The following is a 72,089-nucleotide window of genomic DNA, read 5'->3' as shown; positions in this document are numbered from 1 at the left end:
TGCGATATGGAACAGTATTTCCTGGCTGCTCGTGTGCCGAATGATGAAAAAGTGACCATCACACCGATGTATGTGACGGATGATGCAAAGGTATGGTGGCGTACATGAGTAGTAGAAGCGGAAAGTGTTGGACTGCCCAAGATTGAAACTTGGGAGACGTTGAAGAAGGAATTAAAATCCCAATTCCTTCCAACTAACTCGTCGTGCGTGGCGAGAGACGGACTGCACCACTTGAAACAAAGTGGTACGGTAAGGGAGTATGTCAAGGAATTTTCATCCTTGATGCTCAATATAAGTAACATGGCAGAAGAAGACAAGCTGCATTACTTCATGAGCGGGTTGAAGGGCTGGGCGTAATTAGAGTTGAGAAGGCAGAATGTTCAAAGCCTCTCTACTGCTATTGCAGCAGCAGACGCGTTTGCTGACCTCAATATAGGTCATGACCCTGTTGAGTCTTCGCATTCAAAGTCCGACGGAAGAAAGGACAAGGGAAAGGAATGGAAGAAAAGTGGGAAAGGCCAAGCTGCCGAAGACGTGGGTCTTGCCAAGAATGGAAGGCAGACAGAGACTTCCAAGGGCAAGGACAGAAGCGGAAAATTCAGTGGCTGCTTCACTTGTGGTGGTCCGCACTTGAAGAGGGACTGTCCGGTGCAGGCTAGGGTGAATGTTATGTTGGCTGCAGAGAGACAGGAACAAGTAGCGGAGGCAAATGCCATTGTGGCAAATGTGAATGCACCTCTAGGGGACTTGTATGTCAACAACCCCTTGGGGTTGATTCATTAAGTCGGCTCGATGAGGACGTCGATTTCAAAGGGTACAGGTGATTTGTTAGGACCCGATTCTTTGTCAATCAGACGTGGCGCGGCTGTGGCAAGGATTGGGGCGTGATGGCCTTGTTGTTAGCATATGCGGGAGCAAAACGATCATGCGGGACACTAGACGAGAAACATTATCATGAGAACAAGTATTGGCCAAGGTCTTGGGACAGGCAAGACAAGTTTGGCAAAGGCTTGATGAGGCAGTGCAGACAAGTTTGGGCGGCATGAAGCGGCATGCGCGCCAAAGACAAAGGTACGGGCAGTTCGGATTGTGGGAGCGCCAAGCACAAGCTAAGCTAAATTGCGGAGGCACGGAATGATGGCAAAGGGTTTCAATAGCCAAGGCAAAGCTATGTGAGACAAAATACAAGCAATGGCATGGGAGAAACAAGTGTTGACAAATACAAGGCAGAAATGCGGCTAAGGCAATGTGCGGGCGACAAAGAGTGTCGGGCGTGTGCGGAAAAATCATGGGCAGCAGGTTGCGGACAAAGACATTGGCACGGAGCAATGTCAAAATCAGCCAAGGCTGGGCGCAATGCCAGCCTTGGGCGTGCAATAGCTGACTAACAAAAGGAGCACATACAGTGCACTTGCCAAAGCAGTGGGCCGTTGTATTTTGGTAATGACTTGTATCTATATCTGTTTAATGCTTGTATATAATATCATTTCGTGTGGAAAAATAGCCTAAGTAGTTGGGGATGTCAACTACAAGATAGGACTGATTTAGCAAAGGTGTGTACAAGGCAGGTTTCAGTGGAAGGTGGGACAAGTACTCCACCAAAGAGCTGAGTGCTCCACAAAACAGGGTCAAGTGCTCCACAATGCATGCTGATGATGGCCATTTCGTGGATAATGCCCCCATTAAGTGGTCAAAGTGCTGATTTAGTGCTTGAAGTGGAACAAGCACTAGAATATATTACCCCTTTTGTAATATTGTCCCTTCAGATCTGCTAGTGGCAGCACCTATACTTATAAATATGTGAGAATTTCGTGTGGAATTCAGAGGAGAGAAGAAGTAAGCAGAGGGTCTTCAAAAGAAGAAGAGTGTCTTCGAAAGGAAGTTCTGTTGTGAGACTTCCAAGTGGGAAACAAGAGAGAAACGTGAGGGTTTCTAAGTGTTTCAAACGGGGGCTAAGGCTGGGCATTGGGCAGGTCGTAGTGTGCAAGATCGACTTGTGATCTTTGCTAGACGAAGTGGACTGTGAACGAATTGTGTTCATAGTAAAGTGGGAAACAAGAAAGAAACGTGAGGGTTTCTGAGTGTTTCAGAAGTGGGCTAAGGCTAGGCATTTGGGCAGGTCTTAGTGTGACAAGATCGACTTGTGATCTTGGCTGGTCGAAGTGGGCTATGAACGATTTGTGTTCATAGCAAAGTGAGGGGTCCTTTGTATATTTTTTCATATTAATACAAAGGTTGGGATTTTCCCGTACTTGATTGTGTTCTCTTTATGTTGCTGCCGAATTTTGCTTAAGGCCAAACTTGCTGAAAAGTTGGCTAAGTGTTGAAAAAGGCTGAGTAACTTGAGTGTGAGGTTGCTGCCGCGCAATGTCAATTAGGCGCGAAAAATTGCCCCAAATTGACCCCGCGACACCGGGGAAGGCGGTAGCTTTTGGGAAAAGGTAGTACTACTGTTTTAATAGTTAGACAAAACGCTTCAGAAAATATTAAGTTTAAGCACTTTACACTTAGGCGTTTGTTTAAATTTTTTATTTTAGAAAATTTTGAAAGCTGAGTCTCTGCAAAGTTTGAAGTTGAAATTGTATTTGACATAAATTTCATTTGGAAAAAAAAGTTAAAATTACTATTTTACTTGAAATGCTTCTAAATCAAAATTTTCAATATATCACTCGTATTTCAAAATTTGAAGTTCAGTACTTACAAATACTACTATTGGCTAAACTTCAATTTATATTTGCAAATGAAGTCATGGCCAAGAAAATGGTAACTTTGTCTTTGTGAGTTTGCTTATATTATTTGTTACAATAAAATAAAGAAAAAGGATTACGGTAAATTAATGACAGCGTATAATTAGTCACCTTATTACACATCACATAATATATAAAATATGACAAGATGTGGTCAGCTAAGCAATGTGTTGTCCAAATAAAGAATAGTATAGATTTATATGCCCAGCCAATTAATTTGAGACTTGAACGTAATTATTATAGTTGTACTTTGGTTAAATAATCTACAGTATAAAGTTGTTATAATTTCTCCCCTAGATATTTATTGAGGGGTAAAAATATATCAGTTAAAATTATGCGTGCTTTCTTAAAATTCGTATGATAATACAGAATAAGAACGAGTTTTAACATAAAAGCCAAAATATGTTTTTTTTTTTTTAAAAAGTACTTTTAGTAGTTAGTGCTTTTCAACATGTATGCTAACTTTTTTTTGTAAAACCAACAAAATAGACATGTTAAAATTACGTTTCTACATAAAGATTCATAATATTAGTATAATTACTTATAAATAATTTTTATATATATGGGGTAATTTTAAAATTGTCGACATGAAATAAGATGTAAAAAGTTAGACGAAGGAAGACAAAAAAGGAAAAAAGAATTCACATCCAAGTTAACTCGAAAGAGAAAACCAGGAATTGATTTTGGTAGTGTACTATACATTATTTATTATTATCTGCCATGCTGTCCTTGTTTTGGGTAAAAAAGAATTTCTTACAGTATCTCTGTCAAATTCTTTACAGCAGCTGAAGTCATTCCTTCATTAATAGTGTAGCACTCTAGTAGTTAATCTTATTACAAAGGACGAATAATGAGAATAAATGAAAGGAAAGGTTGAAAATCTATATTTTATATTAAAAGTACGAAGTCCCTTAGCGAAATGTCTCTCGTCTTTTTTACCATTTAAAAATAAACTTCATACCGGATAAAATAGTCATTTAATTATATTCTTACTATTAAATTAATTAAAAATTTATTATTAAATCTCTTTCCTTATTTAAATTAGGTAAAAACTCCTAATATTTAAGAACTTAAAAATCAAGTAAGATTTTATTTCTATAAATTCTTGACTAATATTTATAGATAATTTATTAATGGAATGTAATTATTTAATTTTGTCTATATTTGAAAGACTTCTTGAATTATCTGTGTGATTTAACAAATCTAGCATATCCTAATTAAATCATTATTACTGAGATGTGATTCAATATTAACAATTCAGTCCCTATTTAAATTTAGTGATTAATTAGTGCAGTCGTTGAAAGATTCGTGTTTTATAATAGTTCATCATAGAAAAGAAAAGGTGAAGTATTCAAAATCATCGTATGCATAGTTTTGACTATATGTAATTGAATAAATGATCGTTTAGATCTGTGTATGGTCAAAACCGATTCTTAGTCATAAAGACCGGTCGAGACAATGACGTTTCAATCGAAGGGTATCCACATGGCGAGCTCGGACGAATTCTGAAGTAGAGACGTCGAGCTTCGAGTTATAAGACCAATCAACGGCAAAACTCGATATCATTATCGAGCCCGTATCCGAATCGGACTATGGGGCAATGCCGATCGACACAGGCTCCGAATATCGATTCTCCAAAGCAGAACCGAGCTCGAACTAAGACTGGGGATTCGATCTAGCACCAAGCTCGAGTCAGTGCCAAGCTCGCAGACAAGAGCCGTTACAACCGCACCACGAGAGAGAATCTTGGCGAGAATCAAGGGAGAGACAAACCATCATGGGTTCTCCACTATATATATTATTTTATTATGTTGTTATAGATAAAAGTAGTGACCATCTACTATAAAAAGGGAGACAGACTACAATATATAAGGGTCCTCCAAGATACATTAAGACTTCATTGTGCTTGTTCTTCTAATATTTTTCAGTCTTCCCGTCCATCATTCCCATTTCATAGCAACCAATACCTGTATTGTCATTTTGTATCAAAGAAATTTGCATACCCTTAGAACTATATCTAAATTTAACGTTATCCGATTTTTCGGGTAAACAGTTTGGCGCCCACCGTGGGGCTAAGGGTAACGGTGATTGTTTGATATAAATCTACAGTACACTCCAGCTTACAACTTCGAATCAGCCATGGCTCTACCTATCGACCTCGAAGCCGGCCTTTAAGATGAAACCAACAACTTGGTGCCCGGGGCCGGAGGGCTACCTGACAACGGCAACGAGGCTCGAATCGAAGAATCCGAAATTCGAGCCGAAGTACCACTGGATATCAATTCACAAATAGCTCAAGAAGCGAATCAGCTTTCTGAACCGGAGAGAAGCGTTCAGGGCGGTGCTCGATCCATAGCCCGAGGCACCTACAGCACGGGGGAAATCGGGGTCAGCTTGCGTATGATTTTCGAAATGTTACAAGCCCAACAAGCAGCGATAGCTCAGTTGCAGAGCCGAACTCATACGCAAAGTAGGCCGAACTCCAATCCGCTTCTTCAAGAAGTCACCCCCAGAACGGAACCCGCCGTAGTGAAATGAAACGAGCAAGAATCGGGGACCGCTCCTGAAATTGCTAAATTGCTCGAGGAACTCACAAAGCGAGTCGAAGCCAACGACAAAAAAAGTGAAAACGTATAACGCTAGGGTCAATCAAATTCTGGGGACTTCACCAATGATAAAAGGACTCGATTCGTAAAAATTCATACAAAAGACTTTTTCCTCGAGCGCGCCCCCAAAACCAATCCCCAAACAATTCTATATGCCAGAAATTCCCAAATATAACGGTACGACCGATCCTAACGAACATGTCACCTCCTACACATGTGCCATCAAAGGCAACGATTTGGAGGATGATGAGATCAAATCCGTGTTGTTGAAAAAGTTTTGAGAGACCCTCGCAAAGGGAGCAATGATCTGGTATCACAACTTACCACCAAATTCCATTGATTCTTTTGCCATGTTAGCAGACTCGTTCGTAAAAGCACATGTTGGTGCCATAAAGGTTGCAACAAGGAAATCGGACCTCTTCAAAGTAAAACAAAGGGGTAACGAAATGCTAAGGGAATTCATATCCCGATTTCAAATAGAGCGTATGGACTTGCCACCGGTCACATACGCTTGGGCCGTACAAGCTTTCACCCAAGGACTGAACGGGCTAAGTTCGACAGCATCATGTCGGCTGAAACAAAATTTGATCGAGTACCCAGCAATAACTTGGGCAGATGTACACAACCGGTACCAATCAAAAATCAGGGTCGAAGATGATCAATTGGGAGCTCAGTATGGCCCCGTACGTCAGAACCACACAACCACTAAAAATCAAAGGGAAACCAACAGAGAACAAAGGTCGAACAGAGATTGATACCAACCGTACGACACAGATGGGATGAACAACGGTTCAGCACGTGATACGGTTCGGAACAACCGAAGGATTGATCGGGGGCAAAATTCTCGGGGACTTATGAGCAAGAGCGGCTTTGATAAATATACAGATCCTATAGAAGTCCCTCGACTATCGGAGTATAACTTCAACATTGGTACATCCGCCATCGTATCAGCCATCGGACGCATCAAAGACACCAGATGGCCTCGACCCATGCAAACTGATCCTGCCCAAAGGAATCCCAATTAAATGTGCGAATATCATGGCACCCATGGTCACAAAATGGAAGATTGCAGGTAACTAAGAGAGGAAGTGGCCCGCTTATTTAACAAAGGGCACCTTCGGGAATTTCTGAGCGATAGGGCGAAGAACCATTTTAGAGACAAGGAATTCGGCAAGCAAAACGAGCCAAAAGAACCGCAACACGTCATTCACATGATCATCGGCGGCGTCGATGCCCCCCAGGGACCGATGCTTAAACACATTAAAATATCGATTGTGAAGCGATCTCGAACTCAAGATTATACACCCACAGGGACTTTATCCTTCAGTGATGAAAATACAGAGGGAATCATCCAACCCCATAACGATGCATTGGTAATATCCGTACTCATGAATAAAACTAAGATTAAGCGTGTGTTAATTGATCAAGGTAGCTCAGCCAATATCATGAGATCGAGGGTCGTAGAATAGCTCGACCTGCAAGATCAGGTCGTACCTGCAACTCTGGTTCTAAACGGATTCAATATGGCATGTGAAATCACTAAAGGCGAGATTACCCTACCGATGAACGTGGCCGGAACCATCCAGCAAACAAAGTTTCACGTGATCGAAGGTGATATGAGATATAACGCCCTCTTTGAAAGGCCGTGGATCCACAGCATGAGAGTCATACCCTCGACCCTACACCAGGTCCTCAAATTCCCAACATCGGGAGGTGTCAAAATAGTGTACGGGGAACAACTAGCCACAAAGGAAATGTTCTCCGTCGAAGAAGGAAAATCAATATCCTCGCCTTCACCAATAAAAGGATCACGTTCAAAGCAGAGCGCCAAATAGCAATCACAGACATTGGCTTCGACCCGGCTAGGTAAGTAGAATGTTGAAGAAGACGATGATGATCGATGGATCCCTTGATCCTTCCTAACCCCTGATGATTTCAATGCCACCAAATCAACAATTGAGGAACTGGAGCAAATCGTACTGATCGAACACTGGCCCGAACGAAAGGTATACCTGGGAACGGGTTTGAGCCCCGAACTCAGGAAGAAACTCATTCAATTTCTTATCAATAACATCGATTGTTTTGCCTGGTCCCATCTAGATATAACAGGGATCCCGCCGGACATAACGGCGCACCAGTTAAGCTTGAAACCTATGTTCATACCGGTGAAGTAAAAAAGAAGGCCCCAATCCGAGGAAAATCACGCATTCATAAAGGACGAGGTAGCCAAACTTCTCAAGATAGGGTCCATTCGGGAAGTAAAATACCCCGAATGGTTAGCCAATGTGGTTGTTGTACCTAAAAAAGGAAACAAACTTAGAATGTGTGTGGACTATAAGGATTTGAACAAAGCATGCCCCAAAGATTCCTTTCCACTTCCCAACATCGATCGTATGATCGATGCCACGGCCGGTCACGAGATTCTCACCTTTCTCGACGCCTATTCCGGGTATAATCAAATTCAGATGAACCCGAACGACCGGGAAAAGACTTCATTTGTGACCCGATATGGAACATATTGTTATAACGTAATGCCTTTCGGGCTAAAAAATGCAGGAGCTACTTATCAACGCCTAGTAAACAGAATGTTCGAAGAACAAATAGGTAAAACGATGGAAGTCTATATTGATGACATGCTAGTTAAGTCCCTGCGCGCATAGGACCATTTGTCCCATTTGCAGGAAACGTTCAAGATTCTGAGGAAATTCAACATGAAGCTCAACCCCGAGAAATGTGCTTTCGGGGTCGGTTCGGGCAAGTTCCTCGGCTTCATGGTCTCAAATCGAAGAATTGAGATCAACCCCGACAAAATAAAGGCCATCGAAGACATCACCATCGTGGACAGCGTGAAAGCTGTACAAAGGTTAACGGGAAGAATTGCAGCCTTAGGCCGGTTTATTTCATAATCATCGAATCGAAGTCACAAATTTTTCTCCCTACTCAAAAAGAAGAAGGACTTTGCCTGAACACCGGAATGCCAACAAGCGTTACAGGAATTGAAAAATGATTCCTCTCGAGTCCGCCACTGCTTCATACTCCGAAAGCGGACGAACAACTCTACCTGTACTTGGCGGTATCGGAAGTCGCCGTAAGCAACGTCCTAGTTCAAGAAGAGCAAGGTACGTAATTTCTCATTTATTACGTAAGTCGAAACTTAGGAGAAGCAGAAACTAGGTATCCGCACTTAGAAAAATTGGCACTTGCCCTGGTAAGCGCATCTAGAAAGTTAAGGCCGTACTTTCAATATCACCCCATAAGCGTATTAACCACCTGCCCACTCCGTAATATTTTACATAGGCCCGAACTATCAGGCCGATTAGCCAAATGGGCCATCGAAGTCAGTGAGTATGATATCGAATATCAACCCCGCACGGCCATCAAGTCTCAAATTTTGGCAGACTTCGTGGCCGACTTCACGCCAACCCTCATACCCGAAGTCGAAAAGGAACTCCTTTTGAAATCAGGTATATCGTCCGGGGTATGGATCCTTTTTACGGACGGTGCTTCGAATATAAAGGGGTACGGGTTAGGCATAGTTCTGAAACCCCCCAAGGGTAACATTATTAGGCAAGCTATTAAAACTATTAGGTTAACTAACAACGAGGCCGAGTATGAAGCCATGATTGCAGGTCTCGAACTAGCTAGAAACTTGGGAGCAGAAGTCATTGAGGCACACTGTGACTCTTTGCTGGTGGTGAGTCAAGTAAACAAAACCTTCGAAGTTCGAGAAGGTAGGATGCAAAGGTATCTGGACAAACTGCTTATCACCTTACACCATTTCAAACAATGAACCTTGCGGCATGTTCCACGAGAACGGAATAATGAGGCTGATGCTCTCGCAAATTTGGGATCGTCGGTCGAGGTAGGTGATTTGAGCTCGGGGACTGTCGTCCAACTTTCAAGATAGCTAATCGAAGATGGGCACGCCGAAATAAATTCTACTAGCTTAACCTGGGATTGGAGAAACAAGTACATTGAATACTTAAAAAATGGAAAGCTCCCTTTAGACCCTAAAGATTCCAGGGCCCTACGGACTAAAGCTGCTCGATTTACGTTGGTTACGGACGGAACACTATATCGAAGAACATTCGATGGATCGATGGCGGTATGCGTGGGTTCGAGAGATACCAATTACATCCTCCGTGAAGTACACGAGGGCACTTATGGCAATCACTCCGGTGCCGACATATTAGTCCGAAAAATGATCAGAGCGGGGTATTATTGGATCGATATGGGCAAAGATGTGAAAGAATTTGTTCGTAAATGTGATAAATGCCAGAGGTTTGAGCCAGTGATCCATCAAGCCAGGGAGTAACTTCACTCGGTCCTATCCCCGTGGCCATTCATGAAATGGGGGATGGACATCGTCGGCCCTCTGCCGTCGACCCCGGGTAAACCAAATTTATTTTATTTATGACTGACTATTTTTCTAAGTGAGTTGAAGCGCAGGCGTTCGAGAAAATAAGAGAGAAAGAAGTCATAGACTTTATTTGGGATCATATCATATGTCGATTCGGGATACCCGCCGAAATAGTATGCGACAATGGGAAGCAATTCGTTGGCAGCAAAATCACAAAATTCCTCGAATATCACAAAATAAGAAGGATATTATCAACACCAGACCACCCCAGTGGGAACGGTCAAGCCGAATCAACGAACAAGACTATTCTTCAAAACCTGAAGAAGGGATTGAACGACGCGAAGGGAAAATGGAGAGAAATCCTGCCCGAAGTCCTTTGGGCATACCGAACAACGTCAAAATCCAGTACGGGGGCGACCCCATTCTCCTTAGTATATGGTTCCGAAGCATTGATACTAGTCGAAGTCGGTGAACCTAGTCCCAGATTTTGATTCATGACGGAAGAATCAAATAACAAGGCTATGAACACCAGCCTTAAATTATCGGACGAAGGACGAGAAGCTGCCCCCATCCGATTGGCCGCCCAAAAGCAACGAATCGAAAGGTACTATAATCAAAGAACTAAACTCCGCCATTTCAAGCCCGGGGACTTAGTGTTAAGAAAAGTTACCATCAATACTCGGAATCCAAACAAAGGGAAATTAGGACCAAATTGGGAAGGACCATACCAGGTGCTCGAGAACGTTGGAAAAGGATCATACAAGCTCGACATCATAAACAGCAAACAGCTATCAAACAGTTGGAATGTATCACATCTAAAACGGTACTACTGCTAAGGTACGACCCTTCCATATTCATCTAACTAACCCATGCAAAAGTCCGAACAAGAGCTGAAGAAGATCTTTCGATCAAGAGCACGCGTTGCACTCTTTTTCCCTTAGACCGGTTTTCTCCCAAATGGGTTTTTCGGCAAGGTTTTTAATGAGGAAACCATCGATCGTGCTGCACTTTCAATAATATCTGAGGCCGCTTTCCGATGGACCTTGAATACCGGGGGAGCATCAGGGCCCTCAAATACATCGAGTTCAGATGCAAGAAAGTCATCTCACAACAAGGTTCCAATAGGAAAAATTGTAAGAGCCAAATGGTCAAAATGAACCATGCTCATATAGATCGGCCCAAACATAAACACATGTGCAATGACTTGAGATTTATTGTGGAACCAGGACTATTAAGCCTACGGGCTACTGTTATTCCGAGTTCGAGCAAAGCACTCACTCTACCATTTAAGCCTACGGGCTACTTAAATTTCGAGTTCGAAACATTCACTCGACTATTAAGCCTACAGGCTACTGTTATTCCGAGTTCGAGCAAAGCACTTACTCTACCATTTAAGCCTACGGGCTACTTAAATTTCGAGTTCGAAACATTCACTCGACTATTAAGCCTACGGGCTACTGTTATTCTGAGTTCGAGCAAAGAACTCACTCTACCATTTAAGCCTACGGGCTACTTAAATTTCGAGTTCGAAACATTCACTCGACTATTAAGCCTATGTGCTACTGTTATTCCGAGTTCGAGCAAAGCACTCACTCTACCATTTAAGCCTACGGGCTACTTAAATTTCGAGTTCGAAACATTCACTCGAATATTAAGCCTACGGGATACCGTTATTCCGAGTTCGAACAGAGCACTCACTCTACCATTTAAGCATACGGGCTACTTAAATTTCGAGTCCGAAACATTCACTCGACTATTAAGCCTACGGGCTACTGTTATTCCGAGTTCGAACAAAGCATTCACTCTACAATGCCTACGGGCTACTGTTATTCCGAGGTCGAGCAAGCACTCACTCGACCATTAAGCCTACGGGCTACTTACATTCCGAGTTCGAAATAATCACTCGAATATTAAGCCTACGGGCTACCTTTATCTCAAGTTTGAGCAAGCAAGCACTCGACCATTATGCCTACGGGCTAGAATATTTCAAGTTCCAAACATTCACTCGACGGCTAATAAGCTACTTTTTACATCTACGGATTATGTTCCTTCAAAGTTTGAATCATCGACTCAACAAGCAAACCCAAGGGCTACAAATCTAATCGATCAGAGAGTCTACAAGGTCAACATTCGATTAAAAGTCTTCACAGATCAAAAACAAGTCGACATGATTATACATATATATACGAAAATTGCCTACGAGATTAATGTACAAACATGAAGAATTCGAAACTAAGCTTCCTGGTCGAGCTCTTCCCCGACCTCGGAACCCCAGTTGCAGTCTTTTCGGACGGCCTCGAGGTGATCCTCCGTTATAGAGCATGTATACATCGATACGTGTTCGCATCGACCTGGAATGGAAGAAGGGTTCTCTATCTTAAAATCAGTTTTTAAAATGCACGGGCCAGGAACATAGTCATGAACTGACGGCTCCACCGGCGATTTATCATCAGACGGCCGTGAGGAAGAGGCTTTTTCCTTCTGAGGTACGATTTTGGAAGTTTTCGCCATTGATATGAAAGGAAAGAGTGCAAAGGAAGAAATAGACAACACCAAAATTCTGGTATGGACGTCCCCGTAGCAGCGAAGTAGAGAGGATAAATAGGAAAGTTTGGAAGAAGAGAAGGCGCAAAAGTGGTAAAAGTTGTATGGAAAGACTATTTATAGACTAAGGCTTGACGATTCGGTATCAGCGGTGGCCGACCACCATCTGACACACATTAAATGCCTCGGTAAAATTGAGCCGATGGGATAACTATCACATACGTCGAGATCGGGTTCGATAGAAACGTCGGCATAAATTTGATCGAGCCGCAGGAAAATCATATCGTTCCTCGCCACATCCTTTCCGAGAAACGAGGGGACTATCTGTGTACGGTCAAAACCGATTCTCAGTCATAAAGATCAGTCGAGACAATGACGTTTCAATCGAAGGGTATCCACATGGCGAGCTCGGACGAATTCTGAAGTAGAGACGTCGAGCTTCGAGTTATAAGACCAATCAACGGCAAAACTCGATATCATTATCGAGCCCGTGTCCGAATCGGACTACGGGGCAACGCCGATCGATACAGGCTCCGAATATCGATGCTCCAAGGCAGAACCGAGCTCGAACTAAGACTGGGGATTCGATCTAGCACCAAGCTCGAGTCAGTGCCAAGCTCGCAGACAAGAGCCGTTACAACCGCACCACGAGAGAGAATCTTGGCGAGAATCAAGGGAGAGACAAACCATCATGGGTTCTCCACTATATATATTATTTTATTATGTTGTTATAGATAAAAGTAGTGACCATCTACTATAAAAAGGGAGACAGACTACAATATATAAGGGTCCTCCAAGATACATTAAGACTTCATTGTGCTTGTTCTTCTAATATTTTTCAGTCTTCCCGTCCATCATTCCCATTTCATAGCAAACAATACATGTATTGTCATTTTGTATCAAAGAAATTTGCATACCCTTAGAACTATATCTAAATTTAATGTTTTCCGATTTTTCGGATAAACAAGATCATTGATAATAACGATACTTATTGGAGTCATAAGAAAGTGATGTTCTTATTATTATTTATGAAAGAGTTTGAGTTTCATGAGATTGTAAAAATTATTTACGTGATGGTCCAATTTAAGTTGATGTGACTATGTATTTTTAGATTTTTTTTAATTAAATGTTATGTCATAACAAATTTTACGGACAGCAATAGGTTTCGGTTGATTTTAGTTTATGTGTGGGATTAGGATTCACTCAATCTTCTTTTCTTTTCGATTTAGTATTCATATCCATAAAGACTTGTGAACTAAAATTTATTAAAATAAATATGATATTAGATGAAATAGTTATTTAATTATTTTTTAATATTTAGAAATAGCCATTTAATTAATTTTTAATATTATAAGAATAGTCATTTGATTAATTCTCTAATATTTAGACATTAAATCTTTTCTTTATTTGAATTATATAAGAATTATAAATATTTCTGATTTTAAACTCCAGTAAAAATGTATAAGCATTAAAGATAAAAATGCTATAACCTTTAGAAAAAAGTTATACTTGAAAGACAACATAAACCTAAAATAATCCTAAGAAACGAAAAGGAAAAAGATAAGTTCCGGACGAGCTAATTACTTTGAAGCTTCCAATAATTTAATAGGAAAGGATTATTCTTATAAACAAAATCTTAGAAAGATTTGACCCAAAAAAATCTTATTCGTATATTATTTCACTGACTTTTCATTTATTTATATAATATATGTGTTTTAAATTCTAAATTTTCTTCTTTCAATTATCTAACAATAAGGTTATGTTCTCATAAAAGGGAAATAAAGAATAAATTTAAGAGATAAAACAAAGAGACACCAATATACAACAACAATAACAACAACAACAACAACAACAACAACAACATACCCAATATTATCTCACACCGTGAGTAACAAAGAGACACCAATATGCGTAATACTCATTTTATTCTTTTATAAAAAAAATTAAAAAGTTTTATATTAATTTAAATTTTTAATAAAAAGGTGTTCTAGACAGAATTAAGAGCTATTAATATGCATTTTAGACTTCAACAAGATTTATAGTTTTGAATGATTTCAAAATTATAGTATTTTAATTAATTATGCCTAATGTTTCCAAGTTTGAAATCAACTTATCTTTAACCTTTATTACTTCAAGTTAATTAGTTTTGTGCTTGAAGGAATGTGGACGAGACATAAGACAACATTGTATTCTAAATAAGTTGTAATTAATTATTTTCTTTCATTTTTCACCCCTTCCAACATATGGCTCCATATGTTTTTTTTATATATTAACTAATTTATTATAAATATTTGGAGAGTCATCTTATCTAAATTGAAAGTCTATTCAAGATTGTAATTTATTATTATTAATTCTCGATTGTTCATCTTCTTTTATTATTAAATATTTTTCTATTAATTTTAGATTTTCTATGTACACTAAATTTTATTCAATCATTTTAAAATTTTATTTTTTCACTCAAAATAAGTTTTCGAATCATTGATACTCTGTCAGGTGGACTATTTCTTCTATTCAAGTTTATACTTATTAATTGTTGTTAATTTATTTTTCAAATTGCCCAATGCCGATCATTCTACTGAGTAGTTAACACAATCAACCAGGAAAAAGAACCAAAAATAATAGTGTTTGCTATCAACAAGAAGTTTTCTCTAGAATTTAAATACTGTTAATCTCATATAAAACTTATTTGCCAAAATAAGAACTTAAAAAATGAAAGAATAAAACTAAAATTATGTAAGATAAGAACTTATTTGACAAAATTAAGTAATGGGAGCAAACTGGATAAAAAATCACTTGAGTGATCCAAAATCCTAACATGGTCAACATTTATTAATTTAGGAACTTATCTGTTGTTAATTTTTATTTTATAACTCAATCACAAATTTTAAATATTATTTAAAAAGTTTATTTTCATTGATATGTAGATTAATATCATGTCCTAAATATGATTAATATTTATTATTTTTAAGAACTTGTAATTTTTTATTAATTTTTATTTTATATCATAAATATATATGTTCTGAATATACTATTTTATATTATTTTAAAAAGTTTATCTTTCTTGATATAGATTTTTGTCGCGCGTACCCTATTACTAGTTTTATAAAATATAAAGACTAAAGTAAATAAATCAAAGGCAAGTAAAGAGAGACTGATATATTATTCAACTTCAAACTGATATACATAATGAACTGAAATCTCCTCTATTTATAGAAGAAAGGAATCTGTTGTGTAAGTTGTTATTGCAAGCTGCTATTGTACCAGATTACCAGTTATAGATAATCTTTTACATGGGTTAATATTTATCCACAACGGAGTACCGAAATAATAAGATTCTTCAGGAGACTTATTTCCAATAGAGTACTATATAGATAAATATATTTACGGCGGAGTCCAATATGGATAAGGTTCTTTAGGAAGCTTATTTACAACGGAGTATTAAATGAACATCAATAATATAATATATTTATAACAAAAGAAATAACTTTTTAGAATAATTATTTCTATAACACTAGTAGGACGACGTTCGTTTCAAAAAGTAAATATTGGGTGTACTTCTGAATTCTACTTTTTTTCTCGAGAAAACATCTTATATCATTTATATCTAAGTGTATTTGATATGGCAAAAAATATTTTCCTTGATGAAAGTTTATTTACCCTTGCTTGCAGCTTAACCAAAAAGCAAAAGGTAACTTAGCTCCCAAAAAGATAAAATTTGAAACGTACATCACTTTTCGATTAGCACTTTAAGTAAAAATGGTAACATCATTCAAATCCTGAACTTTTTTTTAAAAACGTCGAATAGTCGAGTGATATTATCAAGCAAAGTTATAAAAAAAACAGAGGGAATTTCATTAGCACCCTCTGTAAAGCTAATCTTTTTGCTCTCTAACTCCTTTTACCTATTTTTAATTCTAACTTCAAATTATCTTCCCTCCGATTAGAAGGAAAAAGAAATGCGAGAAGACCATTGAAATAAAAAATTAAAAAATAAAAAAATAAAAAAAAAAGAAAAGGATAACCCGATACACAAAACATTTCGTATTCACGTAAAGTCAGAAAAAGGCTGCAATCCAAAAGGTGTGATGTACACAGTCTATCCTAATGAAGCATTAGTGGTTGATTCTCGAACCCGTGACCTATATTATGTCAATGAGAAAAGAAATTATTTTATGTTTGCAATTATCAAAATGAAACGTCATTGATCATATCAATTTGGACCAAAAATTACGTCAAGTACATTTCATATCAAAACTTATATACATGCTCCTCTTTCTTATAGAGATATAGAAACAAGAATCAAAAGAAAGAAGACAGACATGAATCACCAATACAAAGAGGAATTACACCTCTAAGAAAGAGAGTGAAAACCCAAAAGAGGGTAAAAAGGAATGAAATTAAATAAAAAAACAAAAAGAGATTTTAACCACAGGAGGTGCTTGCTGCAGTGATCATCAGCAACTCCAACTATGATTTTTTAGCCTGCATCAAGTGTGTTGAAACGAAACCAAGTCATTTTCAGGAAATACACTGAAGGGTAGGGGGATTTTTCTTTTTATAAGTTTAACTTCTATGTTGTAATTTTTTTACATTATCATGTCACCTAAAAGATAACTACATCCTACATATAACAATCTGGAAGGGAGCCTTAGCGTAGCTGGTAAAGTTGTTGCCATGTGACCAGGAGGTCACGGCCGTGAAAACAGCCTCTTGCAGAAATGCAAAATAAGGCTGCGTACAATAGACTCTTGTGGTCCGGCCCTTCCCCGACTCCGCGCATAGTGGGAGCTTAGTGCACCGGGCTGCCCTTTTACGGATAACAATCCATAACAAGTGGACGTGGTAATTGTAAAAATTCTTTACATTGTGAGGGTATATAATTAAATCTTCTTTTTTTTTCTTTCTTTTGGGTGGGGTTGGGGGTTTGTGGACTGGGGAGAGGTAGAGGACCGTAGACAAAAGAACTTGCCTGTTTCAAGTACTTCTTATGAACCTTCAATGCTTCATCTAATGCTTTTTTTGCATCCAAATTCCCAGATATTTCACCCAAGATCTGGAAAACTTTTCCTTGTCAGCATCAAATAGACATAGCAATGTGGGATCCAAAGATATAGATTGATAGAAAGATACCTGTACAACATCATCTAGGCCCTTTGCCTCTTTCATAAGTCGCCTGTGCTTGGTCTCAAGAACACTTGCAACCAGGAAAACAGAAAGAGCACTATTATTCTGTTCCGCCGCACCAGTTTTCAAATTGTTCCTTTCAAACTTCCCATATTCTTTTAGCTTATGCTTGTCATTTGGTTTATCATCGTACAACAATTCAGAAAGAATGGGTTGTCGTTTGTCATCATAAGAAGAATATATGTTTGGATTGTATTCCATGGCCCACATCACCTGAATGAAATGCAGTAAAAACGAGCATACATCAGAAGATCCCGTAATTCTGATTTCTGACCTACATTTGGACATCATTCCTCACCCTTTAATGGTTCAGAAATATAAAGAACCAATCCTTTCCCATTAACCTTTATGTCAAATGTTTTGCTCTTCTAAAACACAAGAAGTTGTCAAACATTAACAATTAAACAATCAACAGAAAAGGAAACACAATTATAGCACGAAACCAAAGACTAGTGCAAGATATTTTGCAATATTTATCTAATACACAATTCGAAAAGGAGTTTGGTTCTTACCTCCCAAAGATAGAGTGAATCAACGAACGAGAACTCCCTGCGGAAAAGAACCATCAGCATGCGAAATGCAAACAGATACTCTCCGCCATCTAGCTCCTCTGCAGATACAATTATAGCTGTTGTGAGAGAGGGAGAGAGAGAGAGACAGTAAAATCTATATTTCTAGTCATTCCTCCGTGCTTTCAGATGGCCGAGTATTTTGTTTGTGCTTTCTTAAGATCTAAATTGTCAAGATTTGACTAGTATTTTACAAAATCTAACAACTTATAAAACAGTACTTATGAATATGTGAAGGCCTTTAGGCGATGGGACCATAATCACAATTATTAAATTTATGATTTTTTACTCTGGCCCAAACTGACAAAAAAGGCATAGTACCATCTTAGAAATATAAATATCAACTTATCAGATAATGTGTTTCTGTTGCTCCCATTTCTTCTAGCTCAATTTAACCGCCTTACTTATGGTAGTCAATTTCTAAATTGTGAAGTAAGCTTTAGAAATCCACTTGGAGACACCCAAGGCGCAAGGGTGTATCCTAGTGTATCATAGTGGTCAATGAATTGGGAGCAAACCTTGGAAACCATGGTTCAAATCCCAATAGAGATAAAATACTAGTATGTGATTTCTTTCCATCTGCCTAAACCTTATTAACAGATTTACCTAATACCTATGCTGGTGGATGGCAACAGGTACCTCGTGGAACAATCGAGGTGCGTGTAAGCTGGCCCGGACACCAAGGGGAAAAAGGAAATCCACTCAGAAAGTGTAATATAATATGTAATGCCAATTAAGATTCACCATGCACTGAGGCCAGATATCTAATAGCCAAAACTACATCCTATCCAACTATAACTGTTAAAAGCCGAAACTACTTCCGTTATACCTTTCTTCCAACTATAACACTGAAGCAGTTTCAATCGGGTTTTAGAAGGAAAAAACCTCTCTCACTCTCTCACTCTCTCTCTCTCTCTATCCTCCTTTTCTTTCTTTAGGGACACTCCTTTTCAAAATGATGAAAGTTGATAATCCAGAAAAGGAAAAATGGGCTCCAGCAGATAGTATCGTGATAAAGAAGCTTGAAATATCACTCATGAAATTCCATATCATAAAATCATCTGAAGACACCACTAAAATCACTAAAATAATCAGATATTAGGAAAGGAAAAGCAACAATGTCATGAAGATTTTGAGTTCTCTTCTTCACTTATGAGAATAGCGACTAAGAGAATTTACAAAGAACAGGACCCCCTTACCAAGGTGCTGATGAAGCTTTGGATCGACAGTTTTAACAATTTGTGCTAGCGTACTCAGCTGAGATTGCACTCCCATAGAACTTGTGGTGCACTTGAAATTTTCTCGCTGTGGAAATGAAAGTAGAGTCACAGCGGAAGGCATAATCACAGGAAATATTGAGCACAAAAGATTGCACAAATGGAAAGAAAATGTCAACTGATGGAACATAAAAATACATGTATAAGTTGACAGCCTGTTTCAGGGTGGAATGCAGGGTGTTTTACCTAAGCAACCTAGCAAGGGAACCATTTTCAGAAAATAAATGTGCTTGAAATATGTTTATATGCTAACTGATGGTAGATCATTAAAGAAGAGCAATTCCAAGAATAACAATTCAGTAGAAGTTCAAACAATGATGTGACAGCAATGGCGCTTTTACTTTTTCTATTTGTCATTTGCTGTTGCAACGTGTATGTATGTGTCTAATCACTAACTATTAACCATGGTAGAACATTAGAACAATAGACATACCAATCGACGCATTGCACGTTCAAAGCACCAGAATGCATCTGCTTCATTCTCAAGCAGAATAACCATTGGAGAGCAAATATCACTCATTCCTGTTCACATAAAATGAGAGGGGGAGTTTATGAATGGCCTTAACAATATCAAAAGAGAATGCCTAATGCGACCGTAATACCTTGAACATAGCCGATATCTTTATCCATCCAGGCATAGACAGCAAGTATATCCCAGAGTTTTGCCTGAGTAGCTTCATTCTCGTAAAATACAAGAGTACGATCCGTTCGAACAACATCCAGACCTAAATAAACATTGCAAGTTGTGATAGTTTCAGATATCATTTGGAAAATCAGTTTATCCTGAAACACAACTTCCTTAGCCGGTCAAAGAAGTGGCTTATTGGTACTTCAGATTCAAGTAATTTAAGCATAGTAGAGCTTGGACACGTGTAAAATCACCAAGATCAAGTTGATTTCTGTTTCTTTTGTCATTAAAGACTGCTAAAGTTCTTTCTAAATGTTTTCCTCTCAACAAAGTTCAAACTCTCTAAACATATACCACATTGGAGTTGAGAGAGAGAAAAGATAGTGACTCCATCTGTCAAGTGAACAACTTTGGAAATGGAACTTAGCAATATGGTTGTTCAAAGCTTTAAAGCCTTGTACAATTGGAAGGTGTAAGGAGAGAATTACCATTGCCTCTAGTCACTTATTTTATATCCCAATGTATGAAAAGTGAAAACCAGCATATGCTTTCTTGTTGTACTGTGAAATTCTTAATTCATGTCAACAGAGCCTGCGGAAGGGAAGTAGATGACTCGATTACCTAACAAGTTAATTTTCTCAAAGTGAACTGCAAACTTCATCTCTCTTTCGAACAGTCTGCAAATGGATGCTATTAAACAGCCATGTCTTTACAAAAGCATCCATGGCTTACTGCAGCCAAAGCTCCAAAATTAACCTCAGCAAGACGTGTGTATAAGAGAAAGCAAAATCCAGTCCCATTAAGTGATTGGAATTTCACTCTTTTTGCCACTTGTTATTTCTCTAAGTGACTCAGTCCCCCTTCAACTCAGTGTCTCGGGACGAGAAAACCATTTGTCTCATTGAATTGTTGAACTTACCAGAGCTATACATAGCCAAAGACCTGTTGGTCCATTAATTTGAATTTGTAACAATTTTCCAATGGTTAAGGAGCATCTTTAAGGAATTACAGTCTAAAGATAGACACACAGTCTCTAAATACAAAAACACTTCCTACGTCTGCAAGCTTAGTACCTTTGATGTTCCCTAATTCCACTTCCCAAAATCCATTGAAGCTATATCTGAACTTGATAGAACTGTAATCTGACTACTATAGAAATATGTACAGCCAGTTGAGAAAAAGCAGCAACTTTATATACATCATTCCCTTGTCTTTTTTCATCAGTTCATCTTAATTATCGTATTCTATTGGTGGAGCTAATCTTTAAAGAAAGCTGATCTACTGCATTGTCTACAGCTAAGAACTGAAAATCTGAGAACTTTACTTATGTTGACCCTTCCCTTTCTTTTGATGAAGTAATGATATTTATATTGAACATCTGGAAGATGCAGCAATTACAAAAACATGATTTGGCTCCTACACAAACACTTGTTGACCATTCAAATAAAGACAAAAGTTTTTTCTTCTATTCTTCTCCTTCCTTTTGACAACAGTGATACTTGGCCCAGCTTGATGCACTTAGTTAATTAATAGGGTATCCGCTACCTCCCACCGACACAGGTATCAGGTAACTCTACTCACCAAAGTTTAGCAAAGGGGATGAATTCACCTAGTGTTGGCCCTTCTGGATTCAAACCTTGGTTCTCAAGATTGTTACTCCGAGTCTCCGACGATTTGACAGCTAAGCCACTCCCCTAAAGGATTTTCTTCTTTTTTATTGGTTACTGTATTTATTATTTATGCAGTTGCTTTAACAAATTTTATTCTTTTTTGTTGGTAACTTATTAAAACAACTGCACAATTCAAACCCCAATAGTTGGGACAAAGAGAATACGAAGAAAATTTAAGACAGAAAGTTTTGCAACAATGAACTCTTTCACAATATATGGTCAAAGACAGACGGAAATAGAGAAAGAGATGCCGGGAGATCCCACATTCAATGTAAACTGTACATAAATAGAGAATAGTAGTGGCAGAAGTACGAACCAATTTGATGCAAGCTAAGCTTCCACTGAATCATTTTCTTGTCAAAATCACCATTATCAACTGGCGTGGCATCATTATTATCTTGTGATTTACTGGTGCTAGTTGCATACTCTATAGGTTGCCCATCATCAGATACTATAGGCTGCCCATCATCAGAGACTATAGCACTAGTGATGATTTTTCCACTGCCAATAACAGGTACTATCTTTTGACATTCTGATTTCCATGCAGCATACTGCTCCCTGAGATTACAAATTTCAGATATTTAATTTAGGCCACTAAAAAAATACATAAGTTCTTTTAATTTCAATTTCAACATACCTTTTATGCGTAGCCTTTTTCTTCGTGTTTTTCTTTCTTTTTTATACTTTTCATAGATTCTTGATTTCATTTCTAGTTTTAGAAGAGAAAAAAGAAAAAGGAAGATGTGCATGTGTCATCAATAAAAAGTGAGAATCCTTTTATCAAATTTGGTTCTCAAGGCACAAAAGCATCCTTCCTCTAAGACTTGTTAGCTCAGCACCAGTCAGCAATGGAAGGTTTCCCCAAAGAAAGAGAAACTGAATGAAGAATTATGGAGCAAGTGTGTTGGGTGGAGATTGAGATTAAAACTGCAAATCGCCCCACATTCATACTACATTTTCTTTAAGTCTTTTGTACATTCATGCTAATATATTTGAGGCAATAAATTTCAGAATTTGAATAACCATCTTCTTCTTGGTTCTAAGTTATATACCACAGCACAGGGAAGATCAAAGCCCGCAACTAATGAACTCAGCCTTTCGGCCACATTCTTTCCTTGCCAATAATTTCAGAAACAGATTCAAATTGGATCACGACACTCAAAGAAAATTGGTACATATTGACTGAAGACATAGGCATTGACTTGGCTTTACTATAATTTAACCAAGGAATTTATTCATCCAAATTGACCTCTCATGATAGAAACCGACAGAAATGGTGATGAAAAATATCCTTGACCACCTTTGAAATTTTGTAAAACTGAATATTCGAGTGCTCAAAGACTTGACAAACCTCACAGAAGGTTCTATGATGTCACCAAGAGGTTGAATTTCTTGCAGTTGGATAAATTACATATCAAGACAAAAGAAATTAGAATTATATAAAAAATGAGTAATTTCATGAAATTCAAAAAGTCACATCTTGACAGCAGGAGACTAAGGATACCACAAAGGGTGTCCACTGATAGGAAAGGGTAGAAACCAGCATTACAAGCACCATATCTAAACCTCTCCATGCTTAACAATGAATCATTCCACTATACAGCAGGGATCAGTAAATAAAGTAAATCATTGTGATAAAAGCTCTATTAAACATGAGAGGTCATTGCATAAAAGTATTTTGGTCATGACTGATGCTTTGACTTTGTGTTCCTTTATGCATCTAAATGTACAAAATTTAGAGCATAACTAGTCTGTATCTTGATTTTTAGTTTACATTCTTAAAGCTACCAGTTTGACTCTTTAGGTATATCTGCTAATATTTGCTTAAATAACTCACATTACCTTCGTTGTTGTCTGAGTTGATTTCTTTCCTGAAATGTGCTCTCAGGATCAAAACAACCCAACAGGAACTCCCAGGCTGCCCCTTTAATTGATGGATGAATCCCCTAGCATTCACAGAATAATTAATGAGCTTTATAATTCTTAAAGTTTAGTTCCAGCTTAACAGAAATAAGCATATTTCTTGTTGATATGTAACAGCAATAGGCATATAAAAAAACTCCTACAATTAATTGACACTGCCTCTTTATGATGATGCCACCAGTAGTTATGCAACTTGAACATGTATATTTTCAAACAGCCTAAATTATATACACAGCTGACAGAAAAAAATACAACTAAAAAGTGTAAAACCTTTTCGTCAAAGCAGAAAAACAAAAACTTTAATCACTTCTATAAGGTACCGTTATTTCTTTATTCAATCAATCAGAGCAGGGGCATATCTGTCAGCATTATAAAGGATCTTTTGCCTACAGGACCAACATGCTTGATTGAAAAATATTAAGAAGTCTGAAATTGCCTTCCTCTGTGCAGTTTACACTATATTTATCTAACAGCTGAAAATACTCTAATTTTGGTGTTAGAAATTGTGAAGTATCTTGGCCTTCAGATTAAGTAGAATCTGTATTTTCTCCAGAGCGACAGACAGAACCACTTCTACAGTACACGGATTGGAATTGCATCCATCTCCGGTGCGAAGGGTGAGAGGGAGGGGGGAGACGCTTCAGTACACCAGAGTGAAGATACCCTATGGAGCTATGAAAAACAATTAAGAGCAAGGCTTCTTACACCCTTATCCAGTTAGGTTATATTGTACACTGGGCGCAGCTAGCTCCTCCCAATACAAGTTTCCATGGAAGGAAAGAGATTTCTGGAGATCATGCAAGCTATTCCAATAGAGGAGAGAGTGTCCTACTTTCATTGGCTAAGAACTCCCTAGAGTGCTCAGAATAGCTTCAATACGGGGAGGATGTACCCCTCTATATAGCGAGAAGTTAGTAATCAGGATTTGTTAGGGACGACAATGGCAAAACATTTTACCTTAAGTCGGAACATAATGGATAAGACAATAAGACAATTTGTAAAGCAAGTGACTACTTTGCCAAAGATCAATTGGTTTTATGGTGGAACCCCGATTCACAAGCTTGTAAGAATCCACAAGATATTGATATTTTAGTCGCAAAGGTCATCAGTTTTATTACATCATTTGATTAAACGAATAGCTATAACTGATTCATCGTCCAAGCAACTCATCTCAACAATGTAAAACCAGACTGGAACAATGCACTCCTCTGCACAATATGGACTACACATATCACATATTGGACCATGACGAGTAGCAATGGGAAAAAGAAATGCTGACAGTGGCAAGACAACAAAACACTGAATAAAAACACAAGATAAGAGTATTGTTGCTGCTCCGTCATTTTCCTTGGGAGTAGTTGTACTACCATCCCCAACCAATGATAATAACATCTTCAATTTCGTTCCAACAATTAAACCTTCAGCATGAATATACAGAATTATGGAAACATCAATCACCCTCGAATAGGATTTCTAAAGCAGTAAAACATTAAGCACGGTCACAATACAGAAACCAATCAAACTATTAATTTTAATTGACAGAGAAACTACAAGCTGTTCCGAGTATGCTCACGGCAATGTTATAAAAAGTTGGGAAAATAATTGCAGGTTGAAGTCAGCTTTTAATCCACTTGCTTTACTCCTGTTGCAGAACATTAACAAATTGACTAATTGTCCAATAATCAATTGCTTATTTGGAAGATCCAGTTCTCAATTTCCATAGCTACATTTTGTTGACCATGAGGCACTCATATGGTCGCCAGTAATTCAAAGGCTAACATCAACTTGTAGAGTTTTCAGAGATCAATATATTTGACTCAGTAATACATTAACAATGTGATATATGCAGTACAAGAACAATAGCAAAGAAGACTATACCCCTCGTTGGATTCGTCTAAGAACGCCCGCTATATCCAAATAACCCTCTTTAGAGAATGCAGCATTCCATCTTCTTTCGCTAAGAGTTTTTCCTACCTGTCCAAACAGAGGAGAAAAAAGTGCAGAAAGGGTTTTAGTAGATATAGTCAGTCAAGAGGTTGTGAGTTCGAGTCACCCCAAGAGCAAGGTGGGGAGTTCTTGGAGGGAGGGAGCCGAGGGTCTATCGGAAACAGCCTCTCTACCCCAGGGTAAGGGTAAGGTCTGCGTACACACTACCCTCCCTAGACCCCACTAGTGGGATTATACTGGGTTGTTGTTGTTGTTGTAGCCCGTCATAAGCATTCTATAATCATTGAACATAGCAGAAACAGATAATGCTCAACATTTCTTCCTTGAATAAGTATTATGAAAAGAAGAACGAGACAAATGTCAACCAAAATACTCTAGTTCATGTCATCATTCCGGTATGGATAGATTTTTAACATATTTGCAATCAGCAACTCCCAATGGAACAAATAACAACAACTAGGGATCACCCAAAAAAGTTACCAAAATGGTATTTCTATACCGTATGAGATAACATTAAGGGGTCGTTTGGTTCAAGGAGAAGTTATGCGGAGATCAGTAACGCAGGGATTAGTTATACAGGGATTATAATGCAAATATTATTTCTTGTTGAATGGTAATCCATGTATTGCTAATACCTATCTCGCATTTAGATTCCCGCATAACTTATAAAAGTATTATTTACGAGGAAAAACAAACTATTATCGAGACAATGTACAAAAGAATGCTGAGTTTTATACCATGATTTATTTCCCATACTATCCAACCAAATGACCCCCACACGAGCACTTAATGTCAAAGAGTTATTAGAAAAGGAAAAAGAATTATGTGAAAAACAAAAACATATAAAAGGAAAGAAATGAGATGGTGAAAGGAAATATTATTTCAACACACCCTTGCTTTAAAGCGGGTCTTGGGAACATCAGCAAGGCATTCGGGCCTAACAGGATAATAAGAGTCTAATTCCTCTGATGACGAATTCTTCATAGCACCACCCCCTGTTAATTCCAAACACACACAAACCCAAATTAATCCATCGCCCATTAATCCAAATGTAAAATCAAAACCAAAAAACACGCACGCACACACACACACACACATAACCTACCTTCTTTCTTGAAGGCAAAGGCATTAGAATTACCCATTTCTTGTCAACAGAATAATAAGAATTACGAAACAAAAGATCGCCAAGATTTCAACTTGGAGGATACCCACAATGAGAAATACGTAATAAAGATTTGATTAAAAAATGCAATTATATGTTAAGATGGATGAAAGTTTCAAGTACCTGTGTTGAATGTGATGAAGGGAAATTTGAAAAGATTGACTTGCTGATGTAATCAATAATCAATTTTTATTTTTTAATAAACTTCTTTTGTCTTGATTCGGTTTCTACAATGTAATGTGGGGGCAGGGGCAGCAGGGAGGAGAAATTAACGTTATTCTCTAACGGTAGTTTTGCGCCTGCACCTGAAAATCTTTGTTCGTTTTTTTCATTTGTAATTTGTAATGTACATTTAAACTGCTGACAATGCATGTTAAATTACTCTTTATTCGTTCATTAAGATTTAATACGTACGGCTGAAACTATAATCAGTTTTAAAGGTTCTTAGAAAAGCATTGTATACCCCATAGTCCAACTTAATTGGTATAGGTGTTTGTCAGTTAAATTGCTAAACCATATCTAATTAAATTCCTTATGATTTGATTTTTTTCTTTTCAGCTTTGTTAATCTGGTCCACTAATTTATTTGACTTGAATAAAGAATTATACTTCTTTGTCTTTAATAGGTGAAAAAATCTTAGGACAAAATCACAAGAAGCAGAAAATTGCAGCGTACATCAAATACCAAATTTTAAAATTTTTAAATCAAATATCATACCAAATATCGAATACCAAAATTTTTATTTTTGGTTCGATAATTCAATATTTACTAAATTATGCACACCCCTACTAATTAGTTCTGATAAGTAACTGAACTAATTACCATTAGTTTTTATGAAATTGTAAAATAGAGTTGTAATGTTTGTTACTAGAATATGAGTGATATCTAAAGTGAGGACCAAATGACCATTAAAAGGCACGTTTTTATTAGTTGGACTAGGAAAGGGATGAGATGGTAAGTTATTATAAACAGTATATTAGATAATTTATAAAGGAAAAACTAGACAAAAGATGGAAAAATAAAATGATTCTCATTTCTTGGTGAAAAATAAACAAAATTGTACTTCAACTATTTTTTTCGAATTGTAGTTTGAGAATATTTTTTTGACAAGTTTTGCTTAGGTAAGAGATCAGAACTCAAATTTTCCCATTGAGATACAACAATTATATTCCAGTTTTTTTTTTTTTTTCTGTTACGTTTCTAATGCTAAGAATTACTCATATAATCTTTTCAATTCGCAAGAGTAGCCAACTGACAGAATTTTATTTGTATATGGGATTTGCATCATAACAATAAAATGCGAGATATGCATCTTGTATATGAACTACTTTTGTCATCTACCGTAGTTTAATGATATGATTTTACTTTTAAGTTAAAATTTGAGGGTTTAATTTAATTTGTTTAATATAAGTACTCGGCGTAAATAAGTATTGGGAAAGGGGCCAAATATGTCCTATACTATTGAAAAATGTTTAATATTTTCCTCCGTTATACTATCAGTCCAAATATATCCTTAACATCATACTATACTCCCTATGACCACATTTCATTGCCACCTCACCATTCTACGTCAATTTTCATACCTTCCCCACAAACTTTCTTCCCCTTTCATTTGAAGAAAAATCAGAGATCATAGATATACAAACAAACTATACCAAAAAAATGCAACAACTAAAGATAATATGAAATAGTCTTAACCGAGAAAATTCTGATTTTCCTATTCACAACCCATGCTTATACGAATGAAAATATAATTTGTTTTATATAAAAAACTAAGCAAAGGTATAGGCAAACTAGTTTAAGGTTTCAAAATTGAATTTCATGAAAAATACAACCTAGACATGAGAGTTAATTTATTTTTTTTCTTTCTTTCTCTTCAACCACTTTTTTGGAAGGCTATCATTTTTTCTCTCTTAACGTTTTATGTATATAAAAGTACTACTAAATTTTCCCTAAATAGGTCTTACAAATTTAGCATCAACACAACAAAATGCAAAATAAAACACAAAATTGTAAGGTCAAGTGAAAGGTTTGAATAATTTCAGAGCCGGGCATGAGAAACAATAGATATTTTGAAAAGCAAGAGGAAGTTAATGCACTGAAGTCTTCAAAATAATGATGCAACTTCAAAGTCATTGAACACGTGGTAGCTGCAAACGGGGTGAAATGGTGAGGTAATAATAAAATGTGGTCATAAGGGAGGCAGTTAACAGATGAAGGGTAGTTTTGTACCACTTTTATGATGTTGGGAATATATGTGGATCGATAGTATGACGTTAGGGATATATTTAGACTGATAGTATAACGAAGGGTAATAGTAGACACTTTTCAATAGTATGAGGGCATGTTTCAGTAGCCAACTGCCTATTGACCTAGTCAATAGATGTTAGAGCAGTTTATCAAGTAAATTTGCCAAGAGCAAAAGGAATAAACTTTAATTAATCGGAGAAACTAGCTTGCAGTGTGACCTTTTATTTATAAGAATATGAACGAGTAAAATCAGTCGTTTAATGGATAGCAATCAATATGATCCTTGTAAGTCCAGCATTCGATATTTCGGTACGGTATTTAAAAATTACAGTTCGATACTTCGATATTCGGTATATCAATTGTGCATGTCAAATATCGTACCAAAGTACTTCGGTACGATTCGATATTTATTATTTAGTTATGTACAATTTCGGTAAACAATCAAACATTCACGTTTTGGAATAAAGAACAGACCTTTGTCTCGATCTCGCAGCGAACATCCAGACTCCAGTTGTAATAACTCTCGTTCTGAAAATTTTGCAATAAACTCCTAGTTGACCAAGAAAAAGATTCAGTCTTAAGCCGTAAGCTACTGACTACTAAGCCGTAAGCTACTGACTAATTGCCTAAGGAACTAATGAAGGGACTAAGGGAATTAGGGGGCTTGGGCCGTTGGGTTGGGCAGTTGGGGTGTTGGGCTTAGGTTTATTGGGCTGAAAAATAGAAATAAAGGTGGGCTGGTCAGTATATGCTGTATAGGAAGCACTTAAATATTTCAGTATTTCGGTATACCGACATATTTAGGGGTGGATATAGTCTGGGCAAGCCCAAAATCCAAATCGAAGTCTGAATTTTTTGGATTTTTATTTGGATTTTCGGATTACAAATTGAATTTTGAATTTAATTTTTAAATTTTTTGAATTTCAGATTGGATATTGGATTTGGTACTTGTGATATTTGGACATCCGAAAATCCGATATTTTTATACTTTATATTAATCCATTATTCATATGCCAATAGTAATTAGTCAAATACCCTACCCATTATATATTATCTCATATATTCATTATTAATTACAAGTTACTATCAGAATACTTTCTATTTGGACATGATTTTATTGTTGCTACTTCTTATCAGCCGTATTAATGTCTCTGTTGCATTTCGCTAATAATGATTTCATTACTTTAATACTTTATTTGGATGATTATTGTGAGAATGAGGATTTTTTCAGGCACTTTAGTATGAGTACTTTATTTTGGATACTCATTATTGTAAGAAGAAGAGACATATCAACGTATAAGTTCAAAATCGAAAATTCAAAATATCCAAACCGATTAATTCGAAACCGAACTTAAATAATCTGACCAAATTCGAGCTTATTTGAATTGGATTTGAATTGTCATTTATTCAATCTGAAACTCGAAAATCCGAACTGAAATTTTCATATCAAATCTGAACTACCTGAACGTCCATCCTTAGATATATCAAAAATTCAATACTGAGTACCGTACCGAAATATCGAAAAATTTATATCAAAAAATACCGAGATACCGAATAAACCGATACCGAAATATCAAATTAATTGATTCGAACTTTAAATTTTCGAATTTTATGTCCACCCCTACTTGTAAGTAACTTACTAAGTCTTAAAGTCTTTCATACTTCGGAAAAAAAAAATCTCCAACAAAGAAATGTTCAATGGTTCCTAATGCCTACAAGTTTTTTTTTCAAAATATCTGTAAAGTTTTCTCTCTAGTATTTGTTTGCACTTCAACTAAAACAAAAATTCACAACCAATTTTTGAAGAAAATAATTGTGATTGAACTCTCAAAATATTTATTAAACATATCAACAAACAAACACACGTGTAAGTTAATTTATTCTTAATTTTTTTTTCTTAATATGAGTTTCACTTTGCAACCCAGAGAAGAGTGAAAATCATGCACTCTCTCCTCCACATAAAAATTTATTTGTACCTTATGTTTGAACCAAACAAATAAGTGTAAGATACATGTTTCGCATAGAAAATTTTATCATTTAATAATGGTTAAGAGATATCTGTTGTCATTTTAATTTGAGGCATCCAGTATGATCTCTTCTTTCCATGCAAAACATTTCAAAACAAAAAACTATAAAAACTTCAACCTTTTGAAAAATTGTTAGAATTGCCCGAACGCCCATCCTTAGATATATCAAAAATTTTATACCGAGTATCACACCGAAATATCGAAAAATCTATACTGAAGAATACCGAAATACCAATTTAATTCTGTCACGACCCAATTTTACCTATAGGTCATGATGGCGCCCAACACTATAGCTAGGCAAGCCAACTAATAAATTAAGCATATATCGATAAAATTTAAATCCAAGAAAAATATAAGATACCAAATTCTACCAATGTGTGTGCCAAGACCTGGTGTCACAAGTATATGAGCATCTAGTAGATTATACAAAACCTCTACTACTGTCTGAAATAAAAATAGACAGAATAAAAAATACAAGGAGAGACATTGGTAGCTGCAGAACGGCTCAGAAAGGCAGTTCACCACTATGCCGTGTGATAACATGGGTGTAAGACGATAGGTCCCCCACTAGTACTTGCCTCATGTCCTAGACAAAAAGTGCAGCACGTATAGTATGAGTACGTAAAAACGTGTACCCAATAAGTATCAAGCTTAATCTCAAAGTGGTAGAGACGAGATGACCGACTTTGACACTCACTAAGGGTCAACAATAATAAACGGAATAAATTATAATTATTCAAATCATCATGACTCACATAGTTAACAATAATTTTATTCAATTAGCAGAAATAATAAGAATCCTTCAAATACAATAATTTCCAATCTATTAATTAAATACTTCAATTTCAATAAAAATTCCAATTTATCAAATAGCTCTACAAGCTGCAATTCAATTTCAATAGATTCCAAATTTATCAAATAGCTATACAAGTTGCAATAAATTGTCCAGGTAACGTATAATAATAATAATTATTATTAAGCACGATTTCTGTCGAAGTCGTACGACCCGATCCAGAGTTTCGTGTACACTGCCGAGGGACGTGCGGCACAATCCATAGATGCATCTATCTTGCCGAGGCGTTCAGCCCGCTCCACAAGAAAGGATGACATTTTCTTATGTACCTCCGGAATGAGAGTATATTTATTATAAGATAAATTCAAGAGGAAGAACAATTTATCTTAATAATTAATTAATTTAAACAGAAAATCAAGTATATGAGATTTTCATCCTTTAATATTTTTATCAAAAAAATTCACAATATATTTATATATATCAATTAATATTAATTAAATAAATAATACAATTTACACAAGTAATTCATGCTTTGAGTCTTAAACTACCCGGACTTTAGCATTAATAGTAGCTACGCACGGACTCTCGTCACATCGTACGTACGTAGCCCTCACAATTAGCAACAATTATTTAATTTAATCACCTATGAGGTAATTTTCCCTCACAAGATTAGACAAGAGACTTACCTGGTCTTGCTCCAATTTAATCCACTAGAAAGCATTTTCCACGATTATTCAACTCTGTCTGGCTCGAATCTAGCCAAAAATAATTCGATACAATCACTAAAAATTATAGGAATCAATTTTATAAGAAAAAGTGCATTTTAATAAAAATTTTGAAATTAATTAAAATTTTATCCGTGGGCCCCATGTCTCGAACTCTGGCTAAAGTTATGAAATATGAACGCTCATTCAACCACGAGTCTACCCATACCAAAATTTCTAAATTCCGATAGTAATTCGGCTCTCAAATCCTCAAATATATCCAAGAGGGTTTTCAAACTTTTCCAACTTAATTCACTAATCAAATGATAAAAAACAGTGATGAATTAGGGTAATTTAACCAATATTGAGTTAAGAACACTTACCCCTTTGTTTTCTTTGAAAATCTCCCAAAATTCGCCTAAATCCGAGCCAAATCGTTAAAAATGGATTTTCAAAATTTAAACTCTCTGCCCAATGATTTCTTATACGCGATCGCGAACTTCCTCACGCGATCGCGTAGCACACTTTTTTCTGCCCAAAAATCAACTCTACGCGATCGCGAAAAATTCCACGCGATCGCAAAGCACAATCCCCGCAAGCCTACGCGATCGCGAGCCTCCTCATGCGATCGCAAAGTATTAAGCGCGTGGTCAGCTTCTGCTTCGTTTCCTCTTCGCGAACGCGGCCTTAGCCACGCGTTCGCATAGCACAACTGAATCCAACCTATGCGATCACAGACTTGCCCACGCGATCGCATAAAACAAATTCTCAGCTGCCAAATTAAGCCTACGCGATCGCAACCCAATCCACGTGATCGCATAGAACAAATTCTCAGCTTTCAAATTAAGCCTACGCGATCGCAACCCAATCCACGCGATCGCGTATAAGGAAATTATAAGAAAATTTCCAGCAGCTATCAGCAATGTTCCAAAAGCCAAAAATTATCCGTTAGCCGTCCGAAACTTACTCGAACCCCTCGGGACCTCAACCAATTATACCAACAAGTCCTAAAACATCATACGAACTTAGTCGGAACCTCAAATCACACCAAACAACGCTAAAATCACGAATCATCCTCCAATTCAAGCTTAATGAAACTTAAGATTTTCAACTTCTATATTCGGTACCGGAACCTATCAAATCAAGCCCGATTGACTTCAAATTTTGCACACAATTCACAAATGACATAACAGAGCTATGTAAATTTTCGGAACTGAATTCTGACCCCGATATCAAAAAGTCAACTCCCGGGTCAAACTTCCAAACTTAAATTCCTATTTTAGTCATTTCAAACTTAATTTAACTACGAACTTCCAAATAAAATTTCGAACACGCTTCTAAGCCCAAAATTACCATACAGAGCTGTTGGAATTGTCAAAATCCTATTCAGGTGTCGTTTTCTCAAAAATATTGACCGAAGACAAATTTGACCTTTTAAAAGCCAACATAAGGAACCAAGTGTTTTGATTTCAACCCAAACACTTCCAAATCCCAAACTAACTATCCCCGCAAGTCATAAATCACTAAAAGCACATACAAAAAATTTTATTTTAGGGAACTGGGTTCAAAAAGTCAAAATAATCGGTTGGATCATTACAAATTCGATGCGGTTTGAAATTTGATTTTTCGAATTTTATGCCACCCCACTTGTAAGTAACTTACTGAGTTTTAAAGTCTTTCATACTCCGGATAAAAAGTTCTCCAACAAATAAATGTTCAATGGTTACTAATGCCTCCAAGTGTTTTTTCAAAATATCCGTAAAGTTTCCTCTCCGGTATTTGTTTGCACTTCAACGAAAAAATATTTCACAACCAATTCTTGAAGAAAATATTTGTGATTGAACTTTTAAAAGATTTATTAAACATATCAACAAGCAAACACACGTGTAAGTCAAATTATTCTTAATTGTTTTTCTTAATCTAAATTTCACTTTGCAACCGAGAGAAGATTGAAAATTATGCACTCTCCTCTACATAAAAATTTATTTGCGCCTGCCTTATGTTTGGACCAAACAAATAAGTGCAAGATACATGTTTCGCATAGAAAGTTTTATCATTTAATAATGGTTAAGAGATATGTGTTGTCATTTTAATTTGAGGCATCCAGTAGAATCTCTTCTTTCCAAGCAAAACATTTCAAAACCAAATCTATAAAAACTTCTACCTTCTGAAAAAAATTGTTTGAACTGTCCAAACGCCCATCCTTAGATATATCAAAAACTCAATATCGAGTACCGTACCGGAATATCGAAAAATCTATAATGAAGAATATTGAAATACCGAATAAATTGATACCGAAATACCAAATTAATTCGGTCCGATTCGAAATTCGATTTTTCAAATTTTATGCCCACCCTACTTGTAATTAATTTACTGAGTTTTAATGTCTTTCATACTTCGGATAAAAAGTTCTCCAATAAAGAAATGTTCAATGGTTCCTAATGCCTGCAAGTTTTTTTCAAAATATCTGTAAAGTTTCCTTTTCTGTATTTATTTGCACTTTAACGAAAAATATTTCACAACCAATTTTTGAAGAAAATGTTTGTGATTGAACTATCAAAAGATTTATTAAACATATCAACATACAAACAAATGTGTAAGTCAATTTATTCTTAATTTTTTCTCTTAATCTGAATTCCACTTTGCAACCCGGAGAAGAGTCAAAATTATGCACACTCTCCTCCACATAAAAAAATATTTACACATGATATTTGCACCAAACAAATAAGTGCAAGATACATATTTAGCATATAAAATTTTATCATTTAATAATGCTTAAGAGATATGTGTTGTCATTTCAATTTGAGGCAGCCAGTATAATCTCTTCTTTCCAAGCAAAACATTTCAATTTTTTATATAAAACTTCTACCTTCTGAAAAAAATTGTCTTAACTTCCTAATTTGGTCATGCCTATTTGGGCTGGATATCATTGTTGTAAGGGATCTTTACATAAATAGCCGATTAAATTTATTATTTATTATTGTTAACTAGAATACATAAATTATATACTTATTATATACTATATATTTTACATAATAAACATAAATTATATATCCAATGATTATTTTTAATTTAAACAATTAGGTAAGAGCATATTTGGATTAATTCTCAGGATAATGGGCTTTCCAGCCCATGTTTTGTCCTCCTACAAATTCGGGTGAAATTAAAAAATAGCCAGATTTATAACTGGTAATTGAAAAATAGCCAAAGTTTCAAAAGTAATAGAAAGTTAGACACTTTTCATGTAAAGATAAATCTGAACGAAAACATTATTCAAAATACGAAAAATATTCCAACATAATATACTGGAATTCAAATTTTTTACATGTGAACTTCTCCAGTACATTATGCCGGAACTCCAACATATTTTGATGGAGTCCTAGTATAAATATACCGGAACTCCATCATAATATACTTATACTGGGACTCCATCATAATATACTGAAGTTCCAGCATAATATACTGGTCCAACATAATATGTTGGAAGTGCATACAAATGTGCTCCAATCTCCAGTATATTATGCTGGAACTTTCCGTATGTTGGAGTTCCAGCATAATATGTTGGAAGTCCATACACAGTTGCACCAATCTCCAGTACATTCAGCTGAAACTTTCCGCGTTGCAGCAACATAGTTGCTAATTTTTACTAACTTTGCAAACACTGGCTATTTTTCAATTAACAGTTCGAAAACTGGCTAGCCCGTGCTATTTCTCTTACAAATTCTTAGAAAAGATGGGCTATTCTCACTCCTCCATCCACGTTTTAGCGAATTGTGGGCCTAAGCCCATATTAGAATACTACAGTCAGTAGCCACATAGAAAAACCCTAGCACTATATTACTCCTTCCAGCTCCTCTCCTCATAGCCTGCTCGCGCGTCTACTCCTTCAGATCGCCGAAAATGGTGAGTCTTTTACAAGATACACTATCGTCCTGATTCGAAAATGTATTTTGCTTGTAGAAATTCACAAGTATACTCGATATTTTTATTATTTGATAATTAATGTATTCGGTTTCGTTGTTTAGCCGTTCAAGAGGTTCGTGGAGATTGGAAGGGTAGCCTTAATCAACTACGGAAAGGAATATGGCAAGCTGGTCGTTATAGTCGACGTCATCGACCAAAACAGGGTACTTTTACTTCTGTTTTTTGTTTCATGTTTGGTTTTGCTCGATGAAATTTGTACTGTTTGGAGCTAGCTGCTGGCTATATTTCTTTGAACAAAAGAAAGATTTGATTTTTTAGTTGTGTCTTTTTACTAATTTGTTTAATAGAGAATCTAATATAAGGCCAATGATGGAATATGATAATATATGCCTACATTGTCTGATCATTTTAATTTGATTGACCAAATATGGACTGAGGCCTTTTATTAATGATTCTGGCTACAATTTATTGTTTACTAGTTAGTTTCTACGGAAGTAGACAAATAGTGATGAAATACAATTTGTAAAGGGGTGTGTACAGAGTTTTGTTGATATTGGGGAAATACGGATGTGCTATCGTTTCTAATTGATATTAGAGGATTTAGTACAAGGCCTATGATGTAATAAGATAATATGCCTACATTGTCTGATCATTTTTTAACTTGATTGAGAAAATTTGGACTGAGGCCTTGTATTAATGGATCTGGCTAGAATACATTTTTTAAATATTTTCTATAGGAGCCTTTTTTGTGTGTTATTGTTGTCACAGTGTTACCTGGTTGCTCCTTGTTTCGTTTACATTCTTTCTAAATGGAAAGACATATTTTATATGGCTGGCACCAATTGATTTGAAATTGAGGCATAGTCGTCGTTTGAACTATTGTTTATTTCATTTGCTTTACTTTTTAGAGGGGAATTTATATGATTCGTATATCTAATCCAGTGAAAAGGAAGCCCTTGTAGGCTTATGATTTATTGTAATTTTGATCGATGGTGTTTTGCCATATCAATGTTGAAATAGCCGTGGAAAATGAAGTAGCTGTGAATTGTAAACTCATATTACTGAGTACTCATTTTCAATTAATTTTTGAAATTACAGGCTCTTGTTGATGCTCCCGACATGGTGAGGAGCCAAATTAACTTCAAGAGACTTTCACTCACAGATATCAAAATTGACATCAAAAGAATCCCAAAGAAGAAGACCTTGGTTGAGGCTATGGAAGCTGCTGGTTAGTTGGTGCCTACTATATCTTCGTTTTTCCTTATAAAATGCTATAAGTTGTGTATACTAGCAATTGGGTTAGCATCTTTATCTGCTTTAGAAGAAGTCTAAAGCTCCTTTGGTCCGGTTTCCTCCCAGATGTGAAGACCAAGTGGGAGAACAGTTCTTGGGGAAGGAAGTTGATAGTGCAGAAGAGGAGGGCTGCACTTAATGATTTTGACAGGTTCAAGCTTATGTTGGCAAAGATTAAGGTACTCTTATGCCCTCTATTTTTCAACCTTGTTTTATTGTCTTCTCTCAAAACCTGATACATGTATGTTGACATTGTCAGAGGGCCGGAGTTGTGAGACAAGAGCTTGCAAAGCTTAAGAAGACTGCTGCTTAAGAACTCTCTGATTAGTGCAATTGATAAATAGGCCTTTTGGATATTGTATTTTCTTAGCTTTGAGAGAAATTATAACAGAAGTTTGTTCTGTTTATTGCCATGCAATATTTAAGTCAGTTTTGAGATAATTTTCGTCTGAGATTTTGCGGATTTACGACTGGAAACCACCACTTCTATATTACCTGCTCCTTATTTCCTCAAATTGCGTGATTTCTTTCTATTTGTAACATAAAATGTCTTTCATAAAATGTCTTTCATTTTAACTATGATTTCTGTCTCAACTCTGATGAAGTCTCGTGTTGTCCACCCTAATCTTACAAGTAGGGTCTGGGGAGTTATAGTGTATATGCAAGTAGGGTCTGGGGAGTTACAGTGTATATGCAAACCTTACCTTTATTTTGGTGAGGTAGAGAGGCCGTTAGAAAAGCGAAGAAGGAAGAGGAAGAATGGGGAGGCAAGGATGATAAGGAAAAGGAGAAAAAGAAAAAGACAAGGAAAAGGAAGAAGAGACTGACAAAACAACAAGTAAAAGAAAGTAATAACAAATTGGAAACACGGAGCGAACGAAATGATAAGCAAATATTAGGGGTCACGAAAAAATGATAAGGAAAAGGAGAAAAAGAAAAAGACAAGGAAAAGGAAGAAGGAAGAGACTGACAAAACAAGTAAAAGAAAGTAATAACAAATTGGAAAATACAATACACGGAGCGAACGAAATGATAAGCAAATATTAGGGGTCACGGAATACGAAAAAACAAGAGAGCTACTAATACTACTGAAGAAAAACGGGGAACTCTCCTACTAGCCCTCTGCCCTACGCTTCAACCTCCACACCCTTTTAATCTGGGTCATGTCCTCAGTGAGCTGAAGTAGCGCTATGTCCTATCTAATCACCTCTCTCCAATATTTTTTTGACATATCTCTACCCAGCCACGGCCAGCCTCTCACATCTCATAACAAGAGCATCCGTACTCCTCTGCATGTGCCCGAACCATCTCAGCCTCAACTCCCGTATCTTGTCTTCCACGGGGGCCACTCCCATTTTGTTCCGAATAACTTCGTTCCTAATCTTATCTTTTCTGGTATGCTACACATCTATCTCATCATTCTTATTTCTGCTACTTTCATCCTCCGAACATGGGAGTGCTAATGTTGCACAAGCTCTTGGAATTATCACAAGTTTGAAAGCTTACCACTTGTGAAGCAGAACTATCAGGTGCTGTTAGAGTCAAGGGTTCTAGGTGGTTTTCCCAATATAATATTTGGGTTTTAAGTTATCCCCTATTTGGTTGGAGGTTGGTATTAGCTAAATCCGGTATTATTTTTAATGAAAATCAATGTATATTCCATATATAAGGTGGGAAAAATATCTAGAATATAGTTCTGGTTTTCATAATGTTAGGATTATCTTGGTTTTGAACCAAACAATCTTGGGATTATCTTGGTTTTGAACCAAACGGCCCCTCGGTGTTGCTCATAGTTCTCTTTCAACTTTGACCAAGGTACTTAAAAAGGAAAAAAGTGGGAAAAACGAATAAGAAAGAAAAGTAAAGAGTGTACAATTGAGATGTATGGATCAGTCAAACTTATGAGAGGAGATATTGGAGAGTAGTAAAGTAGAAATATGACAAGTGAATGATAAACTAATTAAGTATAAGGATACGAGATGATGCATATCTTATATACTGGTGTGCTTAAAGCATAACGTAGTAAATTATGGCATCTAATACATATCTTCCTTCTGTAACTGGCTGATTAGTTGTAACACATGATAAATATTGAGCTTTGTTTCCATTTCAAAATAAAATAAAATACATTATGCTTGGGTTAGGCCGTCCATGATGTACGAGGCTGAGTGTTGGGCTGTTAAGAACTCACATATCCAAAAGATGAGAGTAGCATAAAAGAGGATGTTGAGGTGGATGTGTGGGGACACTAGGAAGGATAAGATCAGGAATGTTGATATTCGGGAGAAGGTACGCATGACTCCCATTGATGACAAGATGCGGGAAGCGAGGCTCAGGTGGTTCGGGCATATATAGAGGATGAGCCCAGATGCCCCGGTAAGGAGCTGTGAGCAACTGGTTGTGGAGGTCACGAGAAGAGGTAGAGGGCGGCCGAAAAAGTATTGGGGAGAGGTGATCAGGCAGGACATGGCGAGGTTTCAGATGTCCGAGGACATGGCACTTGATAAGAAGATGTGAAGGTCGAGTATTAGGGTTGTAGGTTAGGATATAGTTGAGTCTTGTCTTATTTCGTACCGTTATGAGACTGGTCTGGTAGAGTTTTTGTCTAAGCTAGCTAGTGGCAATGTCGTGTCTTACTATTTTGCGTTTCAGTATCGGACCTATTTACTAGCTATCGTTTTTGTTTTTGCTTTTTTTCATTTTTGCATTGCATCTTTCTTCTGGATTTCATGTTGTTTCTATTTTTCCTATGATTTCTGTGGTGATACTGATGTTATCTTATTTTGTCTTTTTGTCCTCTTGGGCCGAGGGTCTTTCGGAAACAGCCTTTCTACCTCTTCGGGGTAGGGGTAAGGTCTACGTACACACTATCCTCCCCAGACTCCACTAGTGAAATTTCACTGGGTTGTTGTTGTTGTTGTTGTTGCTTTTCATAGCTCCCTCACTTTCGAAATATATATATATATATATATATATAATGCTCTCTACTTTAGGAGAAGAGAAGCAAAAGCATTTGGAGGGACCAATGAAACCAAATTTAGTGGCGATGTCATCGGTGGGTAGCATGTATCTTAGCATTCTCAGCATAAGTGGTGACATCCAATCTTACTCTCTATATGAAAGTAGTACGGTCGTTAGCAATATTAAACCCAATAAAGGTTGGGGTCGAATCCCACAAGGAGTAGGTGTGTGTTAGAGTGTTTAAATACGTGCAAACTCGATGATTCTTAATGTAATCTCCAAACAAAAAGTGGTTTTTCGATTAATTCTAAAGTTACTTCTAAAATTGCTATGTAAACTAGTCTAGGAATTTTATCGAACACTTAGAGTGCAAGTAAAGTTATAGTTGTAACAAATAAGAGAAATGCGCTAGGATTGCTTCCCCTTCGTGTAGGCTATGCTTTTGGGTATATAAATGTTCAATTCTAGTTAATTAAGCATGTGTTAGGGCCTCAATTTATATTCCACCAACTTAATGTCTTCCAACACTTAAGAGTTTTTTACCCCAAGTTACTCTTCCAAGTCAACTAAGGCTCAATGATGAACAATTGATTAGCCCAAGTAGAAATCACACTATTCCTAGTTAGATTTTATTAATCAAGTGATTAATCCACTTAATTCCTTGCTAATTACCTTATACCTAAGCTAAGTTCCACTCTTCCAAGTTAGAACAAGCAAAATAGGCATGAATTTAGTGTTTGCAACCACAAAATCAATCAATAAAGCATGGAGTAATTAGAGAACACAAAGCTTAATCAAATATAGAACTAATATTAATAACCCAAAAATATAACCATACTTAGGGTTAACAATCCTAACTTAATAAACTTAGCTAGACATATTAAGGAAGAAAAAATACAAAAAAAAAAATGAAAAACTAAACATAATAGCTAAAGAGAAAAGAAAGATTGTGTAGAACAATGGTGAAGTCACCCAAAATCCCAAAGAAGAATCCCAAAAGTTGCTACACAAAATATTCTTGCCAAAAAGATGCTCTAGAATGAATTAAAATAATTATTTATACTAAGTCCCAAAAGTAGACAAAATTGCCCTGTCGGGCCAACCATGAGATGCAGCTGAACCGTGAAAAATTCCAGAAGCTTCATTTCTTCAACTCTTCATGCTTCTCTTGAACCGTGTCCGACAGTTGGAGCAACCGTGTCCAACGGTCTGCTTAAAAATCTTTTTGCTTCAACTTTTCTCCAATTTTAGCTCTAAAGTGATGACTTCTTGCCCATTTTTGATATTCTCCAATTCCAAAGTTCTCACACAACTTCAAAACTTGAAAATACACCATTCAAAGCACAATTATCCAATTTATTCTAACAAATGGGGCATTAAACTCTATTAAAACACAAGAATAATTAGCTAAAAAGCTAACGAATCAACTCCCCCAAACTTACACTTTGCTTGTCCTCAAGCAAATCAAGACTTAGACTTAGGCACCATTTCATTGAAGCTACTAAATATTTAAGCTCACAAGCTAAAGCTAGCATCACAACCAAGCGAAGAAGCATTCAAACACAAAAACTCATGACTTCGGTTGGTACCACAACTATACTCAAATACATGACCCCTCAATAATTTTCATAGGATTCAATTTCAAAACCACCCGAGTACCAAGCAGGTCAAGAAGATTTTCAAACTATGATCCCAAAGATTCTAAAGTTATCTTTAAGTCACAAAGCCACTTTCTTTTGTTCATGTGTCTCAATTGAGAAAAGAAACATTAATCACACCCGAGTTTTCATGTGCCCTCACAAATCAAGAGATATTCCCACACACATTACTATATTTTCAAAGCAAAAGTGGGATCTGAACAAAAGAAATACGCACTCTCTCACACAAAAGAAGTTCAAATGTACAAAAGGAGAACCATAGGCTTGCCCCTCACGTAGATCTCCACTAATGTAGGTGTGCCTAGTTCAAAATTATTTAGGACTTGCGGGAATGTATTGTTGGCTTTTGGTTGGAGGTAGGGCATCAATGTGGATAAAGAGTGACTACGACCTTCCTAAGCACTACAATATTGACAATTCAACTAGGCGATATGATTGAATTACACCATTGGAGCTCCTTAGTTTGCAAGTATTTCCTTTTGTGATCACCACCTTTATCATGAGTCTCTAGTCTTCCCTTTTTATTTCAACTCTTTTTTTTTTCTTTTCAAAATGCTGTCTTTTTATATTATTTTTTAGTGCTCTTGTTGCTTCACCTTCAAGTAGCTTTCACATCACACTTTTTTTCCACTTCCTCCCCAAACTTAGGCTTTTGGCCTAGATTGTAATTCAAGTGCTTAAGAAAGTCGGGACATCAAAATAGGTTATCATAAGAAGGGAAAAAAGGGCTTGTAATGTGGTTGACAATAAAAGGTTAAAGGCTCAAAATGGTTGACTAGGATAATATTGTCAAGGGTAGGTAATTAAAGGCACAAGCGGTCCAAAGAAAGCCTAAAGTCATTTTCTAAACCAAGCACAACCTAGAATTTCGCCTAGAAACACAATTGTGACAAGTTCCAGACCACAATTGACACAAAAGAACTCAACAACAATTTCACCTCACATGACTCATGCACACTCAAAGCATATATATGTATTCAAAGTTCAATTGAAGCACATGAATGCAAAAAGTTGCCATAGCCTAAAAGCTATATAGTGACATTGTAGCTAACAATGGAACCTAAGGATCATGCCAACAATAATCAACTCTAACTACTTTATGAAATTTTCAAAAGCATGTATTTCATGAAAGATTGTTTCAAGGCATACATCTAAGTAGTGTTGGTACCAAACAAGTCAAAAGTTGTCTTTGGGACATCGACACTATTGAAAAAAAGAAAATTCCTGGTTCAATTTGCATCTTTGGGAAAGAACCATGGCAAAGAAAACCCAAAGAGGTTATTGCTAATTCATACAAAATGTAAAACATAAGATCAATAAAAAGATCAAAGACTAAAAAGAAAACATAACATCAACTAATGGCATCAAAACGTGTCAAGCATACCAAAACTCATCAATACCCCTCCTCCAAACATAAACATTTACATTACCCTCAATGCAATCAAAACAAGTGTAAACGTAGGGTAAAGAAGTATAGATGGAGCAAGCTGGAAATTGACACGGTTTGAACCGTGACCTACAATTCACTTCACGGTTCCTTTGAGCTCTTCAGACTGGCTACAAGGTTCCAACTCCATTTTCCAACATCAAGTTGAGTTGCTTAGCTTGGGATTTACTGAACCGTGATACTATGGTTTAAGCAACCATGTCTCGCGATTTATTTTCACATGAACTCTCCAAAAACTAGCATTATATGGAAATTGACACGGTTTAAATTGTGTCCTACGGTTTAGCTCACAATTTGGTTCAATTGTTCCCCTGTTGCTCTATCTTTTCTTAGATAATTTTGCTCAACCTCTTCACTTTAAACCTACATCTTACACACATTTAATGCCTAAAATACATCAAAGCAAGGAAAAAAAAGGAACACACTACACCACCAATACAAAATCAAAATGCAAGAATAAAAGGAAAAAGAGCTTGAGTTGCCTCCCAAGAAGCACCTTATTTAACGTCGTGGCACGATGCAAAGTCCAATACCAATCAAGTCATTAGGGGTTCCCCCAATTGAATTTTTGAAACTACTTTTCCTCTATCAAATTGGCCCAAATAATGTCGGATTCTATGCACATGCACTTTGAAGATTCTAAGGCCATCCCCAGATTCTAAATCCACGACACCAAAGGGGTAAACATGCATAACCTTGAATGGCCCGAACCATTTTGATTTCAACTTGATCGTGAACAACTTAAACCTTGAATTATAGAGAATAACCAAGTCCCCGGGGTGAAACTCTTTTTTGATGATCTTCTTGCCATGAGTGAACTTCATTCTTTGCTTCTATGAAAAATCACTCTCATATGCTTGAAACTGAAATTCATCCATTGCATTGTGTTGAGACACTCTTAAGTTTGTTGGATCAACCCAATTTGACATAAACTTTAGTGGCTTAATGGTAGAAGGTTTGGTTGGAGTAATAACTCGGGTTTTCAAGTCAAGGGACAACTTCTCGGGCTTGTAAGAATATGAACCGAGTCCCTCCTTAGCCATCACGACTTCATTGTACCCTTCCATGGCCTCATTGTTCGAATTGAGGAGAACCACTTGTAGAGCTTCTTCCATGCAAATATCTCCGTGTCATCGTCAACCACATCATCCACCACATAGACTACGGATATTACACCATAGTCATGTGGTTGTTTCATTGGCTTTTGTATATGAAAAATTGCCTCTGCATCATGCAATCTAAATTTGAGCTCTCCTGCTTCAACATCACAAATAGCTCGGCCGGTAGCCAAGAAAGGCCTGTCAAGGATGCTTGGAATTTCTACATCCACTTCACAATCCAATATTACAAAGTCGGCTGGAAAATAGAATCAATCCAATTTGACAAAGACATCATCGATGACACCCAATGGTTTCTTCAATGTTCGATATGCCATTAACAACTTCATTGTGGTAGGTCTAGAATCCCCCAAATCTAACTTCTTGAATACGACATAAGGCATCAAATTGATACTAGCCCCCAAATCATACAAAGCTTTTGCGAAGCTTGTCAACCCAATAACATAAGGAATAGTAAAAGCCCCCGGGTCTTCCATCTTATTAACCCCGGTTTGTGATATAGTTGCACTCCATTGATGGATGATCTTGATGGTTTCAAAATTAGCATTCTTCTTCTTAGTGACCAAGTCCTTCGTGAATTTAGCATAACCCGACATCTTTTCAAGAGCTTCCACAAAAGGCACATTGATGGTGATTTGATTCAACATATCATAGAACTTTTGCAATTGGCCTTCTTGTTGTTTCTTTACAAATCTTTGTGGAAACGGAGGAGGCGGTCTCGGTAATTGCTTGTACAATCTAGTTGTCTCCTTGCGCAACTCATTGATTGGTTCTTTCTCCTTTGAAGGGACTTCCCTTGCATTTTGAGAGGTACTTGGTGCTTTGTGCACCTCTTCAACAACAATTGGACTTACTATTGGCACCGCACACTTGGGAACTTCAATCACTTGGGGCCTCTCATTGACCATGAGAGGTACATTTTGCTTAGGAACTTCATCAACTCTAGGAGGATCATCAACCTTGAGAAGAGCCACCTTAGGAACTTTGGGACTCTTGACTTTAGGAAAAGTATATTTGAGAGGCAACTCCTCTTCGTCATCATCATCCTCAACTACAATGGATCTCTTCTTTAGAATTTTTCTTCGCCATGTGAAAATGGCAAGCACTCGCTTTATGCCCTAATCTCTATTTGGATTTGGAATTGTGTCACTAGGCAATGATCCTTGTGGTTTCACATTCAGTTGAGAAGATATTTGACCCAATTGAGTCTCAATTTGCTTGATTGAAGTGGTATGAGAAACCATTACTTGATTCATTTCTTGCCTCTTTGTTGGATTGCTCTTGATTCTTGAGCATCCTTTTCATCATCCCTAAAAGTTGGTTGTCACTTGAATAGTCACCTCGGTTGTTGTATAGAAGAGGTTGGTATGATCTTTGTTGATATTGTTGGGAAGATCCACCACCTAGATTACCTTCATTACCGCCACTCCAACCTTGATTTCCTTGATTGTTGTTCCCCCAATTTCCTTGATTGTTATTGCCCCAATTGCCTTGGTTATTACTCGGCCTCCATTGTCCTTGGCTAGATCCTTGAAAGTTACCTCGTTGATTTTGATAGTTGCTCATAAATCGAACTTCCTTATTTTGCTCTTGATAAGAATCATCTTGAGTGTAACACCTATCATCTTGTGAGTACATCTCATCTTGAGGTGGACGTTGATTACCCTTCATCTTTTGCTTAGAACCCAAGACATGAACACTTTCCACGACATGTACTTGCCGTGATGCTTGAGTTTGTTGAAGTTGCATTTTTGCAAGTTGATTCATAGTGGTGGTCAACTCGGCAATGACTTGACCATGATTGTGCAACTCCTTGTTGAGGTGAATCATATTCGGATCCCCTTGAGGCACATTCGCTCGGGATTGCCAAGCGGATGATGTCTCCGCCATCTCATCAAGTATGGCACAAGACTACGGATAAGGCGTGGTCATAAAGTTTCCACCGACAAGTTAGTTCACCATACATTGATTGGTTGTGTTAATCCCATGGTAGAAGGTTGTTGCAACATGTTCTCGGTCATATCGTTGTAAGGACATTCCTTCACCATGGTTCTATAGCGTTCCCAAATTTCGTGTAGTGGCTCATTCGGTTCTTGCTTGAATGCCACGATTTCATCCCTCAATGTAGCCATGTGCCCGAGTGAGAAGAATTTGGCAATAAATTTCTCCGCCAACTCATCCCATGTATGGATAGAATGGTTTGGTAAGCGCTCCAACCAATCCAAGGCATTTCCTCTCAGGGAGAAAGGAAATACCCTCAATTTCAAAGCGTCATCGGACACATTTGTTTGCTTACTTCCCCAACAAGCATCTACAAATCCCTTTAAGTGCTTGTATGCATTTTGATGAGGTGCTCCGGTGAAGTAGCCTCTTTGCTCAAGCAAGGTGAGCATGATATTTGTAATTTAAAAATTTCCCGCCCTAATGCGAGGGGGGGACAATTGCACTTGCATAACCATCATTTAGTGCGGCATGTTATTGAGCCGGTTGGCCATATGGAGGTGGTGGTGGTGGATGCGGCGGAGGTTGGTGTTGGTTTTGACTCGACCACGCCGGTTTTCTTGAACCGGAGATGTTTCTTCATCTACCATATATTCATCAATGGCCCAAGAGCAAAATCACCAAGGTCATTGTTGTTCGCCATTGGTAACATATAACAAGCACACATGAATCATAGTATCACGAAGAAAAGATAAGAACTCAAGGAAACACACAATAACAAAGTAACACAAGAACACCGTACTCCCGACAACGACGCCAAAAATTGGTGACGTCCAATCCTACTTTCTATATGAAAGTAGTACGGTCGTTAGCAATAATAAACCTAACAAAGGTTGGGGTCGAATCCCACAAGGAGTAGGTGTGTGTTAGAATGTTTAAATACGTGCAAACTCGATGATTCTTAATGTAATCTCCAAACAAAAAGTGGTTGTTCGATTAATTCTAAAGTTACTTCTAAAATTGCTATGTAAACTAGTCTAGGAATTTTATCTAACACTTAGAGTGCAAATAAAGATATAGTTGTAACAAATAAGAGAAAGGCGCTAGGATTGCTTCCCCTTCGTGTAGGCTATGCTTTTGGGTATATAAATATTTAATTCTAGTTAATTAAGCATGTGTTAGGGCCTCAATTTATATTCCACCAACTTAATGTCTTCCAACACTTAAGAGGTTTTTACCCCAAGTTACTCTTCCAAGTCAACTAAGGCTCAATGATGAACAATTGATTAGCCCAAGTAGATATCACACTATTCCTGGTTAGATTTCATTAATCAAGTGATTAACCCACTTAATTCCTTGCTAATTACCTTATACCTAAGCTAAGTTCCACTCTTCCAAGTTAGAACAAGCAAAATAGGCATGGATTTAGTGTTTGCAACCACAAAATCAATCAATAAAGCATGGAGTAATTAGAGAACACAAAAGCTTAATCAAATATAGAACTAATATTAATAACCCAAAAACACACACTTAGGGTTCACAGTCCTAGCTTAATAAACTTAGCTAGACATATTAAGGAAGAAAAAATACAAAAAGAAATAAAAAACTAAACATAATAGCTAAAGGGGAAAGAAAGATTGTGTAGAACAATGGTGAAGTCACCCAAAATCCCAACGAAGAATCCCAAAAGTTGCTACACAAAATATTCTTGCCAAAAAGATGCCCTAGAATGACTTAAAATAACTATTTATACTAAGTCCCAAAAGTGGAAAAAAATGCCTTGTCGGGCCAACCATGAGATGCAGCTCAACCGTGAAAAATTCCAGAAGCTTCATTTCTTCAACTCTTCAGGCTTCTCTTGAACCGTGTCCAACGGTTGGAGCAACACGATTTGCTTAAAAGTCTTTTTGCTTTAACTTTTCTTCAATTTTAGCTCTAAAGTGATGACTTCTTAGCCTATTTTTGATATTCTCCAATTCCAAAGTTCTCATACAACTTCAAAACCTGAAAATACACCATTCAAAGCACAATTATCCAATTTATTCTAACAAATGGGGCATTAAACTCTAACAAAATATAAGAATAATTAGCTAAAAAGCTAACGAATCAATAAGGAAAGAAATTTTAAAAGGAAGACCTTTATGCCAAATTTTGGATGGAGAAGTGTTATGATTTTTGCTTTGTTTCAGAATCTGCCATGCAGATTTACAGGTAAATAAACCATCATTGGTAATGGTCCAAATAGGTTGGTCCAGTTTTGAGCCCCCATGGACCTTTAATAAAGATATTTCAGTGACAATATTTTCGGGTAAAACATATCTCAAGCCATTTAGGTTCCAGGAGTCATCAAGTGTGAAGTCTAAAATGGTCTCTCTCTTTGGTGTGATCATTTGTTAGTTTGACTAAAGGGCCATGTTCTGACCAATTATCCCACCTGAAAGGAGGTTTCACCATTCATAATTCTCCATTTGATATGTATTTCAGTGTCATCTTTGATATCCATCATTCTCTTCCATATTTGAGAATGACCAACTTTCCAAGTGGCAGCTACAGGGTGGATTTTATTACAATATTTAGCTTCCATGAAATCCCTCCACAAGGATTCCTTGGTTCTAAAATTCCACCAAGACAAAGCCGTAAAAGCTTTGTTAATATCCAGGATAGATCTAAATCTGGCCCCTCCTTCCTCCTTAGTGTAACACATGGAGGACCAGGAGAGCCAATGATGTTTCCTCTCTTCTTCTGAGTTGCCCCAAAAAAAGTTATATTATTGCTTTTCAATATTTTGAAGGGTGGTTTTAGGGGGATTAGTGGCTGCAAGGATATGCATGGGAATAGAGTATAGAACAACCTTTATAAGGATTGCTTTACCTCCAGAAGACATGAGCTTTCCATTGCACCATTGAATTCTCCTACTCACTTTATCTGTAAGATTATTGAAGTATTCAATTTTCTTTCTACCTAAGTAGATAGGGGCTCCCAGGTAGGTAACGGCAAAAATTTTTGTTGGAAAATCCCGTCAATTCTTTAATAGAATTGATTTGATTTCCCCAGCATTATGATGAAGGAAAAATAATGACTTGTTCAGGTTTATAAGTTGACCTGAGGTGTTAGAGTAATCCACTAAGCATTGATTCATGATCTGAATTGAAGTTGTATCAGTAGAGCTGAAAAGAATAGTATCAGCAGCATAAGTAAGATGAGTAATACAAGGACCATTCTTTCTCATTTTATAAGGAATAAAGTCTTGACAAGCAGTGATACCATTGAGCATTCTAGAAAGAAATTCAGAGGAAAGGATGAACAAAGAGGGAGAAATAGGATCCCCTTGTCTCAATCCTCTAGAGGAAGGGAAGAAGCCTTTCCTATTACCATTCAGAGCAATAGAATACCAAACGCTAGAGATCAACCTGAAAATCAGATTGATCCATAACTCATTGAAGCCCAGTCTCCTTAGCATCTCACAAAGAAAAGGCCAAGAAACCCTATCATAAGCTTTATACATATCAAGTTTAATAATCACATTTCCCCCCTTGTTATCTCTACTCATGTTATGAGCTAGTTCTTGAGTCAACATAATATTCTCAGTGATGGATCTTCCTTTTATAAAACCTGATTGGTTGGGGGAGATGATTTTCGGGAGAAGTTTGGCCAATCTATCATTCAAAAGTTTGGATATAATTTTGGAAGTAACATTAGCTAGGCTAATACGTCTGAGATCAGAAAGAGTTTCTGGATGATCAATCTTAGGGATAAGAATAAAGCAAGTGTGCGTGATGTATTTCGGTAATTCATGACCTGCAAAAAAATAGCAAACTAGATTAATGAGATCCAAGGAAATAATATCCCATGCCTCTTTGAAGAAGGTTGTTGTGTATCCATCAAGTCCACGAGCTGAATCCACATTCATATTGAAGACTAGGGGTGTGTTTGGTATGGCGAAAAATATTTTTCGGAAAATGTTTTTCCATTTTCCACTGTTTGTTTGCACAAAATAGTTTGGAAAATATTTTCCTAAATATCACATTTTCCTAACATTTTTCTAAAATTGAAGAAAAATGACTTCCCTAGAAAAAGTTTGAAAATATTTTCCAAAAACTACACGTACCCTCACATCTAACCCCAACCCTCTCCAACTTCAATTTTCTGCAACCCCCCTCCCCCCATAATTTTTTTTATCTTCAATTTTCTGCTTTTGTTTTTTCGTTTTTCCGCACCACCCACCCCATCCCCGCAAAATTTTTATTTTTTTATTTTCAGTTCTAGTTTTTTCATTTTTCAGTTTACAGGTTCGAAATTTTACGAGTTCCAAAGTTATGAGTTTGGAGGTTTATGTATTTGAAAATTTGCGGATTTAGAAATTATAGAGTTTACGAGTTCGAAAGTTTGCGGGTTGGAAGTTTGCGGATTCGAAAGTTTGCGGGTTGGAAGTTTGCGGATTCGAAAGTTAATGAAATTTGTGGGTTCGGAAGATTGTTGGTTCGAGTCTTCATGTTTATTGTATCTAAATTATTTATGAATACTTTTGAGAAATTATTTTTCTTAATTTGCGTGCAAAACATCAAAAAATGAGTAAGATTACTACTTATTTTCCAAGAAAACAATTTCGCGGAAAACATTTTCCGTTATACCAAACACACCCTATGTCTTTAATCTCCTTCTCTATAGGCATTTCAGTGAGTAGTTTATTGTCTTCATCTGTAATCGACTTGCTAATGCAAGCTAGGTTACTCGGATCATTATAGTGATGTGGTTGAGTGAATAAGTCTTTAAAGAAACTGATTGCTTCCTTAGCTATCTGCTCCTCCTCATCAATCCATTGGTCTTCTCCAATTCTGATCCTGTGAATGGTCAATTTTCTTTTTTTCCTGGCAACAGATGCATGGAAAAAACTAGTGTTTAAGTCTCCATCTTTAGCCCACTTGAGGTTAGCCTTTTGTCTCCAGTAGGCACCTTGGATATTAAAGTGTCTAATAAGTTCAGCCTTCTTCTTGTTCAATTGAGCTCTTTGCCGTTCAGTGGTGTCAGTTAGGTATTGATCCTCTAAGTCCTCAACCTCTTTCTCTAACTCTTTGGTAACTGCAAAGATGTCACCCACTGTTTCCCTAGACCATTTAGATAGTATAGAGGTAGTATTTTTAAGCTTCTGGTGGAAAATCCAAAAAGGGTTTCCCAACACCTGCTTGTCCCATGCTTGTTTGATCACCTCTTTAAAACCATTTTGTGTAGTCCACAAGTTTAAAAACTTAAAGTATCTAATAGGAGGCATCTTAGCAGTAGCAATTTTGAGCCAGAGGAGCATGATCTGAATTGACTCTATGCAAGTGCATAACTGATGAGTTAGAGTACTTAGTAGCCCATAGATGATTAACCAGGGCCCTATCAAGTCTCTTCCAGATTCTTCTATCAGGTGCCCAGTCATTACACCGAGTGTATTTTGGGCCAGAGAACTGAAGATCCACAAGATCACACTGCAGAATACAGTTGATAAACGGTAAAGCTTTCTGATGGTTGTGAGGCAGTCCTCCTTCTTTCTCTTGAGCTTCAGTAATACAATTAAAGTCACCTGTCACACACCACGGTTTATTGTAGTAGGAGAGCCTCTTTAAATCTTCCCATAAAGGAAGTCTCAAAGCCGATTTGGTCTTGGCATAGACAGCAGAAATTATAAATTCTTCCTCATTCTTAACACTAATGGAGCAAGTTAGGACCTGTTCTTGATCATCAATAACAGTACAATCCAGATCTTCATCGCCAAAAATCCAAATTTTATTGTTGATGTTGCTAAATGCTTGACTACAACCAAGCATTCTTTTGTATCTTTGAAGTTTCTCTCTAGCGAGGTGTGGAGGTCGAGGATTATGGTTGTGGGTTGACAGGTAGTCGAGAGTCTCTTCTAGTCGTATTAGTAGTACTAGTACTAGTCTTGTATTGTCCTATTCCGAGTTCCTTGCTGATTAGACGATGTGGCATTATTGCCGGTAGTTTTCGCACTTCTCTTATAGCTTCGTATCCCTAGTTCTCTACTATTACATGATGTGCTATTTGTTTCTTTTATCTTATTTCCTTGCCATTGTTAATGTTGGTTTATTGTGTCCTTGTCACTGTTCTTAAGCCGAGGGACTATTGGAAACAACCTCTCTTCCTTCGTAAGGTAGGGGTAAGGTCTGCGTACACACTATCCTCCCCAGACCCCACATGTGGGATTGCACAGGGTTTGTTGTTGTTGTTGTTGTTGTTGTTGAAGTTTCTCTCTAGCCACAAGGGGTTCCATAATGGCTATAAAAGAAATTTTGTTGTTGAGTTTGAAGAATTTAAGTCTTTCAAAGGCATTTTTAATGCCTCGAATATTCCATATGAGAGTGCTAATCATGGGAAAGATTGTGTGATATTGTGAGCTTAGCCCTGGATCTTGTTCGAGGAGCATTACCTCCTCCTCTGCTTTTGCCTCCTTTATAAGTGCCTTGTCCTCTAGGTGAGAGATTGTGTGTCTTAGTGATCTCCTCAAAATCTTGGCTAATATTGGGATCTGAGTGTTGATGTGAGCTAACTAAATCAAGTAGTTGTGCTTCAGTTTCATCATCATCACTTTTTATACCACTATCTTCGTCTTCTGCAGAAATGTCCCCATGTATGCTTTCATATTCTTCATTATCATCTGACATGTTTTCATTTTCAGGATCTGGAGGCTCAGTTCCCCTCGCAGGAATAGGATAGTCTTGTGCTGAGATATATTGAATGACCTGTAAGTGAGTTCTGTCCGTAGATTGAGGTTTATAGCTATGACCTGAAACTTCTTCCTTGTAAGCATTCTCTGGAGATTCTGGAACATAAGATGAGGAGCTTTGAGGGGTGTTGAGTTTGGTAAGTGTTTTGGTAGTTGTTGGAGTGTTGGAATTTGGGTTAGCTTTAGTTTGGATTTGAATAGAGGCAGGATTGTTGTGGGATTGGTCACTCTGGTGACTCCTGGGAGGTTGTTGGCTATTATGGGGGCTGCTGTCTTTGGTGAATGGTTCAACTTGCTTCTGTTTTTGTATATCATCTTTGGTAGTGGTTGGAAAAGTACTGGTTGTTTTGTTTGAATCAAGTTAAGTGTGGCTTGTTTCAGCATGGTTAGTTTGCTGAAGTTGTTGGCTAATTTGAGGCTTGACCTTGTTTGTGTGCTCTATTTGATTTTCTGTTGATGTTGGAGTAGATTGGATTTGGATAGGCCGCTGGATAGTGTTCTCGGCTAGTTTTCCTGTTGGCTTTGGGGTAACATCAATTTGAATAGGTTTCTGAATAATTCTCTGTTTCTTTCTCTGTTGGAACATGTTTTTGGGTAGTCTGTGGGTTCTGAATCTGCAATTGGCTTTTGGTAGAGTTATCTTTGTTTGTTTTCTCGACAGTAGTAACATTTAGGATAACCTGAAACAGGTTATCCTTACACTTCAATGCCTTGGACTGGTAGTTATAACCTGAAACAGAATTTCTCCACCATACAATTCTATAGGCTTGCACAAAAGATAAATCCATTCGTACATCATGAATATATTTTTGATAACTATCCAACTTCGTACATATTACTCATCACTTCTTTGGATGAGTCTAAATGGCGTTACAATGGCCAAAAAACTCTCGACGAAAAAAACCAGGTAATAATAAAAAAAAGTTAGTTTTCATGTCGAAATTTTCATTTACAGCACAGAGACGTCCTTTTATAGGATCTCAAGATTCATAACAACGAGAAAATTTCTCTTTACAAGTGCATCCCTTTTTACTTTCTGATTGAAAGAAGCTCAAAGCTCCGAAGAGGGTCATCACGGCTGCCCTTTGTAAGTGAAGTTCGGGAAAACAATGATGGTTTCGGTTCAACTCCAGAATGAATCCTTTGTGTGGAAGATAAGCGGCCACTGCTCGACACTAATCTGCTTGAGCGACTATCAGTAGGTTCACCAGAAGAGCTCGGTCTGCTACTTGAAATGGCAGCCCTTCTGGACGAGCTACCATTTCTTGATGTACGGCCTCTTTCTGAATCAAATTGCTGTAAAATTATAAGAATATTATTCTTACTAGTTTGCCATACAACAGATATTCAAAAAAGCAAAAATATATCAACTGTTAGAATAATATTTCTACTTCTCTTTCACTGAAAAAAAAGTCATCTTAAAGACACAAGCAAACCAATCACAGTGAGATTTTTTTTCCTGTTATTTCTATTGCTTTTAGAAAGAGAAGGGATCAATACCACATCTTTAGATGAAGGTATATCATCTGAAGTCTTGTGTCTCGACTGTTCCCCATGCCTACCAGAACCAGAAGGAGTCCTCCGGGTAAACGCTCCAACAGCACCAGAAAACCTGTCTCGAATATCCTGTCCCACTGGATTACAGACACAAACCAAGCATCAAAGAGTGATAAATTTTTAGTAGCTGCAAACTCAATATTCAGCTTTTACATGAAAAATCACATCTCCAAACATTCACCATTTGAATAAGCAAACAGGAGTTACATGCCGTACCAGCTAAGGAAATTAAAAGTCAGAAACGGACTACAAAAAATCCATAACTTTAGGTCAAAGATATTACCTGATGCCCTTCCCGGTCTTTCAGCAGATGGCCCAGCATTTAGTGCCGCACTTCCACTAATATTCTGGTGGCAAAAAGATTGCACACTTCCATCTTAAAAAAGTTTAAGAACAGATTTTCAACAATAATCAAAACAAAGTTTTAAAAACACTAACACGTCCTCTAGAACTGGCACCAATCTGAGGATACTTCAAAATGGTCCAATCAAATACATAGTCAAACTGATAACCTGCACCAGTGAAATGGTTTAAGATGCAGAGACTACACACATCTACTTCAAGACTAAAATTGATAGTTACAGATCAGACAGCCTGTAGATTGACAAAGAAAAAGAGAGGATCACAGATATACTACCTTCACGAATAAACAAGTCCCTGAAAAGCCTCTTCAAATATGAATAGTCAGGTTTATCTTCAAACCGTAATGACCGACAATAATGGAAGTATGATATGAACTCTGATGGATATGATTTACATAGCACCTGTTAGAAACCCATCAAATCCTGTGTCAATTTCCTCATCTGATCACTGGCATCATCAGTAGATAATCTATATTAAAGGCAAGAAAGCCCAGACGAGATAACAATTGGCTTATAAATACATTATCAAATCATCCTTTTTTTTTGGATAGGTTACATTTTAAACCATCTATCTTGACAATAAGAAGTATATACAGAAGTATTTCTATGACAGTTGACATATGGATGTCTGCTTTGTCAGAGTTCACAACACAGATGAAGATGACATCACAAAGAATCATTCATACTCGTAAATAGTACCTCTATTGGAGTCAACATCTTCTTCTCACTGATTTTATCATATTTCTGCTTCTTAGTACCAGCTTTCAATCCCTGCCACGGAAGACTGGGCCAAAAGGAAATTGTCATCAAGTCAGTGAAAACATCCGTAGAATTTGCAAATGCACCAGGACCTGGTCAGAAACGATGCCAAAAAGAAAAGGTGACACCCCTAAAGTCCAACCTTCCTCTAAGAAAATACATAAGCACATAACCCAGAGATTCCAAATCATCCCTTCTGCTTTGTTCTGCCAGGGGGGAGAAGAAAAAAAAGACAAACATTTTTTATCAGTTACAATTGAAGTTGTGGCTTATCATGCCTGTAGCTACTTGACAACCTAAACACAATTAACCTACCAACTCCAAGGTGTGTGTTGACACTGGCATAGCGAGCTGTGCCTGTCAGATTCTTGTTTTCCCTGAGAAGAAATATTACCATAATACCATGTAAAAGGCAGTAAAGACACAGATTTCTCATTGACCAGCGTAAGGTCTTATTTAAATCTTTTCCTTTTACTTCTCTTTCATTAGGAACGATATAAGAAACAAGGATGAAATTGTCACTACAATAACTCGGGGCAGCTCATTCCACTAGAGCTTGATAATATTCAAGTAAGAGTAGAATATATTCTCAAGAACAGTAATGTCAGTCAGCTCAAATAAATTAATATTGTGATCAACAAAATGATACAGCAAGGACACCAAATGATGAAGAATTTACAGATGCTTCTTACTTGCCACTCTGCCACACTTTTTTATTTTAATTCAAGGCATGTGAGGAATAGATGGCTAAAGAATCTCAATGAGCCACAATGAGAGATGAATTAGATGTCAAATGTGATTACATTTTGATAATACCCAATTTGCCTAACATGCAGTGAACCATAGAACACATCAACAGAGGACATGCAGTTCCATAAACTAACAATGACAATACGAAACTTGCCTTCCACAATATCCCCCAATTGTTGCATCAAATTAATGATGTAAACAGTTAAGCACCATAACAGCGACTGATATATTAATTAACTGGCAATATTAAAGGACATCAACAGAAGACACAAAGTTCCATAAACTTGAAAATGCAAGTATGCCCTACACAATTTCCCTTCCAAGTGCGTCAAAATATGACTTTGATGTTATTATGCGGAAAAAAAATGGCATTGATGTCATAAGCACCGCACTAGCGACTGATATACTTAATTAACTGGCACTATATTATAACCATCTAAGTAAATGCAAAACAATACCATAACCCATTGTCATTCAGCTATTCGACAGTCATTAGAATTTACTCTGATGATAACTTTAAAGTAAGAATTTTAACTTTTTTCTGTCTACATTCTAAGTAACCAGCTCCCAATCTCACTCGGGAAACTGGCCAACTTTTGCCCTCAAAAGGCAAAATAGGGCCTTTTTTGGATTAAAGGTATAAAAATATAGAGGCAAGAAAAAACTATGGGAAGCTGTCGAAACAACAAACTAAAACATCTTACACGTCATATACTACCCAAAGTTCACGTGAAAAGACTGTCTTCATTTCATAAGTGATCAAATAACACGTATCAATATTAATCTATCATATATTCTCCAATTGGTGTTGCATAGACAAATCACCAGATTGTCCGGTAAGTATATGTTTTCATATTGCCCCCCTTGTCTTACCGCTTGAAGAACAAGAAAGGAAAAATACGGGTTACAACATTCAACTTTTGCTCACCACCATAGTGCTATGATTTATGAAGTCCTTTGCCAGAGATTTCCTGGCTCATTTGTCAATTTCCTCTAGTGCGAACATATTCTCCAGTAAATCCTCACTAATGCTTGAGAATAAAAGTATCTAGATGATGGTGATATGATAGGAGCAATAGAAGAAAATAAAGATGGTTCCTTTTCATTTTACTTTATTTTAGGGCTAATAAAGCAATGTCACAAGCATTCAGAAAAAATAAGAATGAACAATTGCAAAGATTAATCAGGCAACATAGTGGTTAGTGTGCTACCTGTATGGTATATGCTTGTGAGTCTGGAGGTCCCTATACTTTTTGGCCAGCCCGAAGTCGATTGCGTACACCTGTCATCAGTATTCAGATTTGGCACCATTAGGAAGAAAAAAAACTTGACATCACATATGCTTTCTTTTCCTTTAAGCTCTAATATCAATACAGCAGCTTTGGAGGCCCAATGGTATCTGGGGTTTGTTAAAGGGTCAAATAAAAATGGGCATATGAGGAACTTTAACACAAACCAACACATTAGTTAGCTATTCATTTAAAACTAATCAAATGTCAAATATACAAATATAAGCATCATCATAACATAGAGCCCTCAATTCCATATTGATTTCCTTATACCCTCTGAAGGACACAGCTCAAGTTTTCAGCAACTTAACCAGAAGTAAATCCCACCTTTATAGCAAATTCATTTACGGCAAAAGCAGTACTATCTTAATTATTGACTTCATAAACTCAAACATCCACCGGTAAGAGTCGGCCCCTAACTTATCCACACATAAGTTTCACAACAACAACAATAACCCAGTAAAATCCCACCAAGTGGGGTCTGGGGAGGTAGAGTGTACACAGACCTTACCCCTACCCCGAAGGAGTAGAGAGGCTGTTTCCGGGAAACTCTCGGCTCAAAAGGCGAACAGAGATAATAGATCCTTACAAGCAGCAGCAACCAGAGAGATAATAACAAAAATATGTGGAAAGGCAATAACAAAAACCGTTACAAGTTACACAATACTATGAAAAAAGGAAAATAATATTAACACAATATACGCCACTAGCAATCTAAGACAAAACACTATCAGACTAGCCCCACCCCCGGAATAAAGAAGAAAAACGCTCGACTACCCCTACCCTTCAACCCTAATGCTTGACCTCCACACCTTCCTATCAACAACCATGTCCTCGGAGATCTGAAGTCGCGTCATGTTGATCACCTCGCCCCAATACTTCTTAGGTCGCCTTCTACCTCTTCTTACGCCTGCCAAAGCCAACTGCTCACACCTCCTAACCGGCGCATCTAGGCTTCTCCTCCGCATGTGCCCAAACCATCCGAGCCTCGCTTCCCTCATCTTGTCGTCCAAGGGAGTCACGCCCACCTTCTCCCGAATAACCTCATTCCTAATCCTATCCAGCCTAGTGTGCCCGCACATCCATCTCAACATCCTCATTTATGCTACTTCCAACCTCTGGATATACGACTTCTTGACTAGCTAACACTCAGCCCCATACAACATGGCCGGTCTAACCACAACTCTATAGAACTTACCTTTAATTTTTGGTGGCACCTTTTGTCACACAGGACTCCAGATGCTAACCTCCATTTCATCCACCCCACCCCTACTCGGTGCGTGGCATCCTTGTCAATCTCCTCACCCCCTATATAATTGACCCAAGGTACCTGAAACTTACTTTCTTGAGGATGATTTGTGAGTCAAGCCTTACATCCACGTCCTCTTCCCCCGTCACGTCGCTGAACTTGCACTCCAGGTATTCAGTCTTAGTCCTACTCAACTTGAAACCTTTAGACTCAAGGGCCTGTCTCCAAACAACATGGCCGGTCTAACCACCGCTCTATAGCACTTACCTTTAATTTTTTGTGGCACCTTTTGTCACACAGGACTCCAGATGCTAACCTCCATTTCATCCGCCCCACCCCTACTCGGTGCGTGACATCCTTGTCAATCTCCCAATCCCCCTGGATAATTGACCCAAGGTACCTGAAACTTACTTTCTTGAGGATGATTTGTGAGTCAAGCCTCACATCCACGTCCTCTTCCCCCGTCACGTCGCTGAACTTGCACTCCAGGTATTCTGTCTTAGTCCTACTCAACTTGAAACCTTTAGACTCAAGTGTCTGTCTCCAAACCTCCAATCTCTCGTTAACGCTACCTTGCGTCTCGTCAATCAGAACTATATCATCAACGAACAACATACACCATGGTACCTCCCCTTGAATATGGTGAGTTAGAGCGTCCATCGCCAAAGCAAATAAGAATGGGTTGAGCGCGGATCCTTGGTGCAACCTCATAACAACCGAAAACTGCTCCATACATAAGAAGTTTCATTTCCAATAAATAAACAAAATTGCAATATATGGCAACTAAGTTTTCATTTCCTAATAAAATTGCATTATAAGGAAAATGATTAAACTCGGTAATAATTTTCAGAGAGAAAAATCATATTTAATTTTATTTCCAAAATACACCTCCATTTAATGAACTTCAGCCAGCCTGAAGTCTGAAAATTGACCAAGGTACTATCCACCCCACAATGAGTTTGATTATCAGAAACCAATCGGCATAAAAAAGCCATTTGATACAAACTTAATAGAATTGAGAAGCTATTCATCCAACACAACGACCAAATATTTACAATTTAAACTTGATAATCTGAAATGAAACTAGCAAAATAGTGAGTTTTCCCCCTCTTTATAGGCAAAGCATTGACTTGAATAAACTCCATTCATTCACAAAATTCTCCTAGAAATAAACCTAAACCTGATTTGCTTTGCGACCAAGGCCCATTAGGAAGTTGTCTGGCTTTATGTCACGGTGAAGAAATCCTCGTGAGTGCATGTATTCAACTCTATTAATCTGAAAGACACATACCCCAGGATTATTATCCTAAAATGCACAAGCAAAAGGTGATTTTTCTTTAAAAATGAAAAAGAACTACTTACCAGCTGATCTGCAAGCATCAACACTGTTTTCAAAGAGAGTTTCCTATTGCAATAGTTGAAGAGGTCTTCCAAGCTCGGTCCAAGAAGGTCTATGACCATTACATTGTACTCACCTTCGACTCCAAACCATTTAAGGTTGGGAATTCCAGCTTCATCAGAATGGCATAGATAAGATCAATCGGAACAAATGACATTCTCATTTTTTTGAGAATTTATTATATTAAAAGGTTTTTGCAAAGAATGGGCTACAGATGTGAGGGAGAAACACTTACTTCCTCCTGAAAGAAGCATATATATTTTTGATTCATAATGCAGTTGAGGGTGCTTTGTCTTGACAGATTCCTGATATTACAGTACCAAGAGAATGAAGTCATGAGCATATAGTGTGAATAGTACTGTTGCATCAACAACTAGAATCTTTAATTCCCATCAAAATAAAGTTTTTTTTTACTATATGCTCAGTTTTTTTGGTTGATAAACTACAATTTTATTGATGTGAGCCAGCAAAAAGCTGGTTAGATGTCTATATGCTCATCAAATATTTAAGCTAATAAGCAATATATCTAGTCTTGCTATCACATTCCCAGAATATCATGATAGACAAAAATAGTTTTTTTTTCATAGGTCATGATAGATAAGATTGCTACTTTCTGAACTCTTCAACATATACATTTCTATTTTTTTTTTCTTTCTTTTTCTTAAATGGCTAGACACTTCCTTTTCTGGTGAAAATGCACAGATAATCTAGCTTGAAAAGAGAGTTTTCTGAGCATCCAAGGGTGTGGTTTAGTTTTCATTGAAGTGGGCGTTAACACTGGACACTAGGGTTCAAATCCCAGCATAGACAAAAAATGTTACATGATTTCCTCCCATCCGAGAGAGTTAACCTAGTACCTATGTTGGTGGAGGTAATCCCAGGTGGAATAGTCGAGGTGCGCGAAAGGAGCCTTTCTAGAGTTATAAAAAAGGAGCCTTTCTACAGTTGTCTTTACATTTCTACTTGACTAGAAAACCAGTTCTAGAAAATGAAGTCATATACACAACTAGAAACATATACTTTCTGATTCCCCACCTTACAAATGCTTCTATTCAGCACACTTTAACATATTATTCAACCAAAAATTTTACAGATCGAATGATCATGCTAGTTCTCATGCTTAATAATCATCTCTTTCTAGAGAAATCTAATAAGAAAATATAATAATAAAAAAAATCAATGTGGTAATCAAGGTAGTTATGGTGAACAAGGATTTTACAATCCAACCAAACCGTTATATCTGAATAGACTAAATAGGATACTACGACAAAACTCCAATGATACTAAAGATAAGTTAAATATCAAGTTAACAATAAAATGCGTTAGACAGCATGCAAGAAAAACAAAACAATATAGCAGCATCAATTCCCCAGTTAGTCAGTCGTTCAACTACGCCTCAACTACAGACTGGTCAGGGTCGAATATATGATCCTCATTCCTTCTAGTATATCGGGTCCATTTCATTCCAAAACTAAATGATTTGTCTTTCAAGACAAATCTTTAGGTTCTCTAAAATTAGAGGTTCTATAAAACTCACACTTATCCATAAACTGAATTTTCATAAAAAACAATAGGAAAAAAATATGGCATTATTTGGTTGGAAGGAAATACCAGCTTAATGGCAACTTCTTCTCCATTCTGTATATTCACACCTGAATCAAATTAAGCAGAAACACAAAGAGGAGGCACGCATGAGTTAGCTACCACTAAAAAACAAAGGTCACAACCAAGTAAATGGGGTTGATCATATAAGCAAATCCACTGCAATTGACGCCCCAAAAGCTAAGAACATACCTAAATAAAGCTCACCAAAAGACCCACTTCCGATCCTCCTTCCCAGCTTAAACTTCCCACCCACAACATGATCCATCGTAAACTAAACAACTCCACTTCAAGATTTCGATAACCAAATAATAAAAAAGCAACAATCACACGTTTATACTAGGATTTTCACCTAATACACCAAATGCCAAAAACGCAAAATACAATTTTTACCCATAAATCTATCCAAAATACACAACTATGGATCAAATTCCACAAAACCCAGAAATGGAAAGCACCAGTTTAACTCAGAAAAATGGGAAGAACCAATTAAGGTTGCCGATTAAAAAAAATAATTCTTGAACTATCGTTCTATAAATACAAACCCTTACAATATTCAAATAACGACAAGAAATTAAACCCTAATTTACAAACAAAATCACCGATCCCCATTGATCAATAAAAAATGTATAATCAATGAGCGAGCCGATAATTAAATGCAAGAACTGTATACATATGTCTTTTTTGTTGTTCTGCTCTGTTGGCAGATGAATCAACGAAAAAGAAGAAAGGGGACAAATTAGCGAAGTTTAAGGAAAAAGAGAAAAACAAAGCGCTTTTTTTTTTTCACCAAAAAAGGGAAAATTAAAAAGGGATGAATTGAATTTGTGCAGTGTGTGTTGTGAAAAAAGCAAAGGAGCGGAGTGAGTAAAGAAAGAATGATTGCTTGAATTATACAACGTGCGGGTGGGGAATCGGGAAAAAAGGTGGTCCATGGTTTTCTTTGTTTGTTTGTTTTGAAGGAAAAGGGCAAATATAACATGTACTTTCAAATATTGTCTATAGTATATTTAATATCCAGCCAAATTTATCCATACCATTATATTATCGAATCAAATTTACCAATACAATTAATAAATTTTAAAAAATTACCCCTCAATCCGTTAGCTGACCCAGAATCTCCCAAATCATTTTAATCAAGTTACTTATTCTTCTTCTTAGTCCACTATTTTTAAAATAATTTATTTTTACCTACTTTCTGAATTAGATAAAAAATATATTAAATAATACAATCGAATAAACAAAGTATAGTAAATTGAAAAATCTAAATTATGTAGCTTTTCTAAATTCTAAAAGTATTTACAACATCCCAATTTTAATGAATTCGTTACACCAAATGTATGGAGACTTTGCAAGTATTAGTGATTGAAGTTGAAGTTTTTCGGATACTTTATGTCACGACCCAAAACTCACTATAGGCCGCGATGACACCCAACATCACTGTTAGGCAAGCCAACGGTGAACTACCAACTTAATTATGAACTTTATTATTCTCGAAATCTGAATTTTATTAGATAAATAAATCAAAGCATTAAAATCATAGAAACTTAAAATTTTAACAGAATAGATAATAAAAGTATGTAAATGCTAAGCAAAATCACAAACAACTTCTAGAACATCCCAAAATCCGGTGTCACAAGTGCATGAGCATTTACTAAGAAGTACAATAATAATATAACATATGTGTAGAATGTAAATAAGATACGATAGAGTAAATGGTACGATGGAGACTATGTGGGTTGCGATACGTAGCCTGGAATGCAACTCACCATAAAGTCTCCTCAACAGTTGCGCCTACGCGCCAAGATGACCACCAATTGAACCTGTCACATCCTGCACATTTAGCGCAGAAGTATAACATGAGTACATAAATCAACGCGTACCTAGTAAGTATCTAGCCTAACCTCGGAGAAGTAGTGATTAGGGATCGACATCGACACTTACTAGAGGTCTAATAAAGCAATATAATAAATCATAAGCAGGTATTAAGCACACAACAATAATGGGGTAAATCTGTAAGTTACATAATCTTCCAAAAATTTCTTTTAAAGGGTATAATTTTCCCAGTCTTGTATTTTACCTAAACATCTCAGATATATCAAGTGCCAGTATCAAACAAGTAAGGAATACCATATAAAAGGCCTGGCATCAGTGGAAGGATAATCTCGTGAACATTCGGACTGCCAACGATATAATGCACGATTATGCCGAGGTCGTTCGATCCGATCCAGAATATTGTGTACATTGCCGAGGGTTGAGCGGCACGAACCATAGATGCATCTATTATAATGCCGAAGCGTTCGGCCCGCTCCACAAGAAAGGAAGAAATTTATCGAATTACGAGTCACATGTTTACAACATAGATACAAGTGCATAATAATTAATATACCGCTTTTCGTTTATCAAATATCTTGGCAACAACTCAAGGTGATAAAGCTTGGCCTAATATATTTATATGTTTCTAAATCAATTTCAGTTATAATTTCAATTAATTAAGCTAACAAAATGAGTCCAAACAATTCAAAAATTACATAATAAAGTCCTAAGTCTACCCGTACATAAACATGCTTTAGCTACGTACGGACTCTTGTCACTTCGTGCGCACGTAGCACTCACAAATAGTAGCACATAATAATTACATCACCTAAGAGGTAGTTTTCCCCTCACAATTTAGACATGAGACTTACCTCGCTCCGAAATTCCATAACTGGCTCCAACGCCTCTCTAATACCTCAACTCCAAGCCAAACGTTCCGAAACTAGTCAAACAACGTGCAAATCAATCAAAATATACTCCAATACTTATAATTAATCAATTTATAGCAATTTTCAACACCGCTTGAAAAGTCAATAAAGTCAACCCTCAAGCTCACATGCTCGAATTCCGAAAATTATTGAAAATAAATATTACCCATAACTCATATGGTCTATATCCAGAAAATCATTCAATTTTGTTCATGAATAGACCCTCAAATCAAGGATTAACCATTTCTCAACTTTGGGGCTCAAAATCCCAATTTCTACAATCCAAATACGGATAAAAATAATAACTAACCGAAATAATTATGTATAAACATCAAAATAAATGTCATATATTTACCCCCTTGTTGAGACGATAACAACACCGCAAAAATCACCTTAAACGGAGCTCTAGAACTCAAGATATACCCAAAATACTAAAATTCTCGGTTTAAAACACTGCCCAGATGATTTTTCTTCATCGCCTTTGCGGGAGACCTTCGCGTTTGCGAAGATAATTTTTTTGCGTTGACCGGTCAACCCAGAAATTCTTCTTTGCATTCGCAGAACCTCTCTCGCGTTCGCGAAGAACAAAATTTCGCACCAGAAACCAGTAATTTTGTCTGACACGAAAATAGGCATAACTCTCTCATACGACATCAGAATTCGACAATTCTTATTGCTATGGATCCGTAATTACGATACAAATCTAATGGTTCAATCCAATTACAATTCAAAGGTCGTTTGCTCAATATAGTTCCCTTTATTCCCAAAGAAACGATGCCAAAACATCAAATAAGAGCGTGACACAACCCAAACACTTCTGAAACATACCCGAGGCCCCCGGGCCCCGTCCAATTACACAAACCAGTCCCAAAATATAACACGAACCTGATCGAGGCCTCAAATCACACCAAACAATATCAAAACTATGAATCAACGATCGAAACCTTTCTTTAAACATCCAATCATTCAAACTTCGACGAATGCGTCCGATTCATTCTTAAACATTTCGGAATGACGCCAAACTTTATGCACAAGTCACAAATCACGATACGAACCTATTACAAAGCTCGGAACCTCAAACGGACATCGATAACATCAAAGTTCACTTCAAATCAAACATAAGAAATTCTAAAACCTTCCAAATGCCAACTTTCCATATTAAGCGCCGAAATACCTCTGGACCACCCGATACTCAACCCGAACATACGTACAAGTCCGAAATCATCAAACAAACCTATTGGACCTTCAAATCCCTATTCCGATATCGCTTACTCAAAAGTCAAACATTAGTCCATTCTTCCAACTTAAAGTTCTAAAATTAGAATTTTCCTTCTGAATCAACTCCAAACTTCCCAAAATTCAATTCCGACCAAACGTACAAGTCGTAATACATGAAGTGAAACTACTTGAGACCTCAAACTGCTGAATGATGCGCTAGATCTCAAAATGACCGGTCGGGTCGTTACACTTTACATTATCGAATTCAACTTTGCTTTAGTTAAATGCCTACACATTGTGCACTCTTAAGTTAGTCGATCGAACTCTATACTAACCAGGCAATGACAAAATATATTTGATTATGCATGCACATACATGATGATCAACTGCATATAATGCACAATAAATGGACCCACTGAATCCTATGGTGTGTATATGATTGAAAAAGAAATAAAACTTTAAACCAATTCCAATCCCATTATTACAAGAAGAGAAGTGTGTGAATTGGTAATTAAATTTTTTTAATGAGTAATTTGTATAGTCTAGTAACTTTAGCATTTACATCAATAGTAATTTCAGAAAATAATGGAGCAAGAAGAACAACAAGTGATTTAAATAAAAGGAATTTGGGAGATTTTGAATTATTTAACAGATCAAGAGGTAATTTTGAAATGTTTGCTGATCATAGGGGTAAATTTGGTAAGATAGTATAAAGATAGGGGTAAATTTGGCTGGATAGTATAACTGAGGTTAAATGCAGACAATATTCGAAAGTAGAGGGATATATTTGTCCCTTTTCTCTTTTTATCATCTCTTTTTTTTTTTTTTTGGGTATTTTTCGAGTTATTACGAAAATGGGAGATTATAGGGTTAGTGTTGTAAATTATTACTACTAGTTAATGTGGATATTTATTACTTTCATATTTTTATCCATAGCGTAAATGACCTCTCATTATTATTACGGGAGGGAAAACCTAAGCGTAACTTGTGATTATTTTTTTTGAAGCTAGTATATATATTTAATTTATACCAGCCCTTTGGAGGTTTGTGCCAGCTTATCTTGATAGGCGTTTTCTTTGTGGGGCCATGGCAACTTCCTGTTAGAAATTTATATTCTATTGACCTTTGCTTAATGCAGTCGATATTGATAGGGTTAGAAGTGTTGTTTTGGTTGTTATTATTTTTATTTATCCAAATATTCTACAAAGAAAAAGGGTAAAAAATATTCCAGTTTATAATCTCTTCTCCAAGGTTTTGATCAAAATTTCTTACCTATATAAGCCAGTGTTTGCCCAATAGTTCTTAAAAATATGACCATCCCATGCTATCCCTAATTTGACGAGTGGTGTTACAGTAGAAGAAAATGTGGGGGATGAACTCTTCCTCCTTTTTGCATATTGGACATATGGAGTCTATATTAATACCTATATGTGCCAAGTAAGCTCTACATGCGAGTCTATCATATAAGCATTGCCATAGGAAAATTTTGATTTTGTTTAGACAATTTATTTTCCAAATCCACTCGAAGTCCATTTATTTTGTCTTAGGTTTTTCAATTAGCTCATAGCAGGACTTTGTGGTAAAAAATACTTTAGCGGTTAGGGACCATATAGGAATGTCACAAAGAGGACTCTTTGTACGTACCCTACCGTTGAGATCTTGTCCTTAATGTCATCAGAGATGATTATAGAAAATTTTGTGAAGTCTCACTTATGGTTGTTATATATATCCTTAATTTTTAGAGAATGAATACTTATTGAGAGGGGACCCTCAATAGTGCGATCTTTCCTCGTGATTCCATTTGTTAATATCATTTTTGAAACTACCTTTTTGTAAGCCTCTATGAATAGTATAAATAGAGGTATAAATGTGATATGGGACAAACTTGAAAGAAATAAGAAATTTCTCTTTCTTTTTACTTCTCTTATTTTTGCTACTATTTTTATATGAGTTTCTTAACACGTTAGCAACACGAGAACTCTAACCTCAAGGTTAAACTCTAATATTCTCCACGTTAAGTTTCAACGCTTTTATCCGTAAGGTATACTTATTTTCACTATTCATGCTCATATTTAGTTTCTATTTTTTACTTTTACATACAAATATCTATATATTAAATTATTAATACGATGGTTGGTTATACTAGCCGGACTTACTTTTGCATCTTGTATTGTTTTGTTCTTTCAATGATCTAAAAATCATTTACTTAATAAAATAGATGCAACATATTTTTTACTAAAAAATTATCAGAACTAATGTGAAGTTCTTATAAGCCTAAATAGCCTATTAGGATATCATTTGTGTGGAAACGATTTGCTAATTTATTTTTTTGGACATATAGTTTATATAGGTCACACTTTTGAAATTATGTCAAATTATTTCTTTACGCTATTATCCTAATAATTTCTAATTTAGTTATCTTTTTTGATAGTTTTTACCATGTCGAATTTGTCAGACCTTGAGTTTGTGGCACTTGATATTTCTGAAAAAAATTACCTATCATGGGTTCTTGATGTTGAGATTCACTTAGACGCTAAGATCTTGATGACACCATTACTCAGGGTAATGAAGCATCGAGCCAGGACATAGTAAATGCTGTGATTTTTCTTTGTTATCATTTAGATAAAGGTTTGGAGGTTGAATATTTGGCAGTGAAAGAATCACTTGAATTGTGGACTGACCTAAAGAAAATGTGTGATTAACTTAAGGTTACAATATTGCCAGGGCTCGATATGAGCAGATATATTTACGGTTGCAAGATTTAAGACAGTACATGAGTATAACTCTGCTGGTGTATTTCGAATAACTTATCAATTAAAATTATGAGGGGATATTATGAATGATGAGGGTTTGTTGAAAAGGACTTTTACGACTTTTCATGCCTCACTTGAACTCATGCCTTCTGGTGGCTGAACAATATAATATCCTTTTGATGAAAAATCATGAAGCCCGTCCCACGTAGTCAACTTCATTCCCCGAAACAAATGCGGCAGCGTCACGTTATAAGTCTGAAAGAAGATAAAATAATTATTGTAGTTATATGAATGTAAGTGGGCATGGAAATGACATGAGACTATCACACCTCCTTTTCCGGGGATTGTGGAAATGAGTTTTTCAAATTAAAAGTGATATTATTTGTAAATAGATTATTTATTGATTTTTAAGGAGTCGTCACTTTGAATTACTTGATTTTGATGTTCCAAGTCATGACATGATATTTTCTCACAAACTATTAAGCAATGGTAGATAGGTGAAACTAGTTCTAATACCATTTGATAGTACAAGAGAGAAGGAGGGGCGGTGAATTTTAATCTTTTTGACTTTTGTGTCCTTTAGTCAACTACTCTACCAGTATAGTAAACTTTGGTACTAATAATAACTGTGAATGCAATGCATAATGAAAAATTGCGGTAATAGTAAATTGTAAAGCGATATTTTATACTGGTTTAGATTCAATATGAATCCAAGTCAAGCCCCCTTGGGTTGCAAGAGAGTTCTCTCTGATGGCTCCTTATCAAGCTTTGTTACAAGAGGGTTTTGTGACTTCTTCACACTTCGCTATCTTTTTCTCTCAAATTTTGATACACTGTCTCACATTCTCTCTCTCTCTCTCTCTCTCTCTCTCTCTCTTTACACACTAAATCAAATAAAATTAAAACGCTTGCTAAGAGTTGAACAAATAGCTCGAGATTGGTTAGACGAAAGTATGTCTTGCTTTGGAGTACGTCGTCTTCTTAAATACAGATAAGGAGGCCCATTGAAGTTACTGATATTTCGTAAATACTTTCCTTAATCTGTTGCTGGCAAATAGATGACAAACTAAGAGATTTGATCCTGGGAAGATATTCCCAGAATAAGGTTAGAGCCTTCTAAGATGTTTGTTGATTTTTGCATATATGCTTTCTTTCTGGGCTGCTTTGATTTAAGTCATGCCCAGCAGATAACTCTATCAATCGCTTGATTTGTGTTGGCAGAATTTCTTATATAATGATTGATTATTCTTTTCATGTAAGCAACTGATTTCTCTGGCTAATTTTCAGCTTTGATTCTTCTTTCCTTGTTGAGTCGCTAATATCCAGCTTTAGCTAATTTCTAGCTTTTGATTGATTCTTTTTTCCTTGTGACCAACTTTCTTCCTTTTCCTCATGTGTCAGACATTTTTCATGTCCTTTTTCTTTTTGCACAAGTATTATTCTTCACCAGCGTGGTCCTGTAAATTCACAAATGATGTCATCATTAAAACAAGGCTAACAAAAAATAATCATGCAAACTAATTTTTTTTGTTCTTTAATTGAAACTATTCTAAAAAGATTAATTCTTGTATTTAGTTATTTTTAGCGATATTTTTCAAAATAAAAACTATGAAAAGAACATGTTTATGTGACATTTTCTTTCTTTAAACATGTGTAATGCATAATCTCTTTTCTAAGTAAAATTAAGTATAAATATTGACTTTTTCCTTAATTTGTCCGTGAAAGATATGAAGAATCATTTTTCAGATCTAATTGATATATTCTCTTTTCTTATGAGAACTACGAATCACCATCATGAATAAGATTCTACTGAAATATAAGTATAATGAACATGATTTCAAAATTATCATTTATGTATATATTTACATTGTATATTTAATTGTGCATATCTAAGGGCAAGGAGGAATTGTTAGGGTTTGCCCTAATTTTCTTTCCGTATTTGAATTTTACTTTTTCTTGAAAGAAGAGAAAATAGTTTATCATAATTGATTTTTACTTTTACTAAAAGAAAAATATAGATCTCTACTATATTTGACATTTTTTGTTTTCTTGAAGGAGAAGTTTGGCACTTCTACAAATTGAGAATCTCTCCTTCACACAATAACAATAGCATTCACAATGTAATCCTCAAAAGAGTCTTGTTCAAGAGGAAAGTTTATTCTCTCGATAAGTTTTTTCTCTTTTAGATAGAGGCTGTCACGACCCAATTCTCTTATAGGCCGTGATGGCGCCCAACGCCGCCTCTAGGTAAGCCAACAATGAACTAACCACGTGATTCCTCTTTTTAATAAATGCCAAGTAATTAAATTTTCCTGAATTAAAAGATTAAGAAATAACAGATTTAAATAAATAAAATAAAAGCAACTGAGTGCAATCATAACCATAGTAATAATCCAAAACTACAAAGTCTACTAGTGTGTGCCAAGACCTGGTGTCACAAGTGTATGTGCACTAATAAATTATACAAAACTCTAGCTACTGTTTAGAATAAAAAATAGATAGAAATGAATGCAAAGGAGAGACTAGGTGCTACGAAACGGCTCATGAAGCAACTCATCACTAGGCCTCCTGGTAATGGGGGTGCGCGCCGGTGTGATCGCTAGATGCACCTGCCTCAGATCCTGCACGGTCAGTGCAGAAGTGTAGCGTGAGTACATAAACAACATGTACCCAGCAAGTATCAAGTCTAACCTCGAAGAAGTAGTGACGAGGGGTCGACATCAACACTTACTATGGGCTAACAGTAAAAATAAAGAAGCTCCAAATAAGCATGGGTTATGTATATAACTACGACAATTCAATAGAAACCAGGAAATAAATAATTCCTTTACACATGCTAAAATCTCAAATAGCTTTCTGTCTGATATTATTTTAACCTCTCAAGCCATGATATGATATCAAATAAATAATTAAAATCCAAGTATTATCACGCACGATTATGCCGAGA

The 72,089-nt window shown here is 36.7% G+C and overlaps 3 protein-coding genes, 1 long non-coding RNA gene and 2 other non-coding genes across 8 annotated transcripts; 4 read left to right on the top strand and 2 right to left on the bottom strand.

Annotated features, from left to right (window-relative positions):
* Positions 1 to 16,471: 16,471 nt before the first annotated feature.
* On the bottom strand, positions 16,472 to 26,887 carry LOC104113411 (rab GTPase-activating protein 22-like). Of its 2 annotated transcripts, none has more exons than XM_009623560.4 (12): positions 26,741 to 26,887; positions 26,347 to 26,450; positions 25,387 to 25,482; positions 23,428 to 23,531; positions 21,902 to 22,143; positions 19,890 to 20,012; positions 19,721 to 19,809; positions 19,210 to 19,315; positions 17,954 to 18,051; positions 17,388 to 17,654; positions 17,227 to 17,310; positions 16,472 to 16,739 (listed from the first exon to the last, which is right to left on the bottom strand). In XM_009623560.4, exons 2-12 carry the CDS (start codon positions 26,437 to 26,439, stop codon positions 16,725 to 16,727), a joined length of 1,317 nt encoding a protein of 438 aa, XP_009621855.1. In that variant the 5' UTR covers positions 26,440 to 26,450; positions 26,741 to 26,887; the 3' UTR covers positions 16,472 to 16,724. The 2 variants fall into 2 exon arrangements, with proteins under 2 accessions (XP_009621855.1, XP_009621854.1); XM_009623559.4 differs by lacking the exon at positions 26,741 to 26,887 and adding an exon at positions 26,561 to 26,701.
* A 9,269-nt stretch (positions 26,888 to 36,156) lies between these two features.
* Positions 36,157 to 38,123, top strand: LOC104113412 (large ribosomal subunit protein eL14). The gene is made up of 5 exons (XM_009623561.4): positions 36,157 to 36,294; positions 36,417 to 36,518; positions 37,414 to 37,543; positions 37,675 to 37,787; positions 37,868 to 38,123. Exons 1-5 carry the CDS (start codon positions 36,292 to 36,294, stop codon positions 37,919 to 37,921), a joined length of 402 nt encoding a protein of 133 aa, XP_009621856.1. The 5' UTR covers positions 36,157 to 36,291; the 3' UTR covers positions 37,922 to 38,123.
* LOC117280835 (small nucleolar RNA SNORD34) lies at positions 36,674 to 36,758 on the top strand. The gene has a single exon (XR_004511418.1). It is a non-coding gene; the product is annotated as a small nucleolar RNA SNORD34 (small nucleolar RNA).
* Positions 36,922 to 37,006, top strand: LOC117280834 (small nucleolar RNA SNORD34). Its single transcript, XR_004511417.1, has one exon. It is a non-coding gene; the product is annotated as a small nucleolar RNA SNORD34 (small nucleolar RNA).
* A 13,108-nt stretch (positions 38,124 to 51,231) lies between the features above and the next one.
* Positions 51,232 to 53,816, top strand: LOC117280833 (uncharacterized). 2 transcript variants are annotated; one of them, XR_004511416.2, is made up of 2 exons: positions 51,232 to 52,227; positions 53,413 to 53,816. It is a non-coding gene; the product is annotated as an uncharacterized lncRNA (long non-coding RNA). The 2 variants fall into 2 exon arrangements; XR_004511415.2 differs by having other exon boundaries at positions 51,232 to 52,612.
* A 411-nt stretch (positions 53,817 to 54,227) lies between these two features.
* Positions 54,228 to 63,317, bottom strand: LOC104113413 (casein kinase 1-like protein 11). Its single transcript, XM_009623562.4, has 14 exons — positions 62,620 to 63,317; positions 62,437 to 62,477; positions 61,061 to 61,130; positions 60,789 to 60,937; positions 60,607 to 60,702; positions 58,100 to 58,170; positions 56,454 to 56,515; positions 56,281 to 56,344; positions 56,079 to 56,163; positions 55,655 to 55,781; positions 55,456 to 55,529; positions 55,301 to 55,364; positions 54,961 to 55,094; positions 54,228 to 54,756 (listed from the first exon to the last, which is right to left on the bottom strand). Exons 1-14 carry the CDS (start codon positions 62,693 to 62,695, stop codon positions 54,490 to 54,492), a joined length of 1,380 nt encoding a protein of 459 aa, XP_009621857.1. The 5' UTR covers positions 62,696 to 63,317; the 3' UTR covers positions 54,228 to 54,489.
* Between the last annotated feature and the right edge of the window lie 8,772 nt (positions 63,318 to 72,089).

Source organism: Nicotiana tomentosiformis, chromosome 1 (assembly GCF_000390325.3).
Source record: "Nicotiana tomentosiformis chromosome 1, ASM39032v3, whole genome shotgun sequence".
Taxonomy (NCBI): Eukaryota; Viridiplantae; Streptophyta; class Magnoliopsida; order Solanales; family Solanaceae; genus Nicotiana; species Nicotiana tomentosiformis.
The sequence above is the reverse complement of the archived record's forward strand: the minus strand, read 5'-3'. Positions and strand labels throughout refer to the sequence as shown.

Excerpts from the sequence above, each read along its gene's own strand:
- LOC104113411 (XM_009623559.4), bottom strand. The coding sequence starts at position 26,597 with ATGGGTAATTCTAATGCCTTTGCCTTCAAGAAAGAAG. Across the intron at positions 20,013-21,901 it reads GCTTAGCTTGCATCAAATTG|GTCTGGATGTTGTTCGAACG; the intron begins GTTCGTACTTCT and ends ATGTTTATTTAG. Across the intron at positions 18,052-19,209 it reads AAAGCTTCATCAGCACCTTG|AGGAGCTAGATGGCGGAGAG; the intron begins GTAAGGGGGTCC and ends TTGTATCTGCAG.
- LOC104113412 (XM_009623561.4), top strand. Across the intron at positions 36,519-37,413 it reads ACGTCATCGACCAAAACAGG|GCTCTTGTTGATGCTCCCGA; the intron begins GTACTTTTACTT and ends TTGAAATTACAG. Across the intron at positions 37,788-37,867 it reads TTATGTTGGCAAAGATTAAG|AGGGCCGGAGTTGTGAGACA; the intron begins GTACTCTTATGC and ends TGACATTGTCAG.
- LOC104113413 (XM_009623562.4), bottom strand. The coding sequence starts at position 62,695 with ATGGATCATGTTGTGGGTGGGAAGTTTAAGCTGGGAAGGAGGATCGGA. Across the intron at positions 56,164-56,280 it reads ATGTATTTTCTTAGAGGAAG|TCTTCCGTGGCAGGGATTGA; the intron begins GTTGGACTTTAG and ends CTTTTGGCCCAG. Across the intron at positions 55,365-55,455 it reads GTGCCAGTTCTAGAGGACGT|AATATTAGTGGAAGTGCGGC; the intron begins GTTAGTGTTTTT and ends TTTTGCCACCAG.